The sequence below is a fragment of the Salvia miltiorrhiza genome, chromosome 1, assembly GCF_028751815.1.
Source record: "Salvia miltiorrhiza cultivar Shanhuang (shh) chromosome 1, IMPLAD_Smil_shh, whole genome shotgun sequence".
Lineage (NCBI taxonomy): Eukaryota > Viridiplantae > Streptophyta > Magnoliopsida > Lamiales > Lamiaceae > Salvia > Salvia miltiorrhiza.
Genome location: NC_080387.1, coordinates 975855 through 1036426, shown reverse-complemented (window position 1 = coordinate 1036426; position 60572 = coordinate 975855). Strand labels below are relative to the sequence as shown.

Sequence of the window (60572 nt, the reverse complement as noted above, 5' to 3'; positions counted from 1 at the left end):
TTAGTCGTATCGATACCCCGGTCTACGCTATCACTGGCTAGGCGGCGGGCTGCGACAGAGTGGTATCAGAGCAGGTCGTCTGCTCTGAGTAAGTTTCTTGACTAAGCCGAACTTTGTTAGCACTTATTCCTAAAAGGAGTCCTAGTCTAAATTTGAATCTTAGACTAGTTGAGAGTTTTCTTGGAAACAACACCCCAACACCCCATCTCCGCCTGCTTACCGAGGTAAGAGTTTTTGATGTTTATGATGTTTTGATGTTTTGATGTTCTTGATGTTTTGACGTTTTGATGTTCTTGAAGTTTTGATGTTCTTTACTGCTTCTATGATAAGTTTCGAGCTTGTATCTGCTAATGAGTTAACGAAATGGCTTAATGATGGAAATGCTTGAGGAGATGGAGTATGACTTGAGGCAACACTTGTTCCTTTTATGGGGAGATTTTGAGGCTAATATAGTCGTGGCACCATCGTACCAAAAGAGAACGAGTATGTTGTTGATTGAGGAATACCAGGCAGGTGCTACGTTCACTTTTGATGAACACGATGATTAATATTACAGGATGCAGAGTCGAGAGGATACAGCGACGCAAAGGCAATATCGCGAGGCGATGCGCAATTGGTTCAGGACTACTGGGCCTCAAGAGGGTGATACGCTCGGAGAATTCCTTGCGCGTTACCATAGTCGCTGGATGGAGGCTACATCTTGCGGCATCAGCGAGGCTGAGGCCATTACGCACTTGATTCCGCAGCTCCCTTTGGAGTGGCAAGAATGGGCAACTTCGCTGGTATCACACTACATTTTCCGGACTGACTATGGACGCTACTTGGGCGCCGATTTCCGAGGATTCATTGCGATGATTAGTTATCGCTATTTTGCTTTCGGCGATCCACCTGCATCGCCATACGGAAACTTAAATGGACCAGCGCAAGGAGGAGCAGAAGAAGCACCTCCACTGCCAACAGAGCCTTATCCAATTATTCCTCCACCTCCAATTGGTTCTATTCCAGTTACCTCTGAGCCTGTTGCCTCAGAGCCGATTGACTTTGAAACTTATTCCTCTGAAAGAAACCATGATCCATTCTCATCTTTAACACTCATGCCATTTCCCAGTGCAAATTTCCCATCATGGGATTTTTCTACGGTGACAGCACCTCTGCCATTACCGCCCTCTGAAACGACACCGACTGTTGTGGTTGCCGAGTAGCCAATTATTTCTATGAAGCCAATTGAGATTGTCCCCTTTAACCCATATCCAAGGGTTGCTCCTTTGCCTGAGCCGGGCACCTTGGCTTTTCAGACGATGATGCACGCGATTCTGTTTTCGCCATCTCGAGATGCCCAGGAGGGAGGATCACGCCCTGCTCGACTTGATAGTGATGAGGACGAATCCGAGGAGGAAACTCCTACGATGACGGTTGGCTACGGTCGGACTCGGCCACTGCAGCGGAAGACTGCCGCTACTGGCGAAGAGACGTGGGTGCCTGTTCCCGAGATACCTGTGTACGGGCCAATGATGGATACTGACGTGGAAGATGAGACGGACGATGATAGCGTTTTTCGCTTAATTGATGAATATGAGGATGGAGAGGCTGAGCTGAGAGAAGACAGACAAGGTGATGAAGTAGAGAGTGGAGCGCCCGGAGCTGATGGTGGGCGATGATTGTGCTGATTAGCATAGATGTTATTATGCCTTTTGAGATGCTTGATGATGAACATAGACGAAATAGTATAGAAGTACGCATTTATAAATGCTTAGTATAATGATGCCTGTGTAGAAGGGGTATCATTCTAAAAAAAATAGGGATTGTTTTGGATGTAAATAGATCCCAACTTTTGTGAAAAGACCTCAAAGAGGCAATTTTCTATGTATATATATGTTTTACTTGATGTTGATGTTGCTTGACATGATGAGTGATAATAGAAATGAGTGACCAACAAATGAGAGTTTGTTTCTGAGGTTGATGCGAATTTTCCTTTCCTTATAGTATGCCCCCGAGAAGGCAAAATCGGAATCGAGTAGAAGAGGAGGAGGAAGAACAGAGAGACCCTACGCCACCACCTCCACCTCTTCCACAGCAAGAGAGGAGAGTAGAAGAGCTCTTCCTCCGACAAAATCCACCTACTTTCAGTGGAGCCGGAGACCCCGCTGAAACAGAAGAATGGATCAGAAGTATGGAAAGGATCTTTAGGTTCCTTAGATGCAATGATGCTGAGCGCCTTATGTGCATGACTTACCAGCTGAAGGGGTCTGCAGATTTTTGGTGGGAGGCCAAACAGAAGACTTTAACCCCAGAGCAAATAGATGAGCTTACGTGGGAGCAATTCAAAACAGCTCTCTGCGAGAAATATATACCGCGTAGCTATCGCAGAAGGAAAGAAATGGAGTTTGTGAGTCTGAAGCAAGGAAATAAAACGGTAGCTGAATATGACCGTTGTTTCTGTGACTTAGCTCGATATGCACCATATCGAGTGGATACGGATGAAAAGATGTCAGAGTTGTTCTGTGCCGGTTTAAAGCAAGAATTTCGAGTTGTCTTAGCAAGTCAGAGCGCACTCACGTATGCCGAAGCACTAAACAGAGCACTAGACATGGAGCTGGCAATGCAGCCAGAGAAGACGAGTCAACCCTCTGTCCCCCTTTCAAACCCGAATGTTCAATCGGGGAGTCAAACCTTTCATGGACAAGGGCAGAAGGGAAAAATGAAGTGGGACGAGAGAAACCAAGGTCCCGAGAAGCCGTGGCAAGGTCAAAATGCGCCACCTTTTTCTCAAGGCAAAGAGAAACGACAGAATGCAGCCCCAGCGGCAGCAGCACAAGGACCAAGAGGAGTACCTCCCTGCCCCAAATGCAATAAGTTACATTTGGGAGAATGCAGAATGGGAACGAACAGCTGCTTCACCTGTGGCAGAATCGGGCATTACTCCAACCAATGCCCGAACCGACAGCAAAGTGGAACCGGTGGAAGACAGAGACCGTTCCAGCCGCAGCTCAAGGCCATGGAAGGAGTCCTACCGCTACCACAGCCAGTACGCCAGCAGCCAATGCACCGACAACAGCAGCCGGGAAGACAACCAACTGGGCCGCAGGCGAATCAACAGCAACATCATCAACGAATGTTCGCGATCAATCAGAAAGCTCAAGACCAGAATCGGGGAAATTTGACAGGTATAGGCGAGATGAAAGGCGTATCCATAGTAGTTTTGTTCGACACTGGAGCGTCACATTCTTTTATCTCTCACACGTGTGTAGATACTTTAGAACTGAAAGTAGAGTCTGCTCCACAATGCCTGAAAGTGACTACACCTATAGGCAGAACTACTACGGTGTCACACGTTTTTCCTAACGTAGAATTTGAGTTAGGAACGTTGAAGCTCGAGGCCAAGAATCTGAGGGTGATGCCTATGTGGCACTTAGATATAATTTTGGGAATGGACTGGTTGGAAGAGAACCATGCAAAGATACAATGCAAGGAGAGACAAATATCATTCCAGCCACCTGGCCAAGAGCCTACTGCCTTCATTGGCATTGAAGGAAAATGGAAAAAGACGCCGATTATCTCGGCTTTGCGAGCCAAGAAGCTTTTGCAAAAGAAGGACACGACTGCGTATGTCGTGTATTTGAACCAGAAGGAAGAATCCCAAGCGGATATTGATGACGTACCAATAGTGCAAGAGTACAAAGATGTTTTCCCTGAAACTTTGCCAGGTTTACCACCTGATCGACAGCTCGAGTTTACGATAGATCTCGAACCTGGAGTCGCACCGATGTCGAAAGCGCCATACAGGATGGCCCCTGCAGAGTTGCAAGAATTGAAGCTGCAACTCCAAGAGCTCCTAGACATGGGTTTCATTCGACCTAGTGTTTCCCCGTGGGGAGCGCCGGTCCTTTTTGTCAAGAAGAAAGATGGCAGCCTGAGGTTGTGTATCGACTACCGAGAGCTAAACAAAGTAACGTTGAAGAATAAATATCTGTTGCCCCGAATCGACGATTTATTCGACCAACTTCAAGGAGCATGCACGTTTTCAAAAATCGATTTGAGAACGGGATACCATCAATTGAAGGTACGAGCAGAAGATATTCCGAAGACGGCTTTTCGCACGAGATATGGACATTATGAGTTCACGGTTATGCCTTTCGGACTAACGAATGCCCCTGCAGTATTTATGGATCTTATGAACAGAGTCTTCCACGAATACTTGGATAAGTTCGTGTTAGTGTTCATAGACGATATCTTGATTTACTCAAGGAGTAAACAAGAGCATGAGGAGCATCTGAGGATTGTTTTGGAGAGACTGCGAGCTGAAAAGCTTTATGCTAAGTTCAGCAAATGCGAGTTTTGGCTCGAAGAAGTCAATTTTCTCGGCCATATCGTTTCGGCGAGAGGGATTGAGGTAGATCCGGCGAAAGTACAAGCAGTACAAGAATGGAGATCGCCGACTACGTCATATGAGATCCGAAGTTTCCTAGGATTGGCAGGTTATTATCGACGATTCATTGAGGGCTTTTCAAAAATTGCCAAGCCATTGACGCACTTGCTAAAGAAGGAAGTTAAGTTCGAGTGGACGGATGATTGTGAACGAAGTTTTCAGGAGCTGAAAAAGAGACTCACCACTGCCCCGGTGTTATCCGTACCCAAGGCAGATAAGGAGTATGCTGTTTACACGGACGCATCGAAGAATGGTCTAGGATGCGTGCTTATGCAAGAAGGAAAAGTAATAGCATATGCTTCACGACAACTAAGACCACATGAGATGAATTACCCGACGCACGATCTAGAGCTCGCAGCAGTAGTACACGCCTTGAAGATTTGGAGACACCACCTCTATGGAGTTAGGTGTGAGATTTACACAGATCACAAGAGTCTCAAATATTTCTTTGAGCAAAAGGATCTGAACATGCGACAAAGAAGATGGCTAGAGTTGGTAAAAGATTACGATTGTGGAATCAATTACCACCCGGGAAAAGCCAATATCGTCGCCGATGTGTTGAGCAGGAAGAATCAAGGGGAGTTAGGATTTCTCCTTACTCGAGAGAAGAACTTGATCAGAGAGTTCGAGAAGATGAAATTAGAGGTAGTAATACCACCCCAGACGGCAGAAAGCATGATTGCTATGCTAAGTATTACCCCCGACCTACGATCGAGGATAGTCACAGCGTAGAGGGAAGATGAAAAGTTTGAGAAGCTACGATCAAAGATCCGAGTTGAGAAGATGGATGGATATCATGAAGCGGCAGACAACGCCATCATGTTTGAAGGACGCTTGTGTGTGCCTAATGTGGATGAGTTAAAGAATGAAATCATGAGCGAAGCTCATGACACTCCCTACGTTGCACACCCAGGAAGTACGAAAATGTACCAAGACTTGAAAACAAAGTTTTGGTGGGAGGGCATGAAGCGAGAGATAGCATCCTTTGTTGAGAAATGTTTAGCATGTCAACAGGTGAAGGCACTTCACCAACGACCCTATGGCAAATTGCATCCACTAGAGATTCCCGAGTGGAAATGGGACCATATTGCTATGGATTTTGTGACTGGATTGCCGAAGTCGAAAAGAGGTAATACAGCTATTTGGGTGATCATTGATAGATTGACGAAGAGTGCACATTTCATCCCAATTCCAATCACCTATGGATCTGACAAGCTAGCCCAGATCTATATCCGCGAGATAGTGCGATTGCATGGAGTACCTGAAGGAATATTAAATTGAATTAATACTCAATTGCCCGATGATCGTTTCTTGGATTATTATTAATTCATCATACAACGATTAATTCCTAACATGCTCCTATGAATTTAACAGCTGCACATAGGTGTTAGGAAATACTTACTTGAGAATTGGATGCACAGATTATTGATGATCGTGTCGAATGATTCAGACTCCAGCTCTGATCTTCTCGACTGTATCCCGCTCAATTCCCAACGTTGGATGGACAATGAACTATGAGAACTCCCAAGACAGAAAGCCAATCACGTTCCTGCGCCTCCCTCTGCTCTCAAAACCCTAATTTTTATCAGTGTGTTTTCCTGAGAGCTGACAGCTGTATTTAATAATACACAAACAAGGAGGAGGCGCCACTTTTGGTGAGAGGGCCGATTTTACTGTCTTCTAGGGCTTGGAGACATTGGGCCAGCCCAGGGACCAGATACAAGGAATAAAGATGGGCCTCAAATAAATTAATTTATCCATGGTCAGCCCAGACCATAATTAATTTATAAATATCAGTTCATTCCACTAGAGAACCGATACTGACTTACCCCTTTATTGCCGGTGATGAGTCGGGGCTTGTATTTAGACTTATTAAATCTCCGTATTTAAAATATCCGACATCCATTAATTAATTAGAGCTCTGACAGCTTAAATTAATTAATCTCTTAATAATTCCTTAAGCAGTACCACTCAAACTTTATTATTACGCCTGAACTTAATCAACCTGCAGGATTTAGCGTAATAAACCTTATTGAGCTCCTTAAGGGGATGTTATTACCCTATACCGGATACGGGTACTAATACAGATAATCAAATATCATATATTAACCGCTATCACCCAAGATACAGAGTACTCAAGTTAGTATATAACTTTCACCCATAGTAAGTCAAAGTGATATACGAGTTAACATATATATCTGAATACTTATTAGTATTAAGATTTATAAGTCACCGAGATCTTGATTCTTCACTTAAGTCAGATAGAAGAATACATCTCAAACTGTGGTCCTATCAGTACGTAAAGACGTACCAGTATAGACAAGTAGCCAAGACAAACTACTTCCATCTATACTGCAGCCTAAAACAATAACTTGTCCTAGAGTTATTTCGGCTGTGATCATATTATATCTCTTAAGGTTATTCCAATTATATGGTCTTCTGTGATCTACAACACACCATATAATCTACTTATACAGAGATAAAGAACATACATATGCAATCATGAACACCAATCAGATAGGAGATAAGAATAGTGAATAACAGGAATCATTGTATACAAGCATAAAGTTCTTGCTTTCAGTATACAAAACCAACAATCTCCCACTTATACTAAAGCAAAACTTTTAGTATACAATGTGTCTAAATACTAGCTATTGCAAAAACTTCACTTCATCTCTCCCACTTATACTGAAAGTTTTTCTCTAAGTGGGTGGCATCAACCGCAATCCCATCCCTCGAGCATGCTTCTCATAGGTCTTTTGCGGTAAGCTTTTCGTGAAAGGATCAGCTAGGTTCTCCAATGTATCAATCTTTTCTACTAGCACATCTCCTCTGTTTACGATTTCTCGTATGATGTGGTACTTTCTCTCTATGTGTTTTGACGCCTTGTGGCTCCTGGGTTCCTTAGAATTTGCCACTGCACCCGAGTTATCACAATAAATTATGATACTCTTAGGCAAATTAGGGACCACTCCTAGATCCAAGAGGTAGTTCCGGAACCATACAGCCTCTTTGGCAGCTTCCGAAGCAGCTACATACTCGGCTTCCATGGTGGAGTCTGCAATGCACTTCTGCTTTGCACTCCGCCACGATACGGCTCCACCTCCCAAGGTAAACACATAACCAGAGGTAGATCTCTTCTCATCCCGGTCAGCCTGGAAATCCGAATCGGTGTAACCCAAAGGAAATAGACTGTCTGACTGGTAAACTAGCCTATAATCTCGAGTCCGTTTCAGGTACTTGAGAATATGCTTTACCGCAGTCCAGTGTCCTGGTCCAGGGTTCGACTGATATCTTGCAACCATGCCAACGACATAGCAAATATCAGGTCTCGTGCATAACATCGCATACATGAGGCTACCTACGGCGGATGCATAGGGTATCTTCCTCATCTCCTCAACCTCACTAGGCGTCTTAGGACACATGTCCTTAGACAGAGGAATGCCATGTCTAAAAGGTAGCAAGCCTTTCTTGGCATTTTGCATGCTAAAATGAGCAATCACAGTATCAATGTAAGACGCTTGAGATAAGCTCAACATCATTTTCTGGCGATCACGAACGACCTTGATCCCCAGGATGTACGCTGCATCTCCTAAGTCTTTCATTTGAAACTGTTCGGATAACCACTTCTTTATGTCCGATAATAGCTCAACATTGTTGCCAATGAGGAGGATATCATCTACATAAAGTGCAAGGAAAACCACGTCACCATTGGCATCTAAACGGTACACGCAACTTTCGTTTTCACAACGAGTAAATCCATAGGATTTAATGACCTCGTCAAAACGTTTGTTCCATGACCTCGAAGCTTGCTTAAGTCCATAAATGGACTTCTTAAGCTTCCACACAAGATGCTCTTCGCCCTTCTTCACAAACCCTTCAGGTTGCTGCATATAGATGTCCCTTCCTTCTTCAAGGAAACCGTTTAGGAAAGCGGTCTTGACATCCATTTGCCAAATCTCAAGGTTCATGTGGGCTGCTATGGCAAGGAGTATTCGGATAGACTTGAGCATGGCAACCGGCGAAAAGGTCTCATCATAATCTATACCCTGTTCCTGGGTATAACCTTTCGCCACCAGTCTAGCTTTAAAAGCTGCGACTTCGCCATCCGAATCTCTCTTTCTCTTGTATACCCACCTACTACCTATAGCTAAGAAGCCATCTGGTAGTTCGGTCTTCTCGTATACATCCATAGCACCCATGGATTCTATTTCAGAAACCATGGCCTCGTACCAAGAATCTGCATCTTGATCTTTCATCGCTTGTCTAAAGTTGTCAGGGTCGATATCCTTTTGTTCATCAACAGGGAGAAGATCCGAAGATTCTCCCAAGAACATAAATCGATCGGGTTGAACTACAACCCTCCCACTACGACGAAGCGGTGGTGGTACAGCTGTGACAATGGTTTGTGCAGGGTCTTGTGGTGCATTCACTTGCACACTTGGCTGGGGTGATGGAATCGCCTGTCCATTGCCTTCGATTTCTTGAAGGACAATCTCGGACTTAGACTTGTGATTACTTTCATAATCGTGTTCCAAGAATCATGCGTTGGTGCTAACAACCACTTTCTGATCCTTCGGATTATAAAAATAACCACCTTTCGTTTCCTTAGGGTATCCTATAAACAGCATTAGTTCGCATCTCGGCTCCAATTTCCGCGCTTCCTTGTCTAGCACGTATGCAGGACAACCCCATATCTTTATATGATTCAAGCTGGGCTTACGCCCTGACCATAACTCAATAGGAGTTTTAGGAACCGATTTGGACGGTACCCGATTCAGCAAATAAACCGCTGTTTCCAAGGTATATCCCCAAAACGAAATAGGCAATGATGCATAGCTCATCATAGATCGTACCATTTCCATAAGAGTCCTGTTTCTTCTCTCTGCTACACCGTTCTGTTAGGGAGTACCCGGTGCAGTCAATTGGGATGTAATCCCAAAATCTGACAAGTATTGCAAGAACTCGTTCCCGAGGTATTCGCCACCACGATCAGACCGCAATGACTTGATAGATTTACCCGTTCTCTTCTCCACCTCCGCCTTGAATTCTTTGAATTTCTCAAAGCATTCAGACTTGCGTTGAAGTAGGTAAACATACCCATACCTTGAGTAATCGTCAATGAAAGTGACGAAGTACTCGTACCCTCCACGAGCTCTAGTGGACATCGGTCCACACAAGTCAGAGTGAATCAATTCTAACACATCCGAGGCCCTATTCCCCTTTGCCTTAAAAGGCCTTGCCGTCATCTTTCCCTCTATACAGGATTCGCAGGTTCTAAATGGCACAGCTTGAAAGTCTTTCAAGATTCCATTTGAAACGAGCCTTTGGATCCTATTTAGATAGATGTGGCCTAATCTTAGGTGCCAAGTATGTGTATATTGTTCATGAGAATAATATTTTCTCTTATTTGGATTTGGAAGAATTTGTGATGTAGATGCAACATGGACAGAGTTATTCATTGGACATGTAATAGTATAGAGAGAGTTGTTCAAAATTCCAGAACAAATAATCTTGTTATCTCTCATGATAGAGACACCCCCATCAAAAGTAACAGAATATACATTCAAAAACAACTTTGAAACAGAAATTATGTTCCGCCGAAACTCCGGCACATATAAAATATCTCTCAAAACTAAAATGTCATCACCAAAACATAAAGATAAATCTCCAATAGCAACAACTGCGACCTTCGACGCATTGCCCATGGAGATGGTGATCTCATCACTTGCCAGCTCCCTTGTTGGGTTGAACCCCTGCAAGGTGTAACAAACATGGTCAGTTGCCCCCGTATCCACTACCCACGAATGAAGCTAAACATGTTTCTGTTACTAAAACTTGTGACGTACCTTGTCCCTTTGCCTTGAGCACTGGACAATCTTTCTTCCAATGCCCAACCTTGCCGCACTCGAAGCACTTTCCCTTGGCCGTTGGCTTGTTCACGCCGCCGCTAGGGCCATCAACTTTGGCTTTACCGCTCCCACTAGCCTCATGGTCATGCTTGCCCTTTGGACCTTTCCACTTCTTTTTCCCGCCTTTCGACGAAGAAGTAGATCCCTTGGCAGCAACAAGGACCTCTTTCCCATTGCGCGTGCCCATGACTCCCTCCGCCGAAACTAGCGCATTCAATAACTCATTGAGAGTATAGTTGGCCTTGCTCATAACGACGTTGAGTCGGAAGTTCTCATAGGTTTTGGGGAGAGTGTTGAGGATGATATCGACTTTGGCTTCGCCTTCGATACCCCCTCCTAGCAGATCAAGCCTGTCAAACAAATTTGTCATATGCATGACATGATCGTGCACCGAGCTGCCCTCGCTCATTTTACAAGATAAGATTTCTCTCATCAAGTTATAACGAGCAGACCTCTCGGACTCCCCATAAACCTCCTTGAGGTTTAACATGATTTCAGCCGCGTCATTCATGACCTGATGCTGGAGTTGCAAAGTTTGTGACATAGTCATCATAATATAGCACTTGGCCATATTATTTGACTTGTGCCACCTCTTATGCGCCTCACGTTCCGCATCAGTCGACTCATCAATTAAGGCCGCGGGACGTGGAGTAGTAAGCACAAAACTGTGCTCATCAGCGTCAAGTATGTACATAATATGGCGTTTCCATTCGGTGTAATTAGGACCGATGAGAGGATTGTTTGCTAGAATGTTAATAATCGGAGACAAAGACATATCTGAAAGTAAACAAATAAACATGTAAGAACATGAAAAGCATATAGTTCATAACAATAATATTGTAACCTTTTGATAAAACAACATTAATGAAACCTCCAACGGCTCAAAGAATCCCATGTGCAAGCCACGTTGGGTGGACGTTTACACATGAACTCCTCAACCAGACTATTTACCTAGTCATTTAATTTCCATCCATGTCAACTTAACCTTTTGACAAAGGAAATTAATAGTTGGCACCTTAACTAGACCATATCATCATCAAGAAGGGACTCCTTTGGGAGTTGTACATTGTACTTGATATGATATCTAAGCAATGACCACATTTTAACCTTGAAAATTAAATTCTCGAAATTAGCATACTCACTCGGACCATGCCGCTTTCAATTTAATTTTCTTGGTTATCTTATTTAATTCCATTCTCCAAAGTACTTGTGAAAATTACACAAGTAAGCCACGTTGGGTGGACGTTTACTGCATAACTCCCACTACTTTAATGGTTTAAATATTTTTTATAGAAACCTCTTCTGACAAACTTATGAAAAACATATATGAAGTAAGCCACGTTGGGTGGACGTTTACTCATATTGCTAATCACTTTGTCTAGAGACCGCATGTGGAGGTCTAAAATAATTTTTAATTACTATAAAAATCATTAAACAGCTTAGTCTTTTTCTTTCAAAAGGTTTGTTCATGCTCAAGCACATAAACCTAAACATGCTTCTCTAGAACGTAACATGTAAATCATGCTCGCAGAATTCTAAAACATGCTTAAGAAAACGGCAAACCTACTATCATGTTCGTCTAAGCGCAATTAATAAACAAATATTAACAAGCAAAGACGTGCAAAAGCAGGTAAAGAGCATAAGGGATTAACAACCACGACATGCAAAGAACAGTAATTAAAGAATTAAAAATTCTTCGTGATCCATTCGTGGAAACCCAACATTTATTCTATTACAAAATAAAATAGAAAAACAAGCCCAAAAAACTGAATTTAAAACTCGGCCCGAACACATGGGGCCCGTCAAGCTAGGGTTTGGGCCCCCTAGAGTTTGAAACGCAGCCACCTAGGGTTTGGAACCCTAGGTGCCGCCGCCTCTATGCACAGCCGCCCCGGCGCGCGCGGCAGACCGGCGTGTGCCGCACCAGCAGCCCGGCGAGCGGGCAGCCCAGCGGCAGCAGCCTCTGCGCGGCACCGGGCGAACAGCAACAGTCGGCAGCAGCCTCCATCACGCCTCCAGCGCGCGCACAGCAGCAGCAGAATCCGGCGATCTCGGCAGAGGCAGCAGCTCCAGTAGGCCTCTCGGCGTGGACAGCAGCAGCGGCAGTGCGCCACCCGCTGGGCGCGCCGCGCACGAAGCGCGCACAGCCCCTGCCGGCTGCAGCCTTCTCCCTCGCCCGACCTGCATAGCAGCAGCCCGCCTCGCCTCGCCTTACCTGCGCACGTCCAGACCAGGGAGCAGCAGCGGCCGCGCGGTCGCCTGCCTGGGCGCGCTGCGCGTGGTGTGCACGCACCCGCGCGCGCACTGCCCCTCGGCGCCCGCGGCCCCTCGCTCTCGATCACCCGCGCCTCGCCATGATCCGGCAGCCCGTGCCGCACTCCTCACACCGTTCTTCGTTTGTTGATTCGTCGTCATCCTCGTTTCGTTCCTCAGTTTTACAGATTTACAACGGAAAAGCAAATACAATTGAAATCCTAATCTAACCACGGATTTTCTCGTGGTGAAAAACGATTACAACGTCAAATGACGTATTCCACGAATCAACGAATCACAAAGAACAAACAGCAGTTTAAAAACAACGCATATTATTAATCGTACACAAATTAATAATAGAGCCAAGAAATTAATCCTGGGCTCTGATACCAATTGAAGGAATATTAAATTGAATTAATACTCAATTGCCCGATGATCGTTTCTTGGATTATTATTAATTCATCATACAACGATTAATTCCTAACATGCTCCTATGAATTTAACAGCTGCACATAAGTGTTAGGAAATACTTACTTGAGAATTGGATGCACAGATGATTGATGATCGTGTCGAATGATTCAGACTCCAGCTCTGATCTTCTCGACTGTATCCCGCTCAATTCCCAACGTTGGATGGACAACGAACTATGAGAACTCCCAAGACAGAAAGCCAATCACGTTCCTGCGCCTCCCTCTGCTCTCAAAACCCTAATTTTTATCAGTGTGTTTTCCTGAGAGCTGACAGCTGTATTTAATAATACACAAACAAGGAGGAGGCGCCACTTTTGGTGAGAGGGCCGATTTTACTGTCTTCTAGGGCTTGGAGACATTAGGCCAGCCCAGGGACCAGATACAAGGAATAAAGATGGGCCTCAAATAAATTAATTTATCCATGGTCAGCCCAGACCATAATTAATTTATAAATATCAGTTCATTCCACTAGAGAACCGATACTGACTTACCCCTTTATTGCCGGTGATGAGTCGGGGCTTGTATTTAGACTTATTAAATCTCCGTATTTAAAATATCCGACATCCATTAATTAATTAGAGCTCTGACAGCTTAAATTAATTAATCTCTTAATAATTCCTTAAGCAGTACCACTCAAACTTTATTATTACGCCTGAACTTAATCAACCTGCAGGATTTAGCGTAATAAACCTTATTGAGCTCCTTAAGGGGATGTCATTACCCTATACCGGATACGGGTACTAATACAGATAATCAAATATCATATATTAACCGCTATCACCCAAGATACAGAGTACTCGAGTTAGTATATAACTTTCACCCATAGTAAGTCAAAGTGATATACGAGTTAACATATATATCTGAATACTTATTAGTATTAAGATTTATAAGTCACCGAGATCTTGATTCTTCACTTAAGTCAGATAGAAGAATACATCTCAAACTGTGGTCCTATCAGTACGTAAAGACGTACCAGTATAGACAAGTAGCCAAGACAAACTACTTCCATCTATACTGCAGCCTAAAACAATAACTTGTCCTAGAGTTATTTCGGCTGTGATCATATTATATCTCTTAAGGTTATTCCAATTATATGGTCTTCTGTGATCTACAACACACCATATAATCTACTTATACAGAGATAAAGAACATACATATGCAATCATGAACACCAATCAGATAGGAGATAAGAATAGTGAATAACAGGAATCATTGTATACAAGCATAAAGTTCTTGCTTTCAGTATACAAAACCAACAGTACCGATGACGATCACGTCGGATAGAGATTCGAAGTTCACATCGAGATTCTGGATGAGCATGCAGAAAGAGTTGGGTACTAAATTGAATTTTAGTACGGCGTTTCATCTGCAAACGGATGGACAATCAGAGAGAACCATACAAATCTTAGAGGATATGCTTCGAACTGTTGTGTTGGACCGAGGAGTCCAATGGGAGCAAGTTTTGCCCCTAATTGAGTTTGCCTACAACAACAGCTTCCAATCAACTATCAACATTGCTCCATACGAAGCCCTTTATGGAAGAAAGTGTAGATCCCCACTGTATTGGGACGAAGTTGGAGAAAGGAAGATACTCGGCCCCGAGGCCATAGATGAGATGATCGCCATAGTCCGACAAATTCGGCAGAGGATTAAAGAAGCACAAGACCGACAGAAGTCTTATGCGGACATCAGGAGAACAGAGATTTATTTCGATGTGGGTGATAAAGTTTTTCTTAAAGTTTTCCCATCTCGAGGAGTGCACCGTTTTGGAGTAAAGGGGAAACTGAAACCGAGGTATATTGGACCATATGATATACTAGAGAAAGTAGGCCCTGTAGCCTATAGACTTGCTTTACCACCGAGTATCGCGAATGTCCACGACGTTTTCCATGTTTCGCAATTGAGGAAATATGTGTTTGATCCTAGACATGTCATCCACCAGGAAGAAGTATCTCTTGAACCAGACTTGAGCTATGAAGAGAGACCCGAAGCCATTCTGGACAAGAAGATTCAACAACTACGAAGCAAAGCAATCTCCCTGGTGAAAGTACAATGGAGACATCACGACAGAGAAGAAGCAACATGGGAACTTGAGGAAAAAATGAAGGAGAAATACCCCGAGCTTTTTCCCGAAGGTGAGTACCACAAATTTCGGGACGAAATTTTCTTAAGGGGGGTAGGATGTAACACCCCGTATTTAGTTACCTTACAATAGTATCGAAATACTATCGAGAGTTAAGGACTAACATACTAGAGTCGAGAGGAAGTTATCAATGGATGGTGATGTGAGTAAGATAGAGATGATAAGATAATTGAGAATGATGTTAGATTGAGATGGAGATGTTAATTGTTTTCGAGTCGAGACGAAGTGCGAGAGATAGAGTCGAGGTAGTGATTGAGAATTTCTATAGAGAGGATTAAGCCAGAATGACCATTAGATTAATGGCGACTGATGATCTGTTTTTAATATGATAATTTGTGAGTTATTTGTTTGATGTTATATGATTTAGATGTTATGTGCGCACTTATGTTTTTTTGAGTCAGTATGATTTTCAAAATCTTGGCTTATATGATTTTATTGCCGTCGCACACCCCTACACTCACAATCTTATTTATAATTCCTTTTCCCACATGTGTGATTAGCCGGATGAGACTTGCTGATTAAGGGGAGACAATTCACTATTCATGCATTTAATGCTTCTAATCCTTTGGGATAAGAATATTGTTAAAACCGAAGCGTCTCTCTCACTCTCCGTCATTTCTCATCTTTTCGGCCCTTCAACTTCTTCTCTCTCTCACGATTTTTCTCTATCTCCTCCATTGGAGACTAAGCTCGAGGCTTCACCAGTCACCACTGAGACCAAATACTCCGCTAAATCTAGCCTTAAACACTTTCCATGTTTGTTTCAAGAAGATTTGTTGAATTCTAACCGGAAGAAATCGAGAAAAGACGTCTTTTTCTTGAAACTCTTTGCGTAAGTGTTCTGTTTTTGGAGTCTAGACTTGTGTGAGAAGTATGTGGTGATTTATGTGAGTTTTAAGATGTTTTAAGCATGAAAAACTTCCCCTTCTTCCCTTTCTCTTCACTTTCGAAAAACTGGGTTCATCCCCTGTAAAGAAAAAAAAAATCCTTCTTTTCTTAAAACCGAGATGAAATGTGTTATATGTGTTGTTCTGTGTGTTATGTGATGTTTTGAGGTGATTAGCATGTGTTTTACAAAATTTAGTCTTGAGCATGAGTTTTTGCAAAACTGAGTCTGGAGATGGAGTTTTTACAAAATAAGTTTGATATGTGATTTTGGGAAAAATCTGTTAGTGAAGTCTTGTATGATGTTTTGGTGTGGAGTAAGGATGTATGAAGGAGTAAATGGTTTTGATGATTTTGAGTTTGTAGAGTTCTTGAGTAAGTTATGTTGATGCATGCTAAGTTTTGATGTTTTTGAGTGTTTGATGATTTTTGAGGATGACAAAGTTGACGAGTTTTTCGAGTTGCTCTTTAGGGCACTGTTCTGCCTTGAGCTTTGTTCTCGAACCGAGAAGTCATTTCTCGGGCATGCCAGAGAATTCGTTTTCCCGCTGGCATGCCAGAGAAATCGTTTTCCCAAGTTTGCCAGGGAAGATGTTTTCCCGGGGTATCACAGAGAATTCATTTCCTCGCTGCCCTGCCAGCGAGTCCTTTTCCTCAGAGTTCGATTCCTCTGAGCGTGATTCCTCTGAGCGCGATTCCTCTGAAGTTCGTTTCCTCTGGAGTTCATTTCCTCTGACGATCGAGTCCTCTGACGATCGAGTCCTCTGACGATCGAGTCCTCTGATGATCGAGTCCTATGACGTTTGATTTCTCTGACATTTGATTCCTCTGGCGACAGAGAGTTCGCCATTCCTCTGGCATTTCTCCGCTGCTCTGCCAGAGAGTTCATGATTTCGCTGCCCGGGCATGTTGATTCCTCTGCCCTGGCAAGCATTTCTCTGCTGTTTCGCCGAGCTACCCCGCTCAACTCGACAGAGTTTTTCCACTCCGACCACCGAGCATTCCTCTGCTCTGGTCTCCGAGTCAACTTATGTTTCCTTACTTGTGATATGTTTTTGAGTGAGATGTATGCTTAAGTGTTTATGCATGCTTATGTGCTTGATTGCTTTTAATCTAGCCTTCCGAGCGAAGTTAAGAATAAGATTAGAGTTTTATCATAGAGTCGAGTGATTAGACGGAGATAAGCTGAGAATGTTTATGAGGAGTGTTTTATAGGATTAAGGTTAAGCTTTTTGTGAGAAAGTTTCTAACATATCCCTCGCAACTACAGAGACCAATCGAGGACGCAAGTGAAGGTCACATCGAGTACCACCTACAGTAAGCTGAGCACTACAGGTGGGCAGTATGTTGAGAATATGTTGAGTATGAAATCACCGAGTTTTCTAAAATGAATTATTGATGTTATGAGCTTATCAAATGTTGAGTTAAAATGATGTTTATGAACTGTTTGACTTGCCAATATTTCTAATGATGAACTTGTGTGTTACCCTCTACTGATGAGACGAATTCGGATCCTGCCACAAGCGGGGTTGTGTACACAGAGGTGACTGTGAGCCGTCTTCGGGTCGGCCGGTCACGGTGCTTGAGAAGGAGGCCTACTTCTCAGTACCTTGATGATGATAATTTGTAGATGCGGTACATACTTGTTGATTATTTGTCTGCAGACACTCCTTTATGATGTTTGATTATGAAAACTGCATACACAGCCTCTTTGACGTTAACTTAATTTCTGTGTATTGCTGATGATTATGGCAAGCATCAAACATATAGCTCTAAGAGCACTTTTCTTGTCTTTCGGCGCCTGCCCACTGAGTATTATGTACTCACGCCCTGCATATATTTCTAAATGTGCAGGTTAAGCATGGACGGAGGATGGCGTGGTGTTGGTGGGGAAATCGTTGTTTCGAGTGATCACCTTTTGATGCTTTTCCGCCTCTATGGCAGCATGATGTTTTTGAAGCTGTTCCTGGCTTATTTAAGAAATAGACTCTCGGCTATATGTCTTCATACATATAGTACGATCACCTTTTGTTGTGTAACTCTGTATATACTAGAATCCCTGTACATATTTGAATTACGACCTTTTGATTGTGTAACTCAAACTCCGATGTTTGACTTTTATGGAAATGCCGATGATTATAACCCGAAAGAATGTTGAAGTTGTTATGAGCTGTCTATGCTTCCGCACAAACGAGTTTAGTTTTACAGCCTTCGATCTTTCTTTCATTTAGTCGTATCGATACCCGGTCTACGCTATCACTGACTAGGCGGCGGGCTGCGACATTTTTCCCAAATCTTACATCAAAATAAATTTTGTAGAAACTCGGATCTCAAGACTCAGTTTTGCAAAAACTCACACCTCAAGACTAAGTTTTGAAAAACACATCTTAATCACTTCAAATCATCACGTATAACATATAAATCATCACATATAACACATTTCTCATCTCGTTTCAAGAAAAGGAAGATTTTTAAAGGGCATGAGCCCAAGTTTTCGAAAATGAAGAAAATGGAGGAGGGGGAGTTTCTCATGTTTAAAACATCCTTTTACACACACATATCACCACATACCTCTCACAACAAGTCTAGATCCACAGGATCAGTCTAGATCGAAGTGTTAGGTCCGGGGGGTCTCGAATAGGTGTATGGAGGGGGGAATACACCTATAGGCTATTTTTACAACAATCTACAGACCTCAATCAGAGGGATCTCAGTCAGAGATTGAAACGAAACTTTGCTTGCAAACAACACACCTGTTTTACCGAAATTAGTTTTGACCAACAGGGTTGACGACTGATACTGAAAGCTCTTCAGTAAAGATTTATCAGTTAAGTTGCTGGAACTTAACTGATCCAAGTAAGGTCTTCAGTCGTGTTTGCAAAGATAGAGATGATATCACTCTTCTTTACTATCAGAGGATAGTTCAGTCAGATTGATATCATACGCAGCGAAAATTAAACTTAGTTTCGCAATAGCCTCGGTGGAGCAGATAGTTGGATTAAGGTTTCTCTTTGCTGTTAGTCAGTATTCAGTTTTATCAATTGAAATAGCACAAGTATGAATGTAAAACTGAAAGTTGTAAATAACACAAAGACTTTTACATGGTTCGGAAAAACCCTTTCCTACATCCACGGCTGGTTGATCAGACCAACAATCCACTCCGGAAGTGCTTCACTGGTGCACTGCAAACCGTACCCGTGTGCTTGTCCGGTGCACACAACCGTAAACTGAAGATAACCCCTCTTCAGCACCCACACACCTCGCGTAGGATTTCCCTGCTAAGCACACCTCGTGCTCAGACTTTCCACTCAGAGTTCAGAGTACCTTCCTGAACTCCGAATCACTCAAACACTCTTATGGGGGAGAGGTTTAAACGAGTGCCAACTATACTTACAAAGAACAAGTTCTTTGAAGCAAGTTTGACCTTTGGCTTCTGGGTAAACAGATATATGCCTAGGGTCTAAGAGAATGTATGTAATCAGCAGTGACTGATTTTGGCTTTGGAATTCTCTTCTTCGATTCAAGCTTTGGGAGGTTAAGCTTTAGGCTGAGTAGCTATTTCGGCAGAGCTTCAGCTTATGTCGTTGAATCGGTGAAAATTGAAGTGATCCTCGAGCGCTATTTATAGGAGAACTCTTGAATAGATCCGTTGGCGTAAATCGTCCTCAAGATTTCTTCCGTTGGAGAGCAATTCGAATTTGGGCTGAGGCTTCAATCTTCGAGGTTCCTTGTCTGTGTGGAAACGGCTCTCTTTGATGGACAGGAGATGTGACATCTCTGAAAAGTAACCACTAGATAGGAATGACCTCTGCAGAGATAAGATATTCTGAGATCTCTGCATTTAATGCGGCTGTACTTGAGCGTACGTGGCTTCCTCTGAACGTTGGAAGATCAGTCCTAGGAGGAATGTTCAACTGATACTTGACTTTAGTATCAGTCCTTTGCGCGCATTAAATAATCAGTCTTCAACTGATACTTCAGTTGGTAACTCCAGTCTTCAGTCTTCGTTCTTCAGTCTTCAGTCTTCAGTCTTCGACACCGCAACTAGACTAGAAACGAACTCTAACACTTGAGTTCAAAACGATTCTAGTCTATTACACATAAGTCCTATGAATTTTGGTATCATCAAAACAAGGGTTAGGATATTCCATAAGGTTTCCAACAATTTCCCCCTTTTTGATGATGCCAAAACCACACAGCAGTTCTAGACAACAAAAAGACTGAACTCACAGTACAAGTTCTAAACAAGGGGTGAAAACAGTTCCCCCTTAACAATAGAACCTAAACAACTTGTACTTAGAGCAAGAACAAAAACAGTTCTAAAAACAGAACTAAAAAGAAGACAGAGAAATCATAATCAGAGCCTGGACAAAGAGTCATTGTCTTCAGGTTGAGATCAATAAGAAGTTCATTTCATTAATAAGGACTGATAAGCCATTAGTCGAGGTACAGAGCAGGACTTACATTGGAGTAAAAAGAAAAAACAAAAACAACATGGGAAACCCATGGACTCCAGCAGTCTGCTTGGCTGCGCCTTGAACTTCTTGATCTTCATCTTCTGTCTTCGTGTCTTCATGTTCCTAAGCTTGTTCCACTCTCACTTGTGTTCCGTTGAATTGAGGTCTCTTCTGAAACGTCATCCTTCTGGTGATCCTTAGCTATCCCATCTACAGTCAAGAAATAGGGACAGGAGTAACCCAAAGAAAGGGTTGCTCACTGACTCTGACTTCTTTCCCCCTTTTTGGCAACATCAAAAAGAGAGATGACCATGGAAGCTGAAATCAAATGAGGCTTCAACTCCAATTCTCAAGTGGTTGTGAGAACGACTTGAGAAGGGGAGGAGTCCCGAATATGCAGAAGGAGGAGGATGTCAGGAGTGGGTGGAGAAGGATGAAAAAGAGAGGACGAAGAAGGCGGAGAGACAGAGAAATGGAGAAGAGCAGTGTGAAAGAAATGAAAGTATGTATAGCATCGTTAGAGATAATCATGAGATGCAACTATACATACGATCTGGAGAGCGAGGAGACAGACGAGGAGAGAAGAAAGAGGAGTGCGAGAGGAGGGGAGGAGAAACGAAGGAAATGCATGGCGAGGCGTAGATGAAAGAAAAGGATCAAAACACGCCTTGTCATACATGGGAGAAGAAGATGTGAAGATGGAGAATCGAATCAGTGGTAGTCGTAAGGACTAGCACTGTCGATTTTGCGCCGGATGGCAATGAGCTTCTGCGCATTGCTGTTGCACCACATGGAGGCTTCACCAAAAGGCGAGAAGCTTCCTGAGAAACAGGTGAAGTCTGTCCATATTTAGGCAGGAACTTCCAATCCATGTGCCGGGCATGAGGATGGAAGACGCTCGTTTCGCTGGATACAAGTGAGGGTAGAGCAAACTTTGACGCCGGAGAGACGTTGAGATCCAGTGGAAGGGTCCGGTGAAGACCAAGAATGTGAGCGTCATTCTTCCACTCCATGACTTTGCAGTCATAGATTTCTCCTTTAGTCGGAACAATATTTCTCTGCAACTTTTAAAACAATTGAAACTTTTTCTCACAGTGAAGGCTGTGGAGAGTTGTTAGTTGATGCAGAAAAATCGTGAAGACAACATGGTATAAATAGACAAGATGTGAACCATGTAGAAGATGAAAGGTTTTTCGAAAACTGTGCCTAAAATGCAATTGAAGAGAAAATTCGCGTCCGCCGTCACTGCGAGGGACTGCGTCTTCAAAAAGTTGAAAGGCATCATTACATTATGTCATGTCAATGAGCTTTTCAAGAAATTTTATTGCAGAGGCAAAAAGGTTGGAAGGATTTTTGGCAATAAGATCAGGACAAGTTCAATCAAAACAGATTTTCACTTTATAAAAATCTTGTCCTTCTCGGATATTCCATTTTCCAACAATTCCAACAATCAGTTAAAGTTTTTGAAAGAAACTGATCAGTTAGAGAAAAGATTTTGAACAAAAAACTTAAAGCTCATAACTGAAATAACTGATTTTGAAAGGTAAGCATTTAAAATACTTACTGATCAACTGAACATCGTAGTCAGTTGATACCACTTGATCCTGGTTGAATCATCAGGATGACTTCTTCTTCAGATGAGCATTCGGACTTCATTGCTTTCCACGTCGGCGATCGTTGAATCAGCAGTTGGTTGACCACCAGTCAGCATGACTGTTTGAGAAGATCTTCAAACACAGCATCACTCTTCAGGGTTGATGAGGCCGATCTTTGCACATAGATCATTGAACCTCTCTTCTGGAAGAGCCTTGGTCAGCAGGTCCGCTCTCTGAATAGCAGTGGGAATCTATTCCACAGAGACATTCTTCTTTTCGACATGATCACGAATGAAGTGATGTCGAATTTCGATATGCTTTACTCTGGTGTGGTGAACTGGATTTTGGGAGATTGCAATAGCACTGGAGTTGTCGCAATAGATAGGAACTTCCTTTTCGTCGATCCCATAGTCCTTTAGTTGATGGACTAACCACAGGATTTGTGAGCAGCAGCTTCCGGCAGCAACATATTCAGCTTCAGTTGTAGAGGTGGCGACTGAAGTCTGCTTCTTTGAAAACCAAGAGATGAGCTTGTTGCCTAGAAATTGACATGTTCTGGAGGTTGATTTGCGATCAAGCTTGCATCCACCGAAGTCTGAATCAGAATATCCGGTGAGCTTGATGTCGTCGTCTGCTGGGTACCACAATCCTAAATTGGGCGTGCCTTTGAGATATCTCAGAATCCGCTTAGCTGCATCCAAATGAGCGTCCTTAGGATCTGATTGATATCTTGCACATACCCCGACTGCAAATGCCATATCTGGTCTGCTCGCAGTCAAATACAGCAAAGATCCAATGATTTCTCTGTACTTTTTCGAAGAAACAGAGTTTCCTTCTGAACCTGGATCAACTTTCCAGTTTGTGTTCATTGGGATCTTGACTGACTTCATGTGCTGAATACCGAACTTAGCTATCAGCTCATTGGCATACTTGGACTGGCTGATCAGTATTCCTTCATTGGTCTGCTTGACTTGCAATCCGAGAAAGAAATTCATTTCTCCCATCATGGACATTTGAAACTTGTTGGTCATGATGTCAGCAAACTTCTTGCACATGCGTTCGGATTTGGATCCGAAGATTATGTCATCGACATAAATCTGAACAAGCAAGAGATCTTCTCCTTCTTTGAGAGTGAACAATGTTCTGTCCATATATCCCTTTTTGAAGCCTTGTTCAACAAGATACTCTGAGAGAGTATCATACCACGCTCTTGGTGCTTGCTTCAACCCATAGAGCGCTTTCTTCAGCTTATACACCTTTTCTGGTCCAGCAACCTCAAATCCTGGAGGTTGTTCTACATAGACCTCATCTGTGAGCACTCCATTGAGAAATGCACACTTGACATCCATTTGGTGTACCTTGAAACCTTTGTGAGCTGTGAAGGCTAAGAAGAGTCTGACTGCTTCCAATCTGGCAACTGGGGCGAACGTCTCGTCGTAGTCGATTCCTTCTTCTTGACTGTATCCTTTAGCCACAAGCCTTGCTTTGTTTCTCACAATGTTTCCTTCTTCGTCTTCCTTGTTCTTGAAAATCCATTTCAAGCCAATCACCTTTGCATCGTCTGGTCGATCCACAAGCTCCCAAACTGAATTACAGTTGAATTCATTGAGTTCTTCTAGCATTGCGATGACCCACTGAGTAGACTTCAGAGCTTCTTCAATATCCTTGGGCTCTGTAGTTGATAAGAAACAGCTGAAATTCTTATCTTCGTTGATGCAGTTCTGGTTGATGTCGAAGACGAGGTTGCACATTGATCTCCGAGTCTTGACGCCATCTGATGGTTCTCCAATGATGTTCTCCTTTGAGTGGAGTTCAAACCATCTTCGATACTTCTTGATCTCTTCAGGGAAAGGTGGAGCTTCTTCGGTCAGAATGCCTCTGGGGTGTTGAGCACTTTATGGAGCAGAGGAGAGTTGAGCTGGGGCGGCTTCTGCGCGTTCAACTCTAACTTCAGCAATTGAAGTTCCCCCTTGACTGATGCCGCCTGTATTGGCTCCAGTCTGAACTTCAGACCTTTGGTTGATCTTCTGATACTGAAGCATCTCAGTATCTTCATCTTTGCCTGGTCCCCATATCAAGACAGTAGATGGCTCGGTGTTGTGGATTTCAGCTCTGGAACCTTCAGTGTTTTGAACACACATTTCAGCTTCTTGTTCCCTGAAACCATCTGTAGACTCATCAAAGATCACATGAGGTGTTTCTTCAACACAAAGAGTTTGAGTATTGAACACTCGATAGGCTTTGCTTGAACGTTCTGTTCCAGAATATCCAAGAAAGACTCCTGGATCAGCCTTGCTATCGAAAGTGTTCAACCTTCTCTTATCATTGTTGTGTATGAAACACTTAGAACCGAAAGCATGAAAATAGGCAATCGATGGCTTTCTGTTCTTCCATAACTCGTATGGAGTTCTTCCATGTCTCTGAGTGAGGAAGGAGCGATTCTGCGTGTAGAAAGCGTTGTTGACTGCTTCGGCCCAAAACTTCAAGGGGAGTTTTGACTCGACTAGCATCGTCCTTGCTGCTTCCTTTAGAGACCGGTTTCTTCTTTCTGCAACTTCGTTCTGATGTGGAGTTCTTGCTGCAGAAGTTTGATGACTGATTCCTTGTTCATCACAATACTTACGAATGACAGTATTGTGGAACTCAGTCCCACGATCTGATCTGATGCTGATGATGTTGACTTCATTTTCAACGCTCAGTCTTCTCAGCAGCTTTGGCAGTTCCTCCAGTGTCTCTTTCTTCTTGAAGAGAAAGATAACCCAAGTATATCGTGAATAATCATCCACAACTACTAAGGTGTACTTCCTACCGTTGTAGCTTCTTGGAGTGATCGGGCCAAACAGATCCATGTGAAGTAGATGCAGAATCCTTTAAGATGAGTGTCCTGACTTTGACTTGAATGACGTCCGCGTCTGCTTTCCTCTGAGGCATGCTTCACATTCTTGCTTTTTCTGGAACACAATAGAAGGAAGACCTTCTACCAGTTGATGTTTAGCAAGTTTGTTGATCGTCTTGAAGTTGAGATGGTTGAGTCTCTTGTGCCATAGCCAGTTGAGCTCCGAGCTGCTCTTACTGATGAGGCACGTTTCTGGTGGGCTATCCTCCTAAGAAACGACGTAGAGACTCCCTTGTCTGAATCCTTTCAGAACCACCTTCTTCTGATTGTTTCTAACAGTGAATTCATCCTTTTTGATCTTCACTGTGAAACCGCTGTCACAAAATTGACTCACAGACAACAGATTATGTTTAAGACCAGAAACAAAGCTAACATTACTGATACTGGCGTTACCCATGTTGAGCACACTGTAGCCTTTTGTTTCTCCGATTGAGTTGTCTCCGAATGCAACTTTGGATCCAGCTTTCTCAACATACTGAGATAGATATTCTTTGTAGCCCGCATGTGCTTCGAACAGCCACTGTCCAGATACCACGTTCTGATTGAAGCTTTGGCCTCTTCCTTCTTTTTATGTTTCCTGACATTGACCTGCAAGGAAGAGTTGCTTCAGGCACCCAATCAAGCTTTGGGTCCTTCGATGTTAGCTCGAGTTCCCTTTGGAACCCATATCTGCTTCAGAATTGGTCTGGCTGATCTCTTGCGCTTTGTTGATTGTCTGATTGACGTCGTTGGCGCTTCAGCTGGCACATGAGCATTCTTCTGTTGAGAAATCCTTTTGAAGGCCTCACTCTTGTAGCAGTTCTGTCTGATGAGTGGATGAGGTCTTCTTTGCTCGGCAAAGTATCTTCCCTGAGATACACGAGTCTTTGCAGACTTTTGGAGACTTGACTGATGTCCAGTAGCTTGTCGTCGATGAAGTGGCATGGCTCGACTGGACTCAGCATTGCTTGATCTCCATGGATGTTGTTCCTTCTGAAACTGAACTGGGAATGTCAGTTTCTGACTGATATGGCTTTTCTTCCCCCTGGGTTGATGAGGAAGATTCTTCTTGGCTCCTGATGTTCCTTCCCTGATCTTTGACTGAAATCTGCTTTCCAGTCTTCTCAGTAGGATGATCTGGTTGGGGGCCTCCTTAGCTCGTCTGTAGCTTCGTGGAGGTGGAACATTTGATCTAGCCATCAGTCTGCGCTTGCGAACTTCATCCATATCATGATCTCTTGATTCTTCTGAGGTTGTGATTTCAGAAGGATTGTCCTTAGAGATGATCATGATATCCTTTCCTTTGACAGCTGCAACCTTTCCTCCGATGCTATTGACCAGTCCTTTCGATGGAAAGTTGCTCATCATGGGGGACTGCATCATGCAGCTCTTGACTGTTTCTTCCAGTTTGTGATTGAGCCTCTTGATTTCATGAGATGCTCTTTCACATTCTGAATTGGAAATTCTGAGCTTTTCCTCCAGTCGGCTATTCTCCATGATTAGCTGATCAAGACAAGTTTCATCCGGAAAGTAGATGATTGTCTGATTCTTAGCTCGTTCATCATTGATCTCCTTGTCCAATGTCTGATTCTGCTTGAGGAGATCTTCGAACATTTTCCTCAACTGACAGTGATCAGTCAAGAGCTGATCAAACTCGTCAGTTTCATCGGATGAGCTATCTCCAGATTCTGAGTGATCTCCTGAAAGCATCAGGAAGTTATCAGTATAAGGAGTTTTTGAGAGAGAGTTTACCTCTGAGCCATTCATTCCATTGTCGTAGCTGTTGTCAGCCACGCTTTCTGATTCGTTGGCCATCAGGGCTCGGCTCTCATCATCTGAGCTGGAACTGTCGAAGTCGGATGATTCTGATGTGTCTTTGGAAGAGTCAGCATCGTCAGCAACCATCGCTTTCTTCTTCGAAAAGCCACGATCTTTCTTAGCTTTCAGTTCTCTGCGCTCAGCTGGAGTCAGATCAGGGCATTCATGTCGAAAGTGCCCTTTCTTTCTACATCCAAAGCATTCCATATCTTTGATGTCGTAAGCGGCTGACTTTCTTTCTCCGCTTCGATCTGTGGAATGTCTGGAGTTCCCTTCTCTTTCTTTTTCTTTGTAGTGCTGCTTGTGGAACCTTCTGTACTTTCAGAAATTGGATTCCATCTTGTTGAATCTTTCAGTCAACAAAGCATATTGACTGAAGAAGTCCTCTGGGTTGAGTTCCGTTGGCTCCTTGATCTGCTTCTTGCCTTCTCTGGTTGAGGCCTTCAGTGCAACTCCTCTTGAGGTTGATGGACCGTCTTCATCTGATCCTCCAACCTTCTTGCTACCAAGATTTCTCAGAAGGTCGAACTCACTTTCCATGAGATCGGAGAAAAGCTTGTTTGTCGGGAGCTGACTGAATCATGGCTTATGCTGATGAGCGACTGAGTAGATCTGCCATTCTCCACGTGGCAGTGCTCGAATAATCTTCAGGTTGATTTCTCTTTGAGTGTATTTGTCTTTGGAAATGGATTGAACTTCATTCAAGATTTGGTTGAATCTAAGTTCCATTTCCTCAACAGATTCATTCTTGAGCATGAGGAAGGAGTCGAACTTCTGGCAAGCTATGGATAGCTTATTCTCCTTGATTTCCTCAGAACCTATGCACATTCTTTCCAGAATGTCCCACATCTCCTTTGTTGTTCCGCACTTGATGATCTTATGACATGCTTGTCTGGAACGGTGCCAGAGATGATGCTTTTGGCGAGGTTGTCTAACTCATCTTGCTTCCTTTCTTCTGTGGTGAAGTCTGCCTTTGACTTGGGCTGGACATCATCGTAAGGATCCTAATGGAGATCAGCAGGAACCCTTTTTATCGTTTCGGTGATGGTGATTGGTCCGTTGGTGATGACTTCCCACATTCGGCAATGTTGGGCGGTGAGGAAGCTTTCAAGCTGAAACTTCCATATGTCGTATTTTTCAATACTAAACATCGGTAGAGAAGACAATCTGCTGTGGTTAGTCTCTATCAAAAAAGAGAGAACAGATAACAGCAGATAGAGCAAAAAAACAAGCACAAAAAGAAAGAGTAAAACTTTTTCGAGACCTTTAAGACAAAGGATCTAGTTCAAGTAGAACCTAGTCAGATGCAGATAGTTCTTGCGAACAACCTGCTCTGATACCAATTGTTAGGTCCGGGGGGTCTCGAATAGGTGTATGGGGGGGGGAATACACCTATAGGCTATTTTTACAACAATCTACAGACCTCAATCAGAGGGATCTCAGTCAGAGATTGAAACGAAACTTTGCATGCAAACAAGACACCTGTTTTACCGAAATTAGTTTTGACCAACATGGTTGAGGACTGATACTGAAAGCTCTTCAGTAAAGAGTTATCAGTTAAGTTGCTGGAACTTAACTGATCCAAGTAAGGGCTTCAGTCGTGTTTGCAAAGGTAGAGATGATATCACTCTTCCTTACTATCAGAGGATAGTTCAGTCAGATTGATATCATACGCAGCGGAAATTAAACTTAGTTTCGTAATAGCCTTGGTGGAGCAGATAGTTGGATTAAGGTTTCTCTTTGTTGTTAGTCAGTGTTCAGTTTTATCAATTGAAATAGCACAAGTATGAATGTAAAACTGAAAGCTGTAAATAACACAAAGACTTTTACGTGGTTCGGAAAAACCCTTTCCTACATCCACGACTGGTTGATCAGACCAACAATCCACTCCGCAAGTGCTTCACTGGTGCACTGTAAACCGTACCCGTGTGCTTGCCTGGTGCACACAACCGTAAACTGAAGATAACCCCACTTCAGCACCCACACACCTCGTGTAGGATTTCCCTGCTAAGCACACCTCGTGCTCAGACTTTCCACTCAGAGTTCAGAGTACCTTCCTGAACTCCGAATCACTCAAACACTCTTATGGGGGAGATGTTTAAACGAGTGCCAACTATACTTACAAAGAACAAGTTCTTTGAAGCAAGTTTGACCTTTGGCTTCTGGGTAAACAGATATATGCCTAGGGTCTAAGAGAATGTATGTAATCAGCAGTGACTGATTTTGGCTTTGGAATTCTCTTCTTCGATTCAAGCTTTGGGAGGTTAAGCTTTAGGCTGAGTAGCTATTTCGGCAGAGCTTCAGCTTATGTCGTTGAATCGGTGAAGATTGAAGTGATCCTCGAGCGCTATTTGTAGGAGAACTCTTGAATAGATCCGTTGGCGTAAATCGTCCTCAAGATTTCTTCCGTTGGAGAGCAATTCGAATTTGGGCTGAGGCTTCAATCTTCAAGGTTCCTTGTCTGTGTGGAAACGGCTCTCTTTGATGGACAGGAGATGTGACATCTCTGAAAAGTAACCACCAGATAGGAATGACCTCTGCAAAGATAAGATATTCTGAGATCTCTGCATTTAATGCGGCTGTACTTGAGCGTACGTGGCTTCCTCTGAACGTTGGAAGATCAGTCCTAGGAGGAATGTTCAACTGATACTTGACTTTAGTATCAGTCCTTTGCGCGCATTAAATAATCAGTCTTCAACTGATTCTTCAACTGATACTTCAGTTGGTAACTCCAGTCTTCAGTCTTCAGTCTTCGTTCTTCAGTCTTCAGTCTTCAGTCTTCGACACCGCAACTAGACTAGAAACGAACTCTAACACTTGAGTTCAAAACGATTCTAGTCTATTACACATAAGTCCTATGAATTTTGGTATCATCAAAACAAGGGTTAGGATATTCCACAAGGTTCCCAACACCAAGAGATCAGAGCACTTACTCAAATATTTCAAGAGAAAGGACGTCTTCTCTCGATTCTTTCGGTTCTAGACTCCACTAAACTTCTTGAATCAAGCGTAGAAAGTGTTTAAGGCTAGATTTAGTGGAGGATTTCACCATAGATACGTCTTGAAAAGCTTGAGCCTAGTCTCCAATGGAGGAGAGAGAGAATGTAGTGAGGGAGAGAGAAGAAGTTGAAGAGCCGAAAATGATGAAAATGACGGAGAGAGAGAGAGACTCATCGGTTTTAACAAGATTCTTATTCTCTAAGATAAGAAGCATTAAATGCTCAATAGTATTTTGTCTCCCCCTTAGCAGCAAGTCTCATCCGCCAATTTCCACATGTGAGAAAGGGCTTAAAATATTGATTGTGAGTGTAGAAGTGTGCGGCGGTAATATAAATCATGTGTGCTAAATTTCGAAAATCATACTGACTCAAATATAAGTGCACACATATCAGATAAATCACATAACGTCAATCAAATAGCTCACGAAAATCTCACATTAAAACAGACCATCCCTCGTTATTAATCTAATCGTCACTCTAGCTTAATCCTCTTTATAGTGACTCTCAGTCACTACCTCGACTCTATCTCTCGTCTTTCAACTCAACTCAAAAAATCAATTAACCTCTCCATCTCAGCTCTAACATCTTTCTTAATTCTATCAACATCTCCATTTTATTCATATTACCATCCATCGATAACTCAAGGGTTCTCTCCCTCTCTTCCTCGACTCTATGTCAAACTCATTATTCCTATTTTCTTAATAGGACAGTCAATCTCCGATAACTCGGTATCTCTATTCCCGGTAGTCGGAAGTAAAATCTCAACTCAATTCAATCAGCATCTCTAACTAAACTCGTTTCTCAAATCTCATCACTCTAACTCCATCATGAGTTTGTCCACTCATCACTCATAATCTCGCATCTCGACATCTCAGTATCCTCAATAGTGTTAAAACATTATCTCCCAACATAAGGAAAAGTACGGGGTGTTACAATGATTGAGTCCCGTGTCCCTTCACATTTCTGGCCTGAAGCTATTGCTACCTCAGTTTACCTTCTGAATCGTCTTCCCACTAAAACCCTCCAACTGAACACCCCGTTAGAGAAGTTGTCCACTCTTGCTGCTATACCTCTAGCACTTACCCTTCAGCCTCGGGTTTTCGGTTGCTCTGTGTTTGTTCATATCCCTAAACATGAAAGAACTAAACTCTCTCCGTGTGCTATTAAGTGTGTTTTTGTTGGTTATGGTGTCAACCAAAAGGGATACAGGTGTTATAATCCCAAAACTCGCCAAGTCTTAACCACCATGAACTGCAATTTCCTCGAAACCGAGTACTTCTATGCTAACCACCTTAATAGTCAGGGGGAGGGTGAGAGAGAGAGTGAGATCGATTTGCTAAGTTGGTTACCAATGCCAGAACCGGAAGCGGATCCAACAGAAAAAGTTAGCCTTGCCATCGAGCCCGTCCCGCCCACTTCAGAACAATCTATTCCACCACCCACGTCTCCTCCTCCACTGATATCTGAGGTAAGGAATTCTGAACCTACCACTATTACTCCTGATTTTGCTGAGCATGTTTCTCAAGTCATTGAAGGAGAACAGGAAGAGAATACGGTGGATGGAGATACTGGGAGATATGTGCTGCCACCCAGGAGTAATCGGGGTGTACCTCCTAAACAGTATACTCCAGAGAAGATTGTGCGGAATTCCCGATACTCGGTTGGGAATATCGCCAAGGGAAACTTATCCAAAAATGCCACAGCCTATGAAGCTGCCTTATATGATGAGGAGATCCCACAAACAGTAGAACAAGCTCTCAAGATTGAGCATTGGAGAAATGCTATGAAAAAGGAGATAGGAGCCCTAAACCGGAATCACACATGGGAGAAGTGCAGGTTGCCGAAAGGGAAGAAAACTGTTGGATGCAGATGGGTTTTCACAATCAAACGAAAACCCGATGGATCTATTGAGCGATACAAGGCTCGATTGGTTGCAAAGGGCTACACACAAACATATGGGATCGACTATGCAGAAACTTTCTCACCTGTGGCAAAGATGAACACTGTCAGAGTCCTCCTCTCCATTGCTGCAAACAAGGATTGGGATCTTCATCAGTTTGATGTTACAAATGCCTTCCTTCATGGTGAGCTTGAAGAAGAGCGAGAGGTATACATGGAGGCACCCCAAGGTTTTTCAGATGAGTTCGAGGAAGGGGAGGTATGCAGATTGAAAAAGACTTTATATGGGCTCAAACAGTCTCCAAGAGCTTGGTTTGGAAGATTCACCACAGCTATGAAGAAGTTCGGGTACCAGCAAAGCAATTCAGACCACACCTTATTCTTGAAGAAACGAGGTGATCTTATTTCTTGCTTAGTCATTTATGTTGATGACATGATCATAACAGGGGATGACTTAGAAGAAATTCAGAAGTTGAAAGCAAATCTTTTCAAGGAGTTCGAAATGAAGGACCTTGGGAGACTAAAGTACTTCCTCGGGATCGAAGTACTCAGATCGAAGAAAGGGATTTTTATCAATCAGAAGAAGTATACTCTTGACCTTCTTGCAGAAGCAGGGATGCTAGATTGCAAGCCAGCTGAGACACCTATAGCTGTCAATCATGGGCTACAGATTGTGAAGGGAGCTGAATTGACGGATCGAGAAAAATATCAACGTTTGGTAGGGAAACTCATCTATCTTTCCCATACTCGGCCGGATATTGCATATGCTGTTGGAGTTGTGAGTCAGTTTATGCACCAACCACAAGCTGACCACATGGAAGCTGCACTCAGAATTGTGAGATATTTAAAGGGAACCTTTGACTATGGGATTTTGTTCAAAAAGACTGGAAATCTAGAGATACAAGCCTACACTGATGCTGATTGGGCTGGAAATCCTGTCGACAGAAAATCGACAGCTGGATACTTTGCTTTCATTGGAGGTAATCTTGTCTCATGGAGAAGCAAAAAACAAAAGGTGGTGGCACTCTCAAGTGCCGAAGCAGAATTCAGAGGAATCAAAAGTGGTCTAACTGAAGTCCTTTGGTTGAGGAGACTACTGACAGAGTTGGGACTAAATCCAACAAAAACATGCCGGATGTTCTGTGACAACAAAGCTGCTATCAGTATATCTGAAAATCCTGTGCAACATGACAGGACAAAACATGTGGAGGTTGATAGACACTTTATCAAAGAAAAGATCGAAAGTGGTGTTGTGGCTTTACCTTTTGTACGATCTGAAGACCAACTCGCGGACATCCTTACCAAAGTTGTCAATTACAAGAGTTTTACAGAAGTTCTCGACAAGTTGAGCATCGGAAATCCAGTCACTCAACTTGAGGGGGAGTGTTGAAAAGGAAAGAATCCATTAGAATAATTTAGGGGTCAAACATCTCAATCAAAGATCTCTAATTTAATTGTTTCCTTTCTTATGACTTTCCTTGTACAATGTTTTTCTTCCCTATAAAATGGATTGATGTAATACTCAATTATCATCCAAGAGAATATAATACAAGTTTCAGCCCCCTACAATATGTCTCTAATCTATACAATGATACCATCTATCTATTATTAAATAGGATACATATTCCACACATCTCCTTCTTTCTCTATCCTAGGTGGCTTCTCCATATTCTTGCATTCTCATTTTTCTAAACTCTACATTTTATTCATTTTTAATAATAATTAATATGCCATATGTATATACTATTTGATTCATCATTAATTCCCCATTATTAACGTCAATTAATTATTACATATATGCATATAGGATGATGTAAAATTGTGTCATTACTTAAAACATTCTTTATATAATTGCATCAATTACGTCACATAATTATAGAAATATAGATAATTGTGTCATTACTTAAAACGTTCCTTATATAATTGCATCAATTACGTCAAATAATTATGAAAATATATATAATCACACTATATATATACTCGTGGTGTTTGAATGAATATCTAATTACACCGAGATTATTCTACTTCTTCATTCTATGTTATGTTGATTTTATGTTTTGTATGAGTTCTGATATTTAAATTTAAAGACAATATCTTTATGTTAATGGAGCCTCCAACTTGGGTTGTTTCTAAACTTCATTTTCAAGAATTCAAGAATGAAAAAAGAGTAAGCTTTTCAAGGACAGCAATATATAGATCGCCACCTTCCTCACGGGTCACAGATCCATTCTGGTATGATTATACAAGATAATCAAATTCAGACAAGCATGGGTAATACATTTTGTTGTATGATTAACTTTATTCATAAATCTAAAAATAAATACAAATAGTTCTTATATGGATTAGTATTTTTTTTATTATTATATTTTAAAGCAATCACAATAATAATATATATTCCAAATTTATTCAGAATGAAGATATTGTCGAATCATGACGAATATTGTTGACCTAAAATTGTGTTGATGCTTTTGTTCAGTACCTTTTAGTTTTATGTATTCTTTTTATTTGATAATTTTTTAATTGACACTACGTTTTCTTTTGCTTGTACGTTTTTAGTGATTGTCATAATTAGTATAAAAGCATAAAATAAAGGTATAAATTACAATAAAGATTCATTAATTTTGATATTGTCGATTCTCGAATTTAAAGCAATCATTACAAATAATCTCCACTTCAAATTTATTCAAGATGAAGATATTGTCGAAACAGGATGAAAAAAAGATTGTTGCCTTAAAGTTTGTTGATGATTTTATTCAATAGTTTAGTGTATTTTCATTTTGATACATAGTTGAATTTAATTATTGAGCCACATATTGTATGAATCTGAAACATGTAAATCAATGTCGTGAATTTAATTTTATTTTTCCTTTCTTTTTTGAATTGACACTATATATATTTTATTTTGCTTATTTAGTTTATTCATTAATCTTGGTAAACCTAAATGAGTAATACATTGTAGTGTATTATTAACTTTATCCATAATCTCAATTCAATAATAATAATAATAAAAACTTCACTCACAATCTAAAAATAAATCTTAATATTACTTGCGGGCACATTGATTTTTTTGCTATATTTAAATGCAACCATGGTAAAAATGCCTTCATATTAAATGCATCGGAGACCAACAATATCAACAAATTTTATTATTTATTTTTTTATTTACAAAAATTAGATTTGTCATGTCTCATGGAAACAATTCATAATTTATGTGATGATATATAATTTAATTGAATGTTCGTATAATATTCACATCTCTATACTATTAATTGAGCAATTGCATCAAATAAATCCTTCACCCTATATGACGTCTCCATTTATCTAAATTTTCTAATTTATGTGTATTACAAATCAATTTGAGCATTCGTCGATGAAGCAATTAATTTTGCCACATTTATGAAACCAACCACGTACTATCTCAATTCTACTAGCTTCTCTCCCAAAATTTTTGTAAAGTTTACTCGTGTTTCAATGTCCATCACACAAACTTCTTTTTACAATTTCATAAATCTTATTCAAAATACTAATTAATGACTTCATGAGAAATTTGATTCTAAAATTTTGTGCTATCTGTGTATACGCTTACCTTCAAAATTTGATCCACATGGCAACAAAAATTTCAACTTATTTTCTAAAATGTTAGAATGGATTTATAAATTATTTGCATTTATGATAACATGCGAATATAATGTATTAAACATATTACATATCAAATTAATTTAAAATTATTACAAAAAACTTACAATTATGTAACTCAATATATCTTCATGCTTTATATGAGTGTCTATATTATACTTATTACTAAGTTTTACCACCCATATACATTGCTTTGGATAGTTTATTAAGTTGATTAAATTCCAATAAACAAATATCTTCTTTTCACTCTTTTAACTCGAAAATATATGATCTTAATTTTAATCTTCTGACTACCCGATTTGGATTCAAAGCATCATATCATTCAAGATCTTAAGATGAAATTTTAGGATTTTGTATTCCTATTTTTTAAACTTGGAATACTACATCATTTTTCATGAGATTTTACCAAAAGCTTGGGCATCCAAAAACTCTCATTTAATTTGTGAAAGGTTTTTGGTTCAATCTCGCCTAAGTACGGATAGTTTTTTAACTTTTGTGTGGATAATGTTCCCACGTTTGTGTGGATAGTGGTTCCGCTTTGGTACAGTTGTTTTCCCACATTTGTGTGGTGTAGAGTTATCGCCTGCGTGCATGTTGCTTATTTGATTATATATTAGATACTTATTGTAATTCTAAAAAAATAATATTCTAGATAAAATAAAGCAAATTAAATCTTACATCGACTTTTCATTAAACTCCATCAATGAAAAACTCAAATAAAAAGAATACATTCTGTACATCTAAATAAAATGATAGTACAATTAAACCCCTAAAATTAAATAAATAAAATTATATAATTTGAATCTCGCATTGATTTTTCATGACACTTTATGTATATTTTCATCAATTTAATATTAAGGTGAGAAATAATTTGTTTCTTCAATTTAATTTGGCCAAATAAATAGTGTTTCCTCCGTCCCATGAAGCATGACCCAGTTCTTTTCGACACGAGAATTAAGAAATTGATATTTTGTGTGTTAAATATGGTAAATGAAAAAGTGAAAAGGTAAATAAAAAGTAAATTTTTTTACCATTTTTAGAAACAGGTCAAGCTTCGTGGGACAACCTAAAAAAAAATTAGGTCATGCTCCATGGGACGGGGGGAGTAATTAATTTGAACTTGAATGGAGATGAATAACTAACCATTGTAGCAATTTATATTTGATTACTTATATATTCTATAAATTTAATGAATTCAAGTAATTAGCGAGTGTATTATTGTATGGGACTAATGAGATGAGAAATAGTAATTAAATCATTTTTAATACACAATATATAAATATTAAATTGGTTTGAACATTTATATTATTTTATTATTAATATTTATTATTATTAAGACAAACAATCAATTAATGTAATAACATAAATTTAAAATTTAAATATGTCTGTATAATTAACGATTATTATAATATGAATTCGGGACGAGCATGAGTAGTAAAATCACTTTTAATTCGAGTTTGAGATATGTACATGTATACAAATTCTAAATGGTTGTGATCATTAATCTACAAGCCTATGTGTAATGTTTACCATATATTTTTTAATTTTTGTTGTTGTTCTTACTCCTCCGTTCCCCATATAACTTCCAAGTAGGGCATGACACGGGTTTTAAGAAAAAATTATTAAGTGTATTGACAGTGAAGAAAAAGTAATTAATAATGAGAAAGTGTTATAATTAATATTGAGAAATGTGAAAGGTTGAAAGTAAGAATAAATAAATATTATTAGTGGTGTGGTAATGTCCCAAAATAGATAGGAAGTTATTTGGGGGACGTCCCAAAAATGAAATATATGAAGGTATTTGAGAGACGGGGGGAGTACTATTTATTACTAATATTCATTTTGTAACATTCGACTTTTATTGAGACAAACCAATTATTGTTACAACTTATAATTATAAAATTAAACATGTTTCGGTAATTAATTGAGTTTGGAATAGATAAATACGCTTTAAGTGGCTCTAGGTGGTTGAACTTTAGCCTCATCATTTCGATTCATCTTCATGCTCATCTGCGATCAACTATATTGGATAGTTGAACCTAACCTCATTGTTTTGCTTCATCACCTTACTTCGTAGTTGTCAACAACTAAGGGTGACTAAATTCTAACCAAATATTAAGTTATTTTTAAAATCTTACTCGAAAATTATAATTTAAAGTGGTTTCTCATTGAAACTCGATCAAATACAACTTCTACATTTGATTCAGAAGCATCACCTTGATATAAAGATTATTTACTTTCGTGATGAAGCTAGGATTTAAAGAATGGATTTTTCATCTTTATTTTTTATTTTCTTTAGTAATTATGGGTTAATTGTTAATGAGTTATAAAATTTCTTTATAGCAACATTTTTTTTTACTAAGTGATGAATTGCGTATTGACTTTCTCTATTTGACAATTGCTTATGTATGTTTTATCTTTTGCTTGCAGAGGCTATGTGAGATCCATAATTCAAAATTCAGAGACTTCATCTTGAAGCAAAGCTTTTAAGGCTTGTTGTAGATTCAAGAATTAAATTGAAGAATTGAAAATGACTATTGTGTTGCATGTTTTTGAAGATGTCGTCAATTGGCCAGTTAGTGGGATGTTGTGTAGTTGGTCATTTTGAGCATTTTTACTTTTAGTTTTCTCAAGTAAATTATGGCATAATGGTTAAAGATTTTGAAAATTTCTTAATTCTTATGTTAGTTTTATTCGTTTTTAAATGTCAGTTAATGCAGTTATGTTGCTTAATGTTATGATTATTTTACGTGTCTCTGCCTTTTTCGTTGTTCAAACCCTAATCCTAGGGCAACCAGAGATCTGCGCCTCCCTGTCGTTCAGATCCATTATGTTGCTTAACGTTGTAGTATCTTATATGTTGTACATACCACTAACAATTGTATCAGTTATTATTCTAGAATATGATAAAGATATAAAAGTAATGTTCTGTTAAAAATTGACAATGAATAAAATCCGAATAAAACAAATAATATATTTATCAATATGATAATTGACAAAAAAATATTATAAATTATGTCATAAAATAATATCCCGTCGAATCTCGACGGGTTATACACTAGTGTTTAACAATAGTGATAACCTAATGGGCTATGAGCTATGCATAAGTGGGCTAAACTAGAACTAGAGCTTCGTGTATCAATCAAAATTCAAACACAGCCTTAGGTTTCTAAGGCTAAGCACTTGGAATTTTGTATCGATTGGCGTCTGGCGAAGCTTCTCAAAAGATAGTTATAAAATCTGGGCTGTAGTGATGCATGCTATATATAGTACGTTAATTATGGAATCCTTTATTCGCATTAATAGTCAAAGGTTGTGTAGGATAAAAGTTGAGTGGGAGGAAAGAAGATTAATCCTCGAGCTGGGGCTTTAGGCATGGTGATGGCAATGATATATAGTAATTTAGTTGATTGGCTGAGCTTATAAACTTTTTAAAACAACTTATAAGTTGTTTAGGAGCTTATAAGCTACTTCAAAATGTTCGGCAAAATAAACTCCTAATTAAAGAGCTTATAAGTTGTAAAATTAAACTCTAAAAGCTTATAAATTCCCCAAAAAATAAGTTCCTTCACCCCACAACACTCATTTTACAAAAATAACTCAACTATGATTTTTATTTTCAATCATATATCATTTTAAATTTTCTATTTCTAACACTCTCACTAACTATAAATTATCTTTAATTACCCAAACATTTTGACAACTTATAAATTCTTAAGAAACTATTATAAGTTCTTGAAGCATCTTATAAGCTCTTTAAAATAAGTTTAGCCAAACACAATCTTATTCGGTTTGTTCATGTTATGCAACTCATCCTTTCTTCTCTTAAGAGGGTGTTTGGCTGAGCTTATAAGCTCCTCAAAACAGCTTATAAGCTGTTTAAGAGCTTATAAGCTCTTTTAAAGTGTTTGGCAAAATAAGCTCCTCAACAGCTTATAAGCTCCAAAAATAAACTCCAAGAGCTTATAAGCTGCCCAAAAAATAAGTTCCTCTACCCCAACTTATTTTTTTATAATCTCATATGCAACAATCTTTTTACAAATATTTTTCAACTATAATTTATTATTTCCATCATATATCATTTACGTTCATTTTTCTTCGATTTTTTCTCTCTAAAAAGATATTTTCTCTCTCTAACAAAAGAATTCTCTCTCTAGCTTATAAGCTCAATTATCCAAACACTTTGATAACTTATAAGGCTCTTAAAAATAACATCTTATAAGCTCTTGAAACATCTTATAAGCTCCAAAAGCTTAGAAGCTCTTTAAAATAAGCTTAGCCAAACACCCTCTAATACATGCACAGGATCTCCATAATCATAATCTAGTTTGTTCGCAGATTACGTCATCCATGACTTCACCTACCACCAAACGTCATGCATGACATTTCAATGTTCCGCCCACACGTCTATTTTGCATAATACTTTCTGTCTCCTCCTTTTTTATTCTTTGTAATTGTATCCAATGAGTGTATGTGTGTGTAAATATATAGCACATGATATGTACAAGTTAAATGAATCACTAAAAAGAGCGGAAACTTGTAGTATTAAAAATGAAGAATCTAAATACAACGAGAAGTGAAAATTAATTTGGTGTTTAATAATTAAGCAGAAGAAATCCCCAAGAGAATATCAAGCGATGCGAACTCTTGTCACCAACAATGAGATCTATGATTCAAACTAATTAAGCAGGAGCAGAAGTTGCTGACGTATGAAGTGCGACTAATGAAGCGTAAAAACCATCTTTGATGTTGATTAGAGTTTCATGCTTCCCTTTCTCCACTATCACTCCATTCTTCACCACAGCGATCACATTGGCTCCTTTGATCGTCGACAGCCTATGCGCCACCACCACCGTGGTCCGGTCCACCATAACCCGGTCGAGCGCATCCTGAACCACTTTCTCCGACTCCGCATCCAATGCGCTCGTAGCCTCGTCCAGCAGCAGTATCTTGGGAGCCTTGACGATGGCACGGGCAATGGCGACGCGCTGCTTCTGCCCCCCGGACAGCTGAACCCCTCGCTCCCCCACCACCGTGTCGTACCCGTTGGCCAGCCCGCTGATGAACTTGTGCGCGTTGGCCATCTCGGCCGCACCGATGATCTCTGCCTCCGTGGCATCGCCTCCCTTGCCGTAGGCGATGTTGGCTCGGATGGTGTCATTGAAGAGGACTGGCTCTTGGCTCACTAGCCCCATCTGCTGCCTCAGCCATTTCAGCTGGAACTTTTGTATCTCAACTCCGTCGATGCTTATGTGGCCTGAATCAGGATCGTAGAATCTCTGCAGCAATGACACGACTGTTGATTTACCGCTGCCGCTCTCCCCGACCAACGCAACGGTCTTGCCGCTGCGGATGGTGAGGGACAGGTCACGGAAGATCTGAACATCTGGCCTAGTGGGATACTTGAAACTCACGTGCCGTAGCTCTATCTCTCCCTTCATACTCTCTAGCTTCACGCCGGATTCGTCGCTTGGGTCGATCTTGGATTCCCTATCGAGAATCGCAAAGACTGAGGCAGACGCGCTCTTGGCCTTGCTCGAGTCCGGAGCTAATGAGCTTGATTGGGAGATTGCTATAGCCGCCATTGTTAGAGCAAAGAAAACCTGCAATTAATTGAATCAATTAATTGAGTGTATATGCATGCATGTTGAAGATGATGAGTGAGCTTACGCGAAAGACATCGGAAAATGTGATCTTGCCATCTTGAACAAGGCGAGCTCCTGCATAGAAGCTTGTAGCGTAGACGAGAAACAGCAAGGCATAGGATAAACCAAAGCCGACCCCACTAATAACTCCTTGTCTAATCCCATTCTTCATTGGACCTTGGCATTTGATTCTGTACATTTCCATCACCTTCTCCTCTGCACAGAAGGAAGCAACTGTTCGTATACTTCCAACTGCGTCGTTAGCAACCTGACTTGCTTCTTCATACATGGCCTTTGCATCTGCGCTGAAGCCTTTCAAGAACTTGACCTGCACAAACCCGCTGAGTCCTATGAGAGGTATCATAGCAAGTATGATGAGTGCCAGTTGCCAACTAGCTTGAAAAGCAATGCCCAGCCCCACAACTGCCGATGACAAGTCTTGAACCATTTGCGCCAGGGCATCGCCAACGAGAGCACGAACGCTCGCAGCATCAGCGGACAGCCTTGCTCCGATCATACCACTCGAGTGGTCGGGCTCATCGTACCAAGAAACCTCCATTCTAACCGCCTTCTCGAAGCACATCAGCCTAATCCTCTTAATCAGCTTATTCCCGGCCACACCGAACAGATAAGTCCTCGCTGGATACGCCACCAGTGATACGGCTCCCAGCCCCGCGAATATCAATGACCAGAATTTCGAGTCCTTGCGTAGCTTATGCGGCGTCTCAAAGAAGGTTTTGATCACGCTTGATATCAATATCCCGAATACGGGCATCACTGCACCATTAACAATTGCAGCTATAGCTCCCAAGATGAGCACGGGCACCTCGGGCTTATTCAGATAGGCAAGGCGACGAATGGAGACGTTAGGATGCTTCTCAGAGGAAGTAGAACTAAAATCTGGACCTTGTTCTGATGGATTGATTGTGGGAGGCAGAGCAAATGATAGCGGTAATGATTGGCGACGGCTGCTGTTTCCTATCTCAGAGGAACCTCCTTTACTAATGGAGCGCATGGATGACAGCTTGCGGCTTGAGTGTCGACCGGAATCCATGCTCGCATCTGATCTTTCGTTTTCATCGACGTTGTCCGACTCCTTGTTTGCTTCCTGCAAGCGTATGAGCTGCGAATACGCCCCATCTGGATCCTCAAGAAGTTCATCATGCGTTCCTGCACCACAGAATTGTTGTTAGAGTTGAAGTGACACATAACTGACTAAGAAACTGCAATTATGCTACCTTTCTCAACCATCTTTCCTTGATGAATAACTGCAATCATATGAGCATTCCTGACTGTGCTGAGGCGATGGGCCACAATGACTGTGGTTCTGTTCACCATAATCCTGTCCAACGCCTCTTGCACCACTCTCTCAGACTCCGCATCTAGAGCACTCGTAGCCTCGTCTAAGAGTAGTATCCTCGGGTCCTTTAGGATTGCTCTAGCAATGGCGATTCTCTGCTTCTGTCCACCCGAAAGCTGAGTGCCATGTTCACCAACCGTGCTATCCAGTCCCTGAGGCAGTTTATCGATGAATTTAGCAGCATTCGCTAGCTCTGCAGCCACTCTGATTTCCTCTGTAGTTGCACCATCCTTGCCGTATGCAATGTTATCCTTAATGCTACCGGTGAAGAGCACCGGTTCTTGGCTCACAAGGCCGATTTTCGACCTGATCCACTTGAGCTGGAACTCCTTGAGATTGACTCCATCGATTAGCACTTGGCCAGCTTGGGGGTCATAGAATCTCTCTATCAAGCTCACAACAGTTGATTTGCCGCTCCCACTCTGTCCGACCAGAGCTGCCGTCGTCCCACTAGGGATGGAGAGAGAGAAGCCTCTGAATATCTGCTCATCTGGCCGAGCAGGGTAGCTGAAATAAACATCATTCAGCTCTATGTCCCCACGAATGTCTTGAAGCTTCTTCCCCCTGCTATCATACGCATCAATCTCGGGCTTCCTATTTATAGTCTCGAACATCTTGTAAGCCGCTGCTCGACCCGCTGCAAACGCAGTCATGCAAGGGGATGCCTGCCCCAGAGACCTACAGTTACAGTTAAGACATAGTTACAATCATGGCAGTGGCACAACGAGTTTCAGAGGTTTAGTTTACACTTTACACACATTGAACCAGTTAGCACCGCGATAATCACATTGAGCACTTCGCCACCGCTATAACCTTTCTCCAATATCATCTTTGCACCAAACCAAATAGCCAAAGCATAGCTGCAGAATATAATGAACATGGCAGATCCAAAACCTAACCCTGTGGCCCATCCTTCCTGTACACCTGAATGATAGGCCTTGATGAGGGACTTTTCGTACTCAGCCACAGCTCGTTTCTCGCCAGTAAATGAGGCCACCTGCATTGCTTCCACACATTAGGATTCTACACAGAAAGAAAAGAAATATCAAGTTTGTTATGTCACAACATACAGTTCTAATGGAGCCAATCGTCTGCTCCACCACAGTTGCAGCCTTGGCATACGCGTTCTGGCCGCGAGAAGCCATCTTAGATAGGACGGCAGACATGAGGCCACCGGATATGACGAGCAGAGGAATGGATGATAGCATGACAAGAGTGAGAAGCCATCCTTTGATGAAAGCAATCACAAAGCCACCCACAAATGTAGCCAGCAGCTGTATAAATTTCCCAACCTTCTCCCCCATGGCATCTTGAATGAGTACAGTGTCGCCCGACATTCGCCCCACCACTTCTCCGGTGTTAGTTTCCTTGTCGAAGAAAGCAACATCCTGTCTCAAGATTGTCCTCAAATACAAACTCCTGATTCTTGCAGCCTGCCTTTCCCCGGTGATCATCCACCCACTCACCTCTACAACATATATATGATTATTCAAAATTCCGGAATGAATGATTTTGTGACAAGGGTTGAATTTGAATGTGCTTACGCAGAAATGCCGCAGCGCCGCACCCCATTGCCAAATACACAAACTTTAATGCTACCTAGAATGTATTTGAAGGAGAGTAAGTGAAGAAATAGAGACAAGCAGACAGCAGCAGTAGTTTAAGCTACTACCTTAGAAACAACAGAAACAACGTTGTCTGTTTGGTTTTGGCCGAAAGAGTCGACAAGTTCCCCAAACAGGATTGTCATGAGAGGTAGGGAGATGCCATTGCCAACAGCCCCAATGGAACCCACAATCATTAGTAGTTTGTCGAAAGAATCAGCAAACGCAAACAGCTTGTGAAAGGGCACCGCGTGTTCCTCCGATTTAATCTCTTTGCTGCCGTTTCCATCTGCATCATTACCATGGCTCTCCGCTTGCATCGTATCAACACCAACCCAATCTCCACGTTTCGGCTAACTTATATCACTATATTTAAACACACCAACTCAACAAAGGTAGAGACACCTCATATGCTTCATACATGTACAACCTCACTAAAAAAAATACAACTATCTATTGTTGTTCACAGAGAGGATCGCACTAACACAACCTCAAAGCCAAAGGAGATCTACCACCAAAAGCAACAAACTCTCTCTCTCTCTCTCATATGTATTCATGTATGTGTGTGTAAAAAAGCAGGAGAAAACTAAATATCACCTTCTTTCATTCCCTTGTCACATCCAATCATTTAGGCCTCGATGGATTGGGCCACAAAGAACATTAAAATCATATTTCCCTTTTTTTGACTCATATAATACAGGCAACATAAAACAAGACAATAGGCAAAGAGAAAGAGGAAGTGGTGATTCCTCAGAGAACCCAAATCAGGAGGGCAGAAAATAGATTTGTCAGTTAGGAGAGAGAAGAAGAAGACTTACCACCAACAGCACAAAAAGTTCAACAGGTAAAATAGAAAAGTATCATGTATACATGATATTAGAGAGAGAGAGAGCATACCTGTAATAGAATATTAAAGGATGATGAATCTGCTGAAGTGATGAAGCAACTAGTTAAGAGTTAGAGGTCTAAATTAAAAAAGTGTAAGGACGCAAGTGAATAAAAAAAGAGACGTAATCAAAGGATGAGCTTAGAGGAATTAATTTGGAAAGCTAATTTCTAGTTATATATAGGTGGAGAAGTGGGGTGCAAGAGTCAAGTCCAAACTGCAACCATATTTTTTCTTTTTCATAAAAAAGGTATTGCTTGCGTGGTGAGCAAGCAGTACGTGAACTTGCATCGCATCTTCTTCATTTCTCTTTCTACATGTGCCACTCAATCTGAATCTCTCTCTACTCTCTATATACTAATACTCACAAATATTCATTATACATTATGGAACTATTACTATTTTACTCACAAATTTGTTATTTCAGTTTTTTTTGTTGTTTAAACTCAAAAATACTCTTCATGTTACTCAATCATGTGATCTAGTGGTAAAAAAAAACCACAATCCAATATTATATTTTTTACATCTTCAGCGTGGAGTATTAATTTGTAGGAAATGAGAAAGAGATAATAAGAGTATATTAAACTTTAACACATTTAGAAACAACAAAATTGTATTTTCATTAGAATGAATAAAATCATAATTTTGTTGACATCAGAATATTGAATCTCCCCCAAAGGAACCAAAAAAAAAATCATATTCAAATTTGATGCGGTCATTCAAGTAGACTTTTTCGTTTTAAGGCTCTCCAGCTCATCTATCCAGAATACACCAACTTTCTCGCCATTTTTTTAACATATCCATGCAGTATTAATTAATTATCAAGATATTTTTCTTTCTTATTGGAGACTGTGATATGTTCTCCATATCTGTATGCTGGTAAATGGATTAATGGCTTTCGTGTTAAATTGCGTGCGTTAATTTATGGCTAGTGCGTTCCCCAATATCACTACTAGTGAGTGATATCATTTTATAATATTCTAGCTAGTGAATGTATCAGCTCAAAATAAATATTTTAATCAATGAATGGTAATAAACTAAAACTAAAACTAGTGTTATTTGGACAAAATTTCTCTGGATAAAAAAAAATTAAATATTTAAAAAATTAATTGATTTAAAAATTTTGGTTCAAATTTAAAAAGAATTTAGTTAATTTTATTATTTTCTTCACATTGTATTTTTTGTAATTTTTTAACATTTTACAAAAATTTTATTCTTTTATATAGTTTTTATACTTTGAAAAAATAATACTAAATTAAAAAAATTACAAAAAGACTACACTGTAGAGAAAATAATAAAACTAACTAAATTTTTTAAATATAATTAATTTTTAAAATATTTAACTTTTTTATTTTTGAACAGATTCTGTCCAAATAGGATAAACTAATATAATTAGGGAAAGTTGAAAGTAGGTGCATCTCCACCACTGCAAATATAATGCTTTTCCTTTTGGTTGCAAATTAAACTGTATTTTTGTAAACTATAATAATGAGATGAGAAAAAGTGGCATCACTACATTTAATTAATTAGGTTAGCATAGAAATATAGAACAAAAGTGAGTCAAAGTTGTTGGAGCGTTTACATTTCGACTTAACTCCCACGAATCTTCAATTTTCTTGGAGAAGAAGCGTCTACCATTCTGGGCCGGCCCACACTTCAAATTTTATATATTCATCACCGCAAAAATAATACTCATCACCCCGAAACATATATATATCCAACAAAAATCACACGTTCACTTATTCTTTAAGCTTTGGATGGTATTAATTCTCCAATTCAATTAGTCATTATGATATTAATTTAAAGATAATTGATAAATGTAAAAATCAGAACAATTGTAAATTAGTCATGATGATATTAATTTAAAGATAATTGATAAATGTGAAAATCAGAACAATTGCAAATTTGTGTATTTGAAGGTAAATGTTTATTTTGTTAGCAAAATTAAAATTAGGTGTAAGTTGATGTATTAGACACAATTGCTCTTTTTAGCTTTGATAAATTGGAATGGATATCAAGTAAAGAAGATAGGAAATGTTAATATGCTGGTAAAAGAAGACAAAATACTGAAATATTTGAAGGGCGAAATTTCACTGAAGACTCAATTATGATTGAATACTAGTGTTAGCCACGTGGAAAAAGCGGACTAATACTTGAATCAAGTATCAGTAGATATTATTTCTTGGACTGAAGACTTATGTTGAAGACAAGCCACGTATTCAAGCCAAGTACAACTGCATTAAATGCGAGTGATAAGAAGATCGTCCTCATCTGCACAGAGTTTCCTATTATGTGCTAACTTTTCAGAAGCGTCATGCTCTTACTGCTAAGAACGCCCAATCCTCAACCAATCAGGAGCCCTGAAGATTGAAGCCTCAGCCGAAGATTCAAATTTGTCTCACAACGGCAGAAATCTTGAAGACCATCTCACCAACGGATCTATTCAAGGCTCCGCATATAAATAGAACTCGAAGATCATCATCAATCTTCACCGATTCAAACAATCAAGCTAAAGCTCTGCCAAATTTGCGACTCGGCCTATTCATTGCTTTCTAAAGTTTGAATAGAAGAAGAGAATACACAAAGCCCAAATCATTTCACTGATTACCAAAATTCTCTTACATTCTTAGGCAATCTCATTGTAACCCTTAGCCTAAGCCTCGATTACTAAGAGCTTGTTCTCAGTAATCTAGTTGGTATTCGAACCCCTTTTCAAAAGAGCGAAAAGAGAGTTTGAGAGAGGGAGTTCTAGACTGTTGTCTGAACTCAAGAGTTCTTGGCCTCCACAAGCAAGACGTGTGTTGTCTTAGCAACTGCGAGCTGAGAAGGAGACGAGAAGTCCAATCCAATGTATTGGCACTGAAACATTGTTGTTTCAGTTTAAGGTTTGTTGTGCACCCGTAAGCACAAGCCCAGAGTGTTTGTCAGTTTGATCAGTTGGTTGTGGACGTAGGAACTCGTTTTCCAAACCATGTAAAAATCATTGTGTTGTTTATCGTTTTCAGTTCTTTCCTTTCTTCTGCTGTGTTCAAACTCTTTATCTAACTGAAACTGGTTAACTGAAAAAGAGAAACCTAAAACTGACAAAGTGTTAATCACAAATGCTATTTCCTAAAAATTTATTTTTCCGCTGCTGGTGTTGTCAGTCTAACTGACAAGTCCTTGGATAGTCACAGTAAGATTTATAACACTTATCTTGGTAAAGCGTAAATGAACGGTGATCATTTGTTCGGTAAATTATCGGTGAATTATGGATTTTACCTAGAGATTGATCGGAAAAGTGAGAAAAGTTTGTTAGATTGTTGAGAGCACGAGAAAAGATTACTGCAGTAGTGAAAGTATTGAAAGCGTAAGTCTACAAGGTACAAGCTCATGGCTATTTATAGATTACACGTTAAGGGTAAAAGGGTAACTTCATCGCTGGAACACGCGTCTTGCATGGTCAGGGGCACAATGGTAATTCTGTCCCCAGGCGGGAGGTTTTCCCGCCCTTCCGGTGATTCCTCTGGCGAAAACCATCTCTCTGGCAAGAATGGCTTCTCTGGTGTAAATCGCTCCTCTGACAAGCCTATCCTTCTGGCTAAGATCATTTCTCTGCTCTGCACATATTACTCCTCATCAGCTACTCCCCCCTCTGGTCTGACTAGTTCGCTCTGGAGCAGAGTAATCTAGTCAGAGTGTTCGCCCGCGTGGCTGACGTCATCCGCATTAAATGCCCGCCCTTTTTACAGTGTACTTTTCCGCTTTTCGAGGTTACTTTTTAACCTTCGCGTCTTTTCGTCTCTCCGTAGGAATCCTTGACCGTCGATTATTTCCTCTGTGCCACGTGTCGCTCATCCCGCTAGTTGGTGGTTACCCGCGTACGTTATACTTAGGCGATTCAAATCCTTACTATTCATCTTCTTCCATTTTACTTCTTCGCGATTCTCTCTTGATTTTCGGCGATCCCCTCCCTGTTCCGGCGTATTTCTCGCAATCCTTCCGCTCCAGTTCTTTGTCTTAGGTAAATCGCGTATCCTCCCCTCCTGATACTTGTTTTTAGTGTATAGTTTTTCTGGAATTGTTGGTGCTCTGACTGAGCGTGGAGCCCTAGTTTTTTTTTTCAAGGGAATACTTGTGCTTTTACGATCATGGCCTCCTCCGGTGCCCAACCTGATTTCTCTCCCTCTCCTTCTCCTTCTCCCCTAGCTTCTCCAACTTCCTCTCCCCCTCCTTCCAACCTTAGCCTATCTCAGGATTCCCCGGCGTCGTCTGAGCCTCAACCTTCCGCTCCCAAATCACCCAAGACCATTCCTACATCCCGCTTAGGTGTTGCGGAGATGCAGAGAATGTTTGATAGGTGCCAATGTCCGGAGGGCTTGACTTTTGAGCCCTATTCCAAGGCCTCCGAGCCCTTCACCAAACTGCACATGAATAAAATCCCCCTCTTTCGTGCCCAAGTGGATGCTGGTTTAAGGCTTCCCCCTCCCGCCCTCTTAGTAAAAGTCTGCAATCACTTCCGAATTCCCTTCTTCCAAGTGGCTCCCTCCGCTCTCCGGAGGTTATTTTCTTTCCATATCCTTTGCACAACTCATAGTGTTCAGGACACCGCTACCCTATTTCTTCAAACCCAAACCCTGAGGTGGCAGGGCCACCCTTTATACAGCTTTGCCGCCTTCAAAACTTATCCCACCACCTTCCTTAATTTCCTCAACTCCCACGACAAAGGCTTCATAGCCTTTTATTGCTTTGTGAAAACCAATCGGGGTTCCTGGCGTCAATTCGATGCTCAGGAGCTGCTATGGCATGAGTCTCGGACCAACTATAAGCCTCCTGCCCTGGGGAAGCCCACCGATTTTGACTTAGGTGTAATAGGCTTCCTCAACACCCTGAATAGAGATGATCCTCTTCCTTGTAAGGAGCTGGCTGAGAGTAATTCGGCCTTAGCTGCCACCGGCTTGTTTCCCCTATTTCCCCGCCGCTCTATAAGTAAAATTAGGTGTTAGTAAATATGCACAAATTATTTATTACCTTGCCTTGGTTGATAAATTCTTATTTGTTTGCAGGGATGTCGTGGAGAAGCAAGTGCAGGGCCGATCTCGCGGCTGCCCGTCCCTCTGGCGATGAGGGACAAGGCTCTGAGCAGCCCGTGGACCCCGGTGAATGTTTCCCAGCTGATACCTGTTGCCCCCGGGGAGACTACTCCTGTGCAGCACTTCCCCCCGAGCAAGGGGAAAGACATGGAGGTGCTGACCATGTTCAGCCCGGACAGCCAGAGGGCAGGGAGCTCTGGCTCTGGCCAGACCAGAGGGAAATCCGCCATTCAAGTGGTGGATGTTGAGGACGATGTGCCCCTCTCCCAAGTACTCCACAACATCCCAACTCCCGATTCCCGTTTAGTCCAAAGGAAAAGAAAGGCTACCACGCTGGCCCTTGAAGAGAAACGGCGCAATAAAAGCCTACAGAAGGGCAGCAAGTTTGTGGACCCCGAGGCTGGGTCGGCAGGTGAAACGGAGGCGATCTCCGTGGATGCTGAAGGGGGCAAGGCACTAGCCTTGCCCGCAGGGGAGTCGGAGGCCTCAGGCTCCAGGCCGATCTCGTCCCTAAAGGGGAGTGATTTTGTCCGCACCCTGCTCTCCCACATCCATCCCAAGGATAGGGAGGCCATGCAGAAGATAAAAAAGGCTGCGTTGGCTAACTCACTCAGCCGCTTGGTGCTTCAGGTGCCCTACATTATTTAACATGTTTGAATGATTTTATTACTAACCTCTCAATTTCTCTGCCCTGACATTTTCCCTTCATTTCTCTGCAGCTGGAGTCCCAGGTCGGGGAGGTGGTCCAGTGCATTAATGACTATGGTGCACTGGAAAACAAATTGGAAACAGAGAAGCAGCGGACGACGCAGCGTGATAAGGAGGTTGCTGGTACCGTGGAGCGGTACAGCAAAGCCGAGGCGGACGTGGCTGAGCTGAAAGCGAAGCTTGCCCAAGCCGAGGTGGAAAAGGCCTCTCTGGCCTCTGAGCTGCAGAGGGTTAAGAAGGAAGGTCATGACAGCCTCCTCCGCCTCAGGGCGAAATATGATGAGGAATACAAGGAGGCCAAGCGTGGCTGGAGGAGGGCCTGTACCGGTGCTCAGAACCGTGGCTACGCTCTGGGGACCCAGGACCAGCGCCTAGAGTTCTTTCTTTCTCCTCAGGGCCAACACTTCCTGGGTATGATGCTGGAGGGTACTTTGGCAGCCTTTCAGCGGACTCCGGATTATCTGGAGGGTTTTGGCTCCATCTTCGCCTATGTAATAAAGCAATCCGCAACAAAGGCGTTAGAGATAGCGGGCGCATCCGCGGAGCAGATCGCGACTCTGGACATGGATTCCCTGTCATGTAAACATCAAGGATGAGGATTTGAACCAGCTGTTGGGGATTACAGCAGAGTCCCCGGCGAAGCCCGAGTGGTGGTATCCGGTTCTGGAGAAGGCCCTTCCCTATTTTACTTTTGGGGTCGGCTCTGCATCGGTGCCTGCTGCTCCGGTATACCGGCCTCCCTTCTGCGCCTCCTTGGTGAACTTCGTGAACCAGCTACGGGGTCCGGCTGGTGAAAGTTCCCTGGGGTTTTCACAATTCAGCATGGAGCCTCCCCTGCCCTCCGGTTTCCAGGCCTCAGCGTTTGAGGATCCTGCTTCTTCCTCCGCCGCGGTGGATCAACTCCTTGCCCTGTACAAAGATGAGACAAAATATGTGCAAGAGGCATTGCAGTTGCTAGACGTGGAAGCACGTCTCCCCGTGGTGAAGGACTCCGGCACGTTGCCCGTGCTTGAGGCAGGAGGACCCTCTGGCTAGGCCCCTGAAGCTGCTACTGCTGAAGTTGAGGTTGAAGCGGTGCCCCCGGTTATTGCAAATCCTCCCATCTCTACCGCTCCCGAGTCCACTGTCCTTGCTCCTCCCTCTTGATTGCTTTGTTATCCCCTCCCCTAGTTTATTAGAATTTTTGTAATCCCGAACTTGTAAATATTTAGTATTTATTTTGATCTTTGATGTACAATCCTGTCGTTTTGGCATTATGAATGAAATTTCCTCTTGACTCATCTCTTCTTTTAATTTCTGTGCTGGCTCTGCCTTCAGTCGTCTTTCATGTTGTTTTGTTGTTTGTTGTGGTTGATATGGACTTGTATTCCAGGATCTCGAGATATGACGTATGTTTTTGTTATGTAGAGTGGAATTCTTATTTTTGTTGAAGTGTTGATGATTCCTCTGAATGGTTCTTCTGCCTCTGGCCAAGCTAGTAGCTCTGTCTTGCTAGAATGTTCGTGACTTCTCTGACTCTTTCCCTTAGTGGTTTCTCTGGTCGGCTTTCCTCTGAGTAGCTTTCCTGGTTATGCTTTCTGTTTGATACCTCTGGATGATCCTTCTAAGTGATTCTTCTGACTTCCTCTTTCGGGAGCGTCTCTGGTTTGCCCCTCTGTGGTTACTCTGTCTCCTCTATCTGGGTGTTCCTCTGACTCTTCCTTCTGGGATTTCTCTAACTCTTGCTGTGAAGATTTCTCTGACTCCACCTTCAGGGGTTTCTCCGACTCCTGCTGTGAGGATTTCTCTGACTCTTACTTTGAGGATTTCTCTGACTCCTCCCTCTGGGTTATCCCTTCGCTGCTCCCTTTGGTGCTTTCTTTCGCTGCTTCCCTTTGCTGCTTCCCTTCGCTGCTTCCCTTTGGAACTCTCTGCGCGGAGCATGGAAGACCCGGAGGGTGCAACCAACTTTCGCGGCTTACGATTCAACAGTAACCCTCTGCGCGGAGCATGGAAGACCCTGGGGATGCAACCAACTTTCACGGCTTACGATTCAACAGTAACACCCTGCACGGAGCATGGAAGACCCTGGGGGTGCAACCAACTTTCGTGGCTTACGGTTCAACAGTAACACTCTGCACGGAGCATGGAAGACCCCGGGGGTGCAACCAACTTTCGTGGCTTACGGTTCAACAGTAACACCCTGCACGGAGCATGGAAGACCCAGGGGGTGCAACCAACTTTCGTGGCTTACGGTTCAACAGTAACACCCTGCACGGAGCATGGAAGACCCGGGGGGTGCAACCAACTTTCGTGGCTTACGGTTATAATGATTCCTCTTATCTGCCCTTGATGTTTGCTTTATCCTTGATTTGCTAGGAAGCAATTTTGTATTTGTTTTTCCCTTGACTTGCTAGGGAACAATTTTGAATTTGTAAATTGTGGATTATGGGTATACACCCTACTCCCCCCTCTGGTGACATGTGCAATGCTCTGCATGAACATGTTAAGTACGATATGCAATTTGGAAGGTAATAATTAAAATAAATGAGTCAAGACCAGGGAATTCCCTAGAACCACGTATCCGATTTTATTGATATCATGGCCCCAAACCTCGTTAAAACCCCTATGGGGAAAAAGAGTATTCGGTCTACAATTTGTCATGTCATCGAATCAATATTACACATAGAACTTTTTCAAAGTATTGATGTTCCATGGTCTGGGGAGGGCTCTGCCGTCTGGATCCGACAAAGTGTATGCTCCACCGCCCAGGACCTCGGTGATGATGAAGGGACCCTCCCAATTGGGTTCAAATTTCCCTACTGGCTTCAATGCGTCAGCTCTCTTGAGGACTAAGTCGCCCTTGGTTAGCTTTCTTGCTCTGATCCTCTTGTCGTATCCCGCCTTGATGATGCTTTTATACTTCGCTGCTCTGACTTGAGCCTCATCCCTCTGTGCTTCCACCAAGTCGAGCTCTGCTCTGCGGAGTTCACAGTTCTGTTCTGTGTTGTAGGTCGTGATACAATGTGACTCCAATCTGGCCTCTGCTGGTATGACTGCATTGGATCCGTATACCAAAGTAAAAGGAGCTTCTCCGGTGGCTGTCTTTGGGCTAGTTCGGTAGGCCCAAAGGACAGTATCCAGCTCCTCGACCCACTTTCCCTTGCTTTAGTTCAACCTCTTCTTGATTCCCTCGCAGATCGATCTGTTTGCTAACTCCACTTGCCCATTTGCCTGCGGATGAGCCACGTGTTGGATTTGTATACTGAAAGCAAGAACGTTTTATGCTTGTATACAATGTTTCCTAAGTTCACTATCTAGTCTCCTATCTGATTGTGTTCATGATTGTATATGTATGTTCTCTATCTCTATACAAGTAGATTATATGGTGTGTTGTAGATCACAGAAGACCATATAATTGGATTAACCTTAAGAGATATAATATAATCACAGCCGAAATAACTCTAGGACAAGTTATTGGTTTAGGCTGCGGTATAGATGGAAGTAGTTTGTCTTGACTACTTATCTATACTGGTACGTCATACGTATTGATAGGACCACAGTGAGATATATTCTTCTATCTGACTTAAGTGAAGAATTAGAGTTCTCGGTGACTTATAAGATCTTAATACTAATAAGATGTCAGATAAATTAATTTATTTGAGGCCCATCTTTATTCCTTGTATCTGGTCCCTGGACTGGCCCAAAGTCTCCTAGCCCTAGAAGAAGAGAAAAACGCCTCCTACACTAATTCTGTGCCTACACGTATTTATTTTATTATAAATACAGCTGTCAGCTCTCAGGAAAACACTCTGATAAAATATTAGGTTTTTTTGGAGAGCTGTGGAGCGTAGGAAACGTGAGGAGATTTTTCTCTCGTGGGACTTTCACAGTTCGTTGTCCATCCAACGGTGAAAGCTGAGCGGGATACAGTTCAGAAGATCTGAGCTGGAGTCAGATTTTCGCAGGAAATCAAGTTCTGGCAGTCTCCGAAGAACAGCCATAACTTCCTCTACAGAACTCCCATTGAGGTGAAACAGGCGGCCACGGAAAGCTCTTTCGAAGACGATTGGAGGTCGTTTGAGGGGTCAAACGGAGCGTTGAAGTTGGCTGACCTGTTCAGCGACAGATTGACGAATTCTTCTGAATTCTTTAGGTATTTCTGAACTCCAACGTGCAGCTGTTAAGTTCATAGGAGCATGTTAGGATTAATCGTTGTATGATAAATTAATAATAATCCAAGAAACGATCGTCGGGCAAAGCGGAACGTTAATTCAGTTTAATATTCCTTCACCACGGACACAAAGCGTTGGGTGATGTCCATTCGGTCACAAAAATCAGCAATCCTCTGACCGGTGAACTGGATTCCGTTGTTTGAGACGATGATTCTGGGGACTCCATATCGGCAACAGATGTTTCGCCAGATAAACCGCTCCACTGTGACCTCGTCAATCTTTGCAACAGCCTCAGCTTCCACCCACTTCGAAAAGTAATCCACCGCTACAATGCGAAAGCATTTTCCCCCTGGTGTTGTAGGTAGTTTCCCGACGATGTCTATGCCCCACTTGTCAAATGGGCATGCAGCATACATGACTCCCATGGTTTCCCCTGGGACATTGATTCTCCCAGCATGCCTCTGGCAAGCCTCACATTTGCGAACGAATTCCCTGGCATCCTTGTTGATGTTAGGCCAATAGAACCCTGCCCGAATGATTTTTCGTACGAGATCTCTGAATCCCGTGTGCCCCCCACAGCAACCTGCATGAATTTCTTTTAAAGCAAAGTTAGCCTCTTCGGGAGATAAGTATTTTAATAAGGGTTGGGTAAAAGACCGCTTGTACAACTGATCATTGACTAGACAATAATTCTCGTATCGAGCCCTCTTGTTAGATTCTTTGCTCAGCCGTTCCCCTGTCTTAAGAAAATGCATAATTGGGACGCGCCAGTCATCCCTGATCTCCACTGAAAAGACTTGTGAAGTCCCTATTTCTCTGGTGTCATAGAGCAATATGATCTCATCATTCCATGTCTGTTCCACCGCGCTGGCCATTCGCGCCAATAAGTCTGCTTTTGTATTTTCTTCCCGGGAAATCTGCTCGATTTTAAACTCCATGAATTTTTGTTTCATTCCATTGATTTTGCAGTGATATGCTTTCATCCGATGGTCCTTGACATGATATGCCCTCGACAATTGTTGAGCCACTAATTGGGAATCGGTTCTGATGATAACACATTCAGCCCGTAACTCTGACAAAATATGCGCCCCCTGACCACGGCCTCGTACTCGACCTCGTTGTTGGACATCCTGCAAGTGAATTTGATGGCAAATTGATATACTCCGTAGCTTGGGGAGATGATGTACACCCCAATTCCGCACCCTTTCTTTGTTATCGACCCATCAACGAAAGCAATCCAAAATTCTTGCACAGGTCGTCGAGTGGTTTCTTGGATGAAGTCTGCAAGAGCTTGTGCTTTAATTGTCGTTCTTGGCTCATATTCGACGTCATACTCCCCCAATTCCATAGCCCATTTGACCATTCTTCCTGACAAATCCGGCCGCCCCAGCACCTGCCTGAAAGGCAAAATAGTTTGCACCACTACCCGATGTGACAAAAAATAAGGCCTCAATTTCCGTGCCGTGACCATGACCGCCAGAGCAGCCTTTTCGATTTCCGTGTAATTTAATTCGGGGCCCTGGATAATCCTGCTGACAAAATAGATTGGCCTCTGTTGATTCCCCTCTTCTCTGATAAGCACAGAGCTAACTGACTCGTCGCCCACTGCTATGTATAAGTACAATATTTCTCCCGGAACTGGCTTGGTCAGAGTTGGGAGCTCCGCCAGGTACGCCTTAAGATCTTCAAAAGCTGTTCGGCATGCCGCCGTCCATTGAAATTTAGTGCCCTTCCTCAGGATTTTAAAGAATGGCATGTTGCGCTCCGCTGATCGTGAGATGAACCTGCTCAGAGCAGTGATACGCCCATTCAGAGTTTGTACTTCCTTGATTCCTCTGGGCGGTGTCATTTCCATGATAGCTTTGACTTTTTCTGTATTGACTTCAATCCCTGAAGGAGTAACTTTGTATCCCAAGAATTTTCCCGTGGTGACTCCAAAAGTGCACTTCGCCGGGTTGAGCATGAGTCGGTGGTTCCTGATGACTGTGAAGACTTCTTCCAGGTCAGAGATGTGATCCTCTGCCCTGACGTTGCGCACAAGCATATCATCGACATAAACCGATATGTTTTTAGAGAGCTGTTCTTTGAAGATTTTTCCATCATTCTCTGGTACGTGGCCCCTGCATTCTTTAAGCCAAATGGCATGCTCTTCCAGCCATAAACCCCACAACAGACGGCGAAAGCCGTTTTAGCAATGTCCCCTCTATGCATCTTCACCTTGTGATAGCCCTGGTACGCATCCATCGTTGACAAAAGCGCGCAACCAGAGGTAGAGTCTACTAGCTGATCAATCCTCGGCAGAGGGTAGTGGTCTTTTGGGCAGGCAGCGTTCAAATCTCTATAGTCCACGCACATTCGCCAGGTATTTGTCTTCTTAGCCACCATCACGGCGTTCGAAATCCACACTAGGTATTGTACTTCCTCAATATGCCCTGCGTCCAGCAGCCCTTGGACCTGTTCCCTGATTGCAGCGTCTTTCTCGGCCCCAAAGTGTCTCGTTCTTTGTTTCACTGGTTTGACCTTAGGATCCACGTTGAGGCAATGCTCTGCCAACCCTCTGTCTATCCCCTTTAGATCGGTCGTGCTGAAGGCGAATACGTCCGCATTTCTCCTAAGGCAGCTGACTATTTCTTCTCTGGTTTGGTCGTTCATGGAGGACCCAATCTTGGTCTGAAAACCCTCTCGCCCGGGGAATAATTCTATCATATTACATACATCGCTGGTGGAGACCAGCGCGGATTTCTCTGTACTGTCTCGGTCACTTAACAATTTCGCCAACTCCTGACGCTCCTCTACTGGAGCGGTGATTTCGCCCACCTTTCCCTTTTTCTGGGTATCCGGTCCTTCTGTTATTCTTTCCCTTTTCTGCCCCGAGGAGTGTGTAAGCATCTGTACATGGCATGCTTTCGACATTTTTTGGTCACCCCATACTTCTCTCACTCTTCCTCCTCCAATGGGGAATTTCATCTTCAGGTGGAACATGGAGATGATTGCCCTGAACGTCGTCAAGGCAGGTCGGCCAAGTATCACATTGTAGGATGGTTTTGGCATATCTACTACCAGGAATCGTATTACCCTGGTCTTGCTAGCGTCCGCATTGCCGAGACTTAACGACAACTCCACGAAACCTATTGGCATGACCATTTCTCCCCCGAACCCGAATAAAGGGGCGTTTGTTGGTTCAATGTGGGTTTCAACTCCCATGTTCTGGAGGCACTCCAGATATAATATATTTACTGCACTGCCCGAGTCTACAAAGACATGATGAACAATGCAACCGGCTATGTCTGCCGTGATAACCAGCGCATCGTCGTGCGGATACATAAGCGTTCGCAGGTCCTCTGCCCCAAAACTGATGACCGGCTCTTCTGCCGCGCCCGTAATTTCCATCACTTGCTTGGAATAATACCCGGTTTTTACTGCACGTACAACCTGTTTCTTGGCCCTGTTGGATGTAGGTATCCCATTTTCCCCAAAGATCATGTGTACTTCTCTTCGGTATGGGAAGGGAGGTACCCGACCCTCTGCTCCTCCTCTGCGGTTATCCCGATTTTCCTCTTGTCTACGATCCCTGTTATTCCCCTGATCCTGTCGGGGCTCATTTTTCTGCTCTGGCCTCTGATCTCGGCCTTCATTCCCTCTGGCAATAAATTGATCCAGATTACCCTGACGCACTAGAAACTCCAACTGATGCTTTAGGTGCCCGCAATGCTTGGTATAATGCCCGTAAGAGTTGTGATACTCGCACAGTTTGTTGTTAGGTCCTTGTTGTGGCTGCCCATCTCTGTAAGTCCCAGGCGCCCTGAAAAACGGTTGATTCTTGATTAGATGGAAGATCTCCTCCTGTGGCTTGTTCAAGGGGGTGTACTCGTCGAAACGAGTAACTTCGTTTACGGTACGCTGCTGGCGAGGTGGTATCTCTGCTTGGGAAGGAGGCACCCTTGGGGGTAATCTTCTGAAAGGAGCCCTATCCTGGTGTCGATTCCGCTCTGGTGCTTCTTCGGCTCTTTTAGCCTTATGTTTATCATTTTCAGCCTTTCTTGCCATCATGGCATCCTCTAATTGTAAATACCCTGGCAGCTTAGCCATGATATCATCAAAGTCACCGGCCGGTCTGTTTGCAGCTCATCGAAGAAGAGCCCCGGCTTGAGCCCTCTGACGTAGGCGCAGTTCTTGATCTGAGATTCTGCCTCCGGCACCTCCAAAGCAGCAAGGTTAAACCTAGCAGTATACTCTCGTAGTGTTTCATTCTGATCTTGCTTTATATCCATTAAGGAGAGGGCTGACTTCCCTACCCTTCGTGAGCTTGCGAATTATCTCAGAAAACGCGTTTATAAGTCTTCAAATGAATGAATAGAATTTGGGGCGAGCGTCCCAAACCATAACTGGGCCGGTCCAGTTAGCGTAGTGGAGAATATCCGGCATTTGATGCCCTCAGTGTACATGTGGAGAGTTACCAATCCTTCGAACCGGTTGAGGTGTACTCCCGGATCGGTAGTACCATCGTAGACCAGAGAGATAGGTTTGTAGCTTCGTGGCAGAGTATCCGCTAGAATGTTCGCGGAAAAGGGGCTGCGGCTGGCAGTGGTGGGGACCTTTGACGTTCTGGCCCGCTTATCTTCCTTGTATCTCCCATGTTCTCTCATTTCTTTCGGCATGTCATGGTGACGCTTGTGGGCCCTGTGTTCCTGCCTCCCAGAGGAATACTCCTGGTCTCGTCCCTCTGACCCTTTAACCTGATGCGACTTCTCTGACCGGTGTGATTTCTCTGCCCGGTATGACTTCTCTGACCTATGAGATCTCTCTGATCTCTGTACCCTCTCGTCTCTCTGAGATTTCTCCCTCAGGCTGTCCTCCAGATCTCTGAGTTGATGTTTCAGCTGTGATACTTGATTCTTCAGTTTAGCGGTCTCCCTTGGTCTTTCCTCCTCAAACATAGGAGTGACAGAGTGACTGTCGGATTCATCGACACCTTCCCTTCTGACAATGATCCCTAGACGAGCGCGGCTCCCTTCCGGGCGTCTCTCCAATTCCCTTTCAGCAGGGACTCTCCGTGTCTCCTTAGGTGGCAGGGTTTGTTTAGCAGCGAGTTGATTGTTCACCTCCAGAGCAGCGGGAGGCGGGGCTTCAGTGCCCTGGGGGTTGAGTCCTCCCAACAGGGGAGTCATGGCGGGGACGGTGGATAACAGAGGAGTTCCCATCGCCTGTCGCACAACGGCGTAATTGAGCAGAGCCATCATCTGCTCTGACAGCATAAAATTCAGCGGTACACCACCAGATGTGGGGACCAAGCTTGGCGTATCGGAGCCCGGGGTCACCAGAATAGATCTCTGGGTGTTAGCATTCAGACCCGTCAGCGGGGTGGCAGAGATGGTGTGAAAGCCTGGTGGTGCAGTGAAGACGGTGCTGGCCGGCAGACCGTTAATCAGTGAAGCGGGAACCTCAGTGGTGTGGGCAACAGAGCTGAGCCCTGCGTTGTCAAACTCCTTCTCAAGAGTACGGCGAGCATCGGAAGAGTCCATAGTACCTACACAAGGAAAATGTGAGAAAATATTTCGAGTAAAGAACAAATCGGACCGTCCATTGTCAAAGGACTACGAAATTTAGAACATCCCGCATAGTGGCACGAAGGCCATTAAGAGATCCCAAGAGAAACACCCCCGTGCACTGGGAAATAAACCCATGACACGGTTTAAAACGTGAGCAGAAAGAACGATGGATATTTCCCATGGATTCGGAGTCAAACTCGGGAGAGAAAGCGTTTTATCCGCCAAC

General features: G+C 42.3%; 1 protein-coding gene across 2 annotated transcripts; it reads right to left on the bottom strand.

Annotated features, from left to right (window-relative positions):
- Positions 1-39881: 39881 nt before the first annotated feature.
- On the bottom strand, positions 39882-45178 carry LOC131007209 (ABC transporter B family member 4-like). Of its 2 annotated transcripts, none has more exons than XM_057934360.1 (8): positions 44875-45178; positions 44046-44343; positions 43918-43972; positions 43444-43841; positions 43132-43370; positions 42252-43051; positions 41039-42183; positions 39882-40971 (listed from the first exon to the last, which is right to left on the bottom strand). In XM_057934360.1, exons 2-8 carry the CDS (start codon positions 44295-44297, stop codon positions 40051-40053), a joined length of 3810 nt encoding a protein of 1269 aa, XP_057790343.1. In that variant the 5' UTR covers positions 44298-44343; positions 44875-45178; the 3' UTR covers positions 39882-40050. The 2 variants fall into 2 exon arrangements, with proteins under 2 accessions (XP_057790343.1, XP_057790344.1); XM_057934361.1 differs by lacking the exon at positions 44875-45178 and adding an exon at positions 44796-44825.
- Positions 45179-60572: the final 15394 nt, after the last annotated feature.

Bases quoted from the DNA above. Each gene is read 5' to 3' on its own strand.
- LOC131007209 (XM_057934360.1), bottom strand. From the start codon at position 44,297: ATGCAAGCGGAGAGCCATGGTAATGATGCAGATGGAAACGGCAGCAAA. The intron at 43,842-43,917 runs GTAAGCACATTC...TATATGTTGTAG, and splicing joins CGGCGCTGCGGCATTTCTGC to AGGTGAGTGGGTGGATGATC. The intron at 43,371-43,443 runs GTATGTTGTGAC...GAAGCAATGCAG, and splicing joins CGATTGGCTCCATTAGAACT to GTGGCCTCATTTACTGGCGA.